This window comes from Amblyraja radiata, chromosome 13 (genome assembly GCF_010909765.2).
Source record: "Amblyraja radiata isolate CabotCenter1 chromosome 13, sAmbRad1.1.pri, whole genome shotgun sequence".
Taxonomy (NCBI): Eukaryota; Metazoa; Chordata; class Chondrichthyes; order Rajiformes; family Rajidae; genus Amblyraja; species Amblyraja radiata.
Window position 1 is genome coordinate 16,003,421 of NC_045968.1, and position 72,089 is coordinate 16,075,509.

Consider the following 72,089-nt stretch of genomic DNA (forward strand, 5'->3'; position numbering starts at 1 on the left):
TTGTCAGGCAAGGTGACAGATTCACCTGTATTGTAGCACCTCAGCTAATGGCAGCACACACCTGCGGGTTCATTTAGCATCTGTCTAACGACCTGAAAATGAATTACCAAAAGCAACAGAGGGACATCTCCTGAGTCTGCTCGTGCAGTCGACTCTGCTAATTACTGCTATCACCTGTGACTAATGAGCCACTTTGGTGAATTAGCCAAAGATTGTAACACCTCATTACTGCACATTTCCACGTGAACACCTTTCATTAGTTTGCGCTCGCTTATTCATTGAAACTCATCGAGGATCACAGCAAAGAAACAGGCCCTTCGGCCCAACTTGCCCATGCTGACCACAATGACCCATCTACACCAGTCCCACCTGCCTGCATTTGACCCATATCCTCTTTGGTGACCCTCGGACTACCCTTGATCGGGTAAGTTGCAAAAAAAGGCACATAAAGAATAATTTCTTCTTCTTGCGTGTGGCGTGCACAGCCTAAAGTTGTAGGACAACTTGTTCTGTTTGCACGCCGGGTTGATAGCATTCATCGAAACAGGGCGGACCACGTGAAGGTTGCAATCTCCCACCCCAAAGAATAGCTCAATGATAGAAACAAGGAATTGCAGATGCTGGTTTACAAAAAAGGACTCAAAGTGCTGGAGTAAATGGGTCAATCAGCATCTGTGGAGAACATGGATAGATTACGTATCAAGTCAGGACCCTTCTTCAGTTCCATGTGTTTACAAAGTAGGATACTGCAATATTATGTAGTCAAACGTGTTTGGGGATGTAAGGTTAAGAGTAGATGGGGTACGGCTCTAATGCAGGCAAATGGCATCATGGAAGCTCCGGCATTCCCTCTCTCTCCACCCCTCCCCCACCCAAGTCGCACCAGGTTCTCCTTTTCACCCAACAAACAGCTAACAATGGCCTGTTTCTTTTATAATTGTTACTTTTTCATCTATCTTTCATTCGTTGTTCTTTATCTCTCCACATCATCTACGACAATATATCCCTCCTTTCCCTTATTCTGTGACTTCAGTCTGAAGAAGGGTCCCGACCCGAAACGTCACCCATTCCTTCTCTCCAGAGATGCCGCCTGTCCCGCTGAGTTACTCCAGCATGTTGTGTCTATCTTCGGTGTAAACCAGCACCTGCAGTTCCTTCCTACACACGGCGTCATGGACATCGTAGATGAGGTAGTATGAGGGAATTTATCTGTGATGATTTCCCTGATTCAATGAAAATTCCCACTGACGTCTCCAATAGAACAGACCCCCTCCCAACAGAAACGTGATTCCACGGAAAACAATAGACAATAGACAATAGGTGCAGGAATAGGCCATTCAGACCTTATCCAGAGAACCGGCCTCCACCGCCCTCTGAGGCAGAGAATTCCACAGACTCACAACTCTCTAACTATGGCTTTATATTAACAATGGAGTCATGTAGCATTGAAACAGGCTCCTCGGCCCAAATTGATGCCAAGTCTTCGAATCCCATATTCCTTGCATTAGACCCATGCAATTAAGTTGGAAAAAGGGTAGAGAAGATTGCCAATAGCGAACAAGATGCCCCATCTATGCTAGTCCCATTTGTCCACATTTAGCCCATATCCTTCTGAACATTTCCCATCCATGTACCTGTCCAAATGTCTTTTAAATTTTATTAGAGTACTTCCTCTGGCAGCTTGTACAATACACCTTCTACCTTCTGTTTGAAACAGTTACCCCTCAGGTTCCTCCCAATTTTCTTCCCCATTTCACATTAAACCTATGTCCTCTAGTACTTAATTCCTCTACTCTTTTATCCAAAGATATTGTGTATTGACCCTATCGTTTCCTCATAATCTTGTATACTTCTATAAGGTTGCTCTTCAGCCTCCTGTGCTCCAAGGAATGAAGTCCTAGCCTGCCCAATCTCTGCAGCACAAGTCCTGGCAGCGTTCTGATCAATCTTCTCTCCCCTCTTTCTAACTTAATGGCAACTATCCTGTAGCACAGTGACAAAAGGGACTGATCTAAGTCTTCTTAGGCCCCCTTCGGTCACGGCTGACCATGGCTGTCCAGGGTTGGCGGATGCTTGTGCGTGACTTTGTTTAACGTGGGGAGACTGGTGCACATCCCACGGTCCTTGACAGATCTGGGTCCTTGTCAAGATCCAGTGGCATGGAGTCCAAGGCGACCGGAGACCCTTTTCTGCTGCAGCCTTCATCTGCCTTCCCAACCGTTATGACGCTCCACTAAGGTCAGCCATCGTCCTCCGCCTGTTCCACCGTTGAGGTCTTGATTGGATTGCTCTTTGTCAGAGACCTCCCCCTTGACCTTACCGCCATGGGTGGCCCTACCAGGAGCATAGCTCCAGACAGCATCGCTCTCAGGGTCTCAGGTCCACACGAGCTTCTCCACCGCGACAAGGTGACAGTCCACGGGGAAGTGATCTAAGTGCTGCCTCGGCAATGTCTTGCACAACTGTAACATGACATCCCAGCATATATCTCCTTCAGGAAGGAGATGAGGAGGAATCTCTTTCGTCAGAGGGTGGTGAATCTGTGGAATTCATTGCTACAGAAGGGTGGAGGCCATCAACGGGGAATTTTTAAGGTGGAATATGACAGGTTCTTATTTAGTACGGGTTGCAGGGGTTACGGGGTGAAGGCAGGAGAATGGGATTAGGAGGGAGAGATAGATCAGCCATGATTGAATGGCAGAGTAGACTTGATGGCGGTGTAGACTTGATGGGCCGAATGGCCAAATTCTGCTCCGATCACTTCTGAATCTATGAACTATGAAATTCTGGGATGGGTCTAATGCGGTCAAATGGGTTTAGAAGACCTGACATCATGGTCAACGGAGGAGGTAGTGTCAGGGCTTGTGGAGTGCGATGTGTACACTTCTTGCCATTGAGGGAGTGCAAGGTTAATTCCCATGATGGCGGGACTGTCATCAGCTGAGAGAATGGAGCGGCTGGGCTTGTATACTTTGGAGTTTAGAAGGATGAGAGGGAATCTTATTGAAACATATAAGATTATTAAAGGTTAGGACACGCTAGAGGCAGGAAACGTGTTCCCGATGTTGGGGGAGTCCAGAACCAGGGGCCACAGTTTAAGAATAAGGGGTAAGCCATTTAGAACGGAGACGTGAAAACGCTTTTTCACACGGAGAGTTGTGTCTGTGGAATTCTCTGCCTCAGATGGCGGTGGAGGCCAGTTCTCTGGATACTTTCAAGAGAGAGATAGATAGGACTTAAAAATAGCGGAGTCAGGGGATATGGGGAGAGGGCAGGAACGGGGTACTGATTGTGGATGATCAGCCATGATCACATTGAATGGCGGTGCTGGCTCGAAATGGCCTACTCCTGCAGCTATTGTCTATTGTCTGTTGTCTATTTTAACGTACAGTGCTCAACAATTATCTGATTCAATTAAAATTCACACTGGCTTCTACCATGGAAAAGACCCTGAACTAAATCGACATCAAATCGCCGCCATCTTGCCGAAAACCTTCCTTACCCTATCAACCCGTGAGGCCACTTTCTTGGGGACTATGTATTTGTACTCCACAATCAGTATTTGTACTCCACAATCAGAATTTAGTTTAGTTTAGTTTAGTTTAGAGATTCAGCGTGGAAACAGGCCCTTCGGCCCACCAAGTCCGCACTGACCAGCGATCCCCGCACACGTAACACCACCCTACACACTAATGGGATAATTTATAATTATGCCAAGCCATTTAACCTACAACCTTGTACGTCTTTGGAGTGTGGGAGGAAACCGGAGCACCTGGAGAAAACCCACGCAGGTCACGGGGAGAACGTACAAACTCAGTACAGACAGCACCCGTAGTCAGGATGGAACCCGGGTCTCTGGCGCTGTGGGGCAGCAACTCTACCGCTGCGCCACCGTGCCGCCCCGACATTTGAAAGGTGAACTGATCGACATGGTTCAAGGGTATGGCAACACTTTTAACCACTGATATAACTAGCAATGGCCTGGTGTGGGATTTTCTTTTCACAAGTCTCTTTCAGTTTTACAAAATCTGGTTATGTACTCCAATTAAAAGTGCTTCTTGCTTGCCACATGTGAAGCTGCCCTAGTTACCACTGTAAATATTTCAAGGAGGATGACTTCAAAGTGAGGAGAAAGTTCACTTTGCTTCTCCGTTGAGTTTTCCCAGGACAGGTTTTCCATTTGATGATAACCAGCACCAATTCCTCAGTGACCTGAGTGGGGAAAATATACAATTCTCAAATCCAATTCAATTTATATCCAGATAGACTTTCTCCTCAAAGCAGAAATCTCAGACAACGATCCTAATTTGCTATCTCGGCACATCAGTCTGAAGAAGGATCTCGACCCAAAACGTCACCTATTCCTTTGCTCCATAGATGCTGCCTCACCCGCTGAGTTTCTCCAGCATTTTTGTCTACCTTCGATTTTTCCAGCATCTGCAGTTCCTTCTTAAACATCTGGACACATCTGGTCACAGATGGCTGTGGTGGCCAAGTCAATGGATATTTTTAAGGCAGAGGCAGGTAGATTCTTGATTAGTACGGGTGTCAGGTTATGGCGAGAAGGCAGGAGAATGGGGTTGAGAGGGAGAGATAGATCAGTCATGATCATATTGAATGGCGATGCTGGCTAGAAGGGCCGAATGGCCTACATCTGTACCTTTTTTTAATGTTTCCTTGTTTCTATTATTGAATGGCGGCGTAGACATGATAGACAATAGATAATAGACCATAGGTGCAGGAGTAGGCCATTCGGCCCTTTGATCCAGCACTGCCATACAATGTGATCATGGCTGATGGGCCGAATGGCCTAATTTTGCCCTATCACATGAACATCAGATTGTAGTACAAGTGAGGTCATGCTCAAGTAGAAGAGGTAGAATCAAGTTTAGTTGAGTTAATTGTCACATGTATAGGGGTGCAGTGAAAAGGTTTTTTGTTGCATGCTGTCCAGTCAGCGGAAAGCCTCTCCACGATTAGAGTCAAGCCACCCACAGTGTACGGGTGGAGCATGAAGGGAATAATGTTTTGTGCAAGATAATAAGGTGCAAGATGTAAGGCATACCAAAACGTGATTAAGACTTTGATGGTTTGCATGTGGGGCAGATCGCCCGGAGAGGGGGAGCTGAGATTCCCCCCCCCCCCGATGCAGGAGCCTGATCGCCCCGTCGAGGAGGCCCACCGCTGGCTACAGGAGCGAAGATCATCCCGTCAACGGAAGGTTCGAGGCCCCCGACCGCTGGAGGACAAAGAAGGGAGAGATTGAACATTATTTTCGCCTCCCATCACAGTGAGGAATGTGGAGGAGTCACTGTGGTGGATTTTTATGTGAGACTCACCACTCTCACGGAGAGTGGTGAGTCTGTGGAATTCTCTGCCTCAGATGGCGGTGGAGGCCGGTTCTCTGGATACTTTCAAGAGAGAGCTAGATAAGGCTCTTAAAAATAGCGGAGTCAGGGGATATGGGGAGAAGGCAGGAACGGGGTACTGATTGGGGGTGATCAGCCATGATCGCATTGAATGGCGGTGCTGGCTCGAAGGGCCGAATGGCCTACTCCTGCACCTATTGTCTAATGTCTAAAATGTATTTTGTGTGTTCTGTTGCTTTTTATTGGTATGGCGGCACAGTGGCGCAGCAGTAGAGTTGCTGCCTTTACCGGCACAGTGGCACAGCAGTAGAGTTGCTGCCTTTACCACATAGGTGATTTTTTTGGACGACTACAGGCGACTGTCGCAAAATTTTCAACATGTTGAAAATCATTTGGCGACAGTGGCATCAATTTTTACTATCGTAGGTTGTTATAGGTGTTGTCGTAGGTGAATTCCATTAAAACTAGTCTCCGGCAGTCGCCTAAAGAGTCGCCTAAGTGGGACAGGCCCTTTACAGCATCAGAAACCCGGGTTCCATCCTGACTACGGGCACTGTCAGTGTGTAGTTTGTACGTTCTCCCCGTGACCTGCGTGGGTTTTCTTCGGGTGCTCCGGTTTCCTCCCACACTCCAAAAATGTACAGGTTTGTAGACTAATTGGCTTCGGTAAAAATTGTAAATCATCCCTAGTGTGTGTAGGATCGTGGAAGTGCTTGGGGATCGCTGGTCGGCGAGGATTCGGTGGGCCAAAGGGCCTTTTTCCGCGCTGTATCTCTAAACTAAACTAAACTAAACTTAAGATTTGTCCTTCCGTAGAGTTGAAGGCAATGCCTTCGTGTTATGTGGAATGATATCCTGAGATAATATTCTGCTGATCATCTTCAATGCTCTGATGAAGTTGGGATGAGGAGCAGATGATCTGTGACAACACTAGTTTAGTGTTGACTTTGCAAGAACACATTATAAATATCCCAATCTCCCCACTCCCACTGCAAGCAAGCTGGAGTTCAGTAAAATAAAACTGTGCTTACATCATTTGTCTACGCTTCATTGTAGCACACACAGCAAATGAAGATGATTTCTAGTACCTGGACTTTCAAAAAGCCTTTGACAAGGTCCCACACAAGAGGTTAGTGTGCAAAATTAGAGCACATGGTATTGAGGGTATCATATTGACATGGATAGAGAACTTTTTGTCAGACAGGAAGCAAAGAGTAGGAATTAACAGGTTCTTTTCAGAATGGCAGGCAGTGATTAGTGGGGTGCCGCAAGGCTCGGTGCTGGGACCCCAGTTATCTATGCCATTACTAAAAGTCTCATCTTGACCACTTCTTGTCTATGTTGTAAAAATTTTTAGAAAAACACTACCATATATCGCTATGATTTTTTTTCGCCATCCTACTCACTGTCCTCTCCTCCAACCGCCCCAAGGTTTTTTCCGATCGGTGAAACAATAAAAAAGTTATGAATGGGAAAAAAATTGTGAAATTAGCAGATTGGTCTTCTCGCCTGTCAGTCACTGTGATGAACGTAGCACCCCTTCCGGAGGGGGCAGGAGAATAAAGCCCCGGAGGCCAGACATGGGTCAGTCACCCCGGAAGACCGTGAGTGAGAGTTGAGTCCAGAAATGTGAGTCTATGCTGTGAGTGAACTGTACTGCGAGTCTCCACTGTGCTGCTTGGACTGAATTGAAGGGTTGGTCTGCACTGTGCTGCTTGAACTGAATGTCACCCTCATTCCGGAAGTCCCACTCAGGGGAGAGGCCGCGCTCAACCGCGTGAGTAGATTCAAGAGAGTTTTACTGTCATATATATGTTGTGTGTGTGTGTGATGGATGGTGTGAGTGTGAGAGATGGTGTGGGTGTGTGTGTGAGATGGAGGGTGTGTATGTGAGTGTGTGTGAGATGGAGTGTGTGTATTTGTGAGATGGAGTGTATGTTTGTGTGATGGAGGGTGTGTGTTTGATGGAAGGTGTGTGTGTTTGTGTGAGCCCACCAGCCGTGAGTGAGTCAACTGCCAGCCCACTAGCCATGAGTGACTGAGCTGTCAGCCCACCAGCCATGAATCACTGAGCTGCCAGCGCACCAGCCATGTGACTGAGCTGCCAGCCCACCAGCCGTGAGCGACTGAGCTGTCAGCCCACCAGGCCTGAGTGATTGAGCTTCCAACCCAAGGATCTATTCGGCCCACACTATCCATACTAGCCCTCCGGGAACCAATCCTTTCGGCTCACAACACTCATACTAGCGCTCCAGAAAGCCCCCTCCCCCCACAACGGGTCCCACTTAGTCTAGTTTACAATATATATTAACAATTTAGACGACATCTCCAAGTTTGTGGATGACACAAAGCTGGGTGGCAGTATGAGCTGCAATGAGGATGCTATGAGGTTGCAGGGTGACTTGGACAGGTTTGGTGAGTGGGCAGATGCATGGCAGATGCAGTTTAATGTGAATAAATGTGAGGATATCCACTTTGGTGGCAAGAACAGAAAGGCAGATTATTATCTGAATGGTGTCACATTAGTAAAAGAGGAGTTGCAACAAGACGTGGGTGTGCTTGTACATCAGTCACTGAAAGTAAGCATGCAGGTACAGCAGGAAGTGAAGAAAGCGAATGTCATGTTGGCCTTCAATGCGAGATGATTTGAGTTTAGGAGCAAGGAGGTCCTACTGCAGTTGTACAGGGCCCTGGTGACACTGCACCGGCAGTATTGTGTGCAATTTTGGTCTCCTAATTTGAGGAAGGACATTATTGATATTGAATGTGTGCTGAAGACATTATTGATATTGAGGGAGTGCACCGTAGGAATCAAGGGATATGAGGAGAAAGCTGGGTACAGATTTTAGATGATCAGCCATGATCATATTGAATGGTGGTGCTGGCTCGAATGACCACTCCTGCACTTATGTTTCTATGTTCTATAGAACACCATTTCAAAGCTAAATCAGGGGAGAGAGAGATACAGAGATAAGGAAGTGTAAGATGTGAAAACGAGACAAAGGGGATGGAGATGAAAATGTAGAATAGGTCATTGGTAGCTAGAAGATGGTAAGAACAAAGCAAACATCTGCAGTTCCTTCCTACACCATTTCAAAGCTACTGATTTAGCTCTTCCATGTTGCTGTTGGCGCTTCCAGTGCCTCAGTTCAACCGACTGGTTGTGGAGTTAGTTAATAAATGTATGCCGGAGCTTCTAGCCAATAGACAATAGACAATAGGTGCAGGAGTATCTAGCTCTCTCTTGAAAGTATCCAGAGAACCGGCCTCCACCGCCCTCTGAGGCAGAGAATTCCACAGACTCACAACTCTCTGCGAGAAAAAGTGTTTCCTCATCTCAGTTCTAAATGGCCTACCCCTTATTCTTCAACTGTAGCCCCTGGTTCTGGACTCCCCCAATATCAGGAACAAAGGGCAGACCAAACATTACCACCCTCTGTGGGTCAGGACTCCATTATAAGACCCTTTCACATTGCAAAATCCTTCTTCAACTTAGTCAACTAAAATCATCCGTGATACATATCTCTTGATTCCCTTTAGCCCTAAGAGCTATATCAAACTCTCTCTTGAAAACATCCAGTGAATTGGCCTCCACTGCCTTCTGTGGCAGAGAATTCCACAGATTCACTGGGTGAAAAAGGTTTTTCTTCATTTCAAACCTAAATGGCCTACCCCTTATTCTTAATTGCTTAACAGGTCCAGACTATTGAACGAGACACAACATTTCTTTTTTTTCCCCATCAGAATCTTTGGACATGAGATCATGCTGCCAGGTGGTTTTAGAGTCAACCTTTAGTGGTTTGGAATTTCTGAAACTTGGAGGTCCATAAAGTCCTCTGTATTCATGCAACTATTTTGTCAAGTACATAATTGGCTAGTTTGATTCGACAAAAATAAAGTGCGTGTGTGTACATTAAATCACTGGTTCTTTGATATGGGATTATAGCTTCAGCACACATACTATATAAGGGCCTGAGCTCTAGAGAGAGGTTGAGCTGGCTGGGACTCTATTCCTTGGAGCGCAGGAGGATGAGGGGTAATCTTGTAGAGGTGTACAACATCATGAGGGGAATAGATCGGGTATACGCAGAGTCTTTTGCCCAGAGTAGGGGAATCGAGAACCAGAGGACATAACCATATAACCATATAGCAATTACAGCACGGAAACAGGCCATCTCGACCCTTCTAGTCCGTGCCGAACACATAATCTCCCCTAGTCCCATATACCTGCGCTCAGACCATAACCCTCCATTCCTTTCCCATCCATATAACTATCCAATTTATTTTTAAATGATAAAAACGAACCTGCCTCCACCACCTTCACTGGAAGCTCATTCCACACAGCTACCACTCTCTGAGTGAACATAGGTTTAAAGTGAAGGGGAAAAGATTTAATAGGAACCTGAAGGCTAACTTTTTCACATAGAGGGTGGAGTATGGAACGAGCTGCCGGAGGAGGTAGTTCAAGCAGGAACTATCCCAACATTTTATGGGCCTGTCCCACTAAGGCCATTTTTTAGGCAACTACAGGCGACTAGTTTGTCGCCACATGTTCGCCGGCGGTCGCCGGGAGTCGTCTCCTCAGTCGGGCAAAACATCGTAGCGTCTTTCTGGTCTCCGCTAAATTTTCAGCATGTTGAAAACATTTTCGGCGACAGTGGGTTTGATGCCAATGAGCGTAGTTTGACCACTCCTGACATAGGTGCTGTCGTAGGTTGTCGCCAGGATGACGTAGGTTGTCGCCGGTTTTTCGGCGACCTACTACGACTGACAGTCGCCGGCAGTTGCCGAAAAAATCGGCAAGTGGGACAGGCCCTTTAGAAACAGTTAGACAGGTACATGGATAGGACAGGTTTGGAGGGAATATTTAAGAAGGAACTACAGATGCAGGTTGTCAAATCGAAAGTCGACAAAATGCTGAAGAAGCTCAGCGGGTGAGGCAGCATCTATGGAGCGAAGGAAATGGGCAACGTTTCGGGTCGGGACCCTTCTTCAGACTGATGTGAGGGTGGGGGGGGGGAGGGGAGAGGAAAGGAAGAGGTGGAGCTAGTGGGCTGAGGGAGAGCTGAGAAGGGGAGGAGAAAGTAGGGACTATCTGAAATTAGAGAAGTCAATGTTCATACCGCTGGGGTGCAGCGTAATTGATGAGGGGGCGATAGTCAGAGTTACCGGTGAGGCAGCGAGGATCGGCGTCAACGGTGAGTAGGTGAAGGTCGGCGTCAGCGGTGTCTTCGGCGGACTGGGCCTGTGGTCGGTCCGGCAGGCGGTGAGTGCTGGTGCTGCTCCTCGTGGCCAAACGCAGGCAGGTGGGACTAGTGTAGATGGTACATGTTGGTCAGGGTGGACAAGTTGGGCCGAAGGGCCTGTTTCCATGCTGCGTGACTATGATACAGTCTTATGCGTTTGTGCAACTATTTTGCTAAGTGCATAACTGCCAAGTTTGATTTGACAGAGAGGGAAGTGTGTATGTGTGCATCAAATATAGACACAAAATGCTGGAGTAACTCAGTAGGACAGGCAGCATCTCTGGATGGAAGAAATGGGTGATGTTTTGTGTCGAGACCCTTCTTCAGCCCAGAGATCTGTCTGAAGAAGGGTCTCGACCTGAAATGTCGCCATTCCTTCTACCCAGAGAAGCTGCCTGTCCCGCTGAGTTACTCTAGCATTTTGTGTCTATTTTCGGTGTAAACCAGGATCTGCAGTTCCTTCCGACAACATGTGTTCACCAAATCACTGGGTTGTTGATATGGAATTGTGGTTTCTGCACAGATATAAGGTCGCCTCATTCTTTCAAGTGTCGTAACATTTGTTTTGGGTCTCCGCTGGATTTTGAAATGTTCAAAATCTTGTGGCGACACTGATATGACGCCGGCAGTCGCCAAAAAAAATCGGCAAGCGGGACAGGCCCTTAAAGCCCTAGCCTGCCCAACCTCTCCCTGTGGCTCAGGCCCTCGAGTCCTGGCAACATCCTCGTAAATCTTCTCTGCGCTTTTTCCAGCTGTGATGGTGAAGAAACTTTTCCGCGTAGAATGTCACTGTTCAATTTCCCCCAGACTAAACAACCATTCATCCATCAAGTCTAAAATATACGTTGACAAGTCTATTAATTTTTTTTTTTGAAATATTGTCCAGCATGTTGTACACTTCCAAAAATTCCTTATTAATATTACTGGCGTGACACCTCTTGGCAATATCCTCACGGACTCAATTAAATACTGCTGTTAGATTTATGTACATGTGTTGATTTTTAAAATGTCATTTTGATCTGATTTTTAGCTTTCATCACATATTAAAACCAATCTTCTGCAGATAAATTAAATATTCAGAAAGCCTAATAAATAATGAATGAATGAATGAATATGTTTATTGGCCAAGTATATTCACATACAAGGAATTTGCCTTGGTGCTCCGCCCGCAAGTGACAACATGACGTACAGTGACAGACAGGAATGACACATAAAACGTTAAACGTTAAAATAATAAAACATTATTGATTGAACATGTGAATTAAATAAAATATCAGAGCAATAAATAAATCATTAATAATCCATTCACTGACCCAAACTGAGCCAGATGTGGATGTTTCCTGCTACAAGATGCTGAATTGCATTTTTAAGAAAGCACTGCAGATGCTGGAAAAATCGAAGGTAGACAAAAATGCTGGAGAAACTCAGCGGGTGAGGCAGCATCTATGTAGACAAGGAATGGGCGACGTTTCGAGTCGAAACACTTCTTCAGATTGATGTCGGGGGGGGGGGGCGAGAAAAATAAAGGAAGAGGCGGAGACAGTAGGCTTGTGGGAGAGCTGGGAAGGGGAGGGGAAGGAGGGAGAAAGCAAGGACTACCTGAAATTGGAGAAATCAATGTTCATACCGCTGGGGTGTAAACTACCCAAGCGAAATATGAAATATGAAGGAATTTCATGCCGTGCTTTTATTTATGGATAAAGAGGTGGGGGTTGATTTGGTTTCACGGGAGGTCGGTCTTGGAGGGGAGGATTCTCCTCAAACTGCGGAGCATCCTGGACAATACAGCTCACCCCCTCCATGACACACTGGTCAACCTGAGGAGCACCTTCAGCAACAGACTGGTTCCACCAAGATGCAGCACAGAACGCCATGGCTGATCATTTCCCCATCAACTGTTTAAGGGCCTGACTGCCTAATTTAATTAATTACCCGGCTTCCACCACCCTCTGAGGCAGAGAATTCCACACTCACAACTCTCTGTGAGAAAAAGTGTTTCCTCATCTCCGTTCTAAATGGCTTACCCCTTATTCTTAAACTGTGGCCCCTGGTTCTGGACTCCCCCAACATCGGGAACATGTGTCCTGCCTCTAGCGTTTCCAAACCCTTAAGTATCTTATGTTTCACTAAGAGCCCCTCTCATCCTTCTAATTTCCTGACCACAGATGGGATGAAACTATCCGGATTCATCCCTGTGTGCCTTTCAGACGACCATGAGAATAATAATTCACAGTATAGATCATCATCTGTACCATCATACAAAAAATCCACACAGATCAGAAACAACTTTGAAGCAGGCGTCTATTCATACAGAGAGAACCTTGAACTAAAGGTGATTGTAAATAGATGCCAGCTAGTTAAAATCATTGTCGATCAATCACTGTCAACCAGTACATTGCCTGTATAATAAAACGCTGTCAATCCCATTAAGCTCTTGTACTGATAACTACACATATCAAAAAAGGTCTTTGAAACAGCGTGTATTTGTACTGAAGGAACCTTGAGCTAAAAGTGTCACAGCTGGTAGAGTTGCTGCCTCACAGCGCCAAGGACCTGGGTTCCATTCTGACCACCGGTGCTGTCTGTGTGGAGTTTGCACGTTCTCCCTGCGACTGTGCTCCGGTTTCCGCCCACATCCCGAAGGCGTGCGGGTTTGCAGGTTAATTGCCCCTCGGCGACTTGAACGTCCAGGAGCGTAAAAGACGGCAAAATGTTGTGACCACTGCCCAGTCCATCACCGGCTCTGATCTCCCCACCGTCAAAGGGATCTATCGTAGTCGCTGTCTCAAAAAGGCAGCCGAAGGCAGTCAAAGACCCACACCATCCTGGCCACACACTCATCTCACCACTGCCATCGGGGAGAAGGTACAGGAGCCTGAAAACTGTAACGTCCAGGTTCAGGAACAGCTGCTTCCCCACAGCCATCAGGCTATTAAACACAACAACAAATAAGCTCTAAACTACAGCAGACTATTATTATTGCTATATATTTGTTATTTATTGAGATTGCGTATGTGTGCATGTGTGTGTACACACACTGAACCTTTTTTCTTCTCCCGTTATGTATTATGTTTACATGTCTAAGAAAGAACTGCAGATGCTGGAAAAATCAAAGGTAGACAAAAATGCTGGAGAAACTCAGTGGGTGACGCAGCATCTATGGAGCGAAGGAATAGGTGACGTTTCAGGTCGAGACCCGGAAGCATCTATGGAGCGAAGGAATAGGTGACCCGAAATGTCACCTATTCCTTCGCTCCATAGATGCTGCCTCACCCGCTGAGTTTCTCCAGGATTTTTATCTACCTACTATGTTCACATATTGTGTTGTGCTGCAGAAAGTAAGAATGTCATTGTTCTATCTGGGACAAATGACAATAAAACACTCTTGACTCTTGCCCCTAGTGTGTAAGAAGTGGATGAGAAAGTGGGATAACATAGAAATGGTGCGAGCGGGTGATCGATGGTCGGCATGGGTTCGGTGGGCCGAACGATCTCGGTGGGTTGAAGAGCACTTTTTTCATGCTGTATCTTTTCGACAAAAGTGGATGTAAATAGGTCACAGCCAGTTAAAGACAAGCTGGAAGTCAAGGGCATCTGAAAACGTGACAATTTTAGAGCCACGTTAGACAAAGCATCTTAATGGATTGTTAATGTATCACAGCCTCCAAGAACCAAATGAGGAACCCAGCGGGGCATAAGGTCATAAGGGATAGGAGTTGAATGAGGCGTTGAGAAGAGAAGAGGGAGGTGGGGAGGAGGGGGGCACCTGTGGCCAGTTGGGGGTGGCACCTGTGGCCAGGTGAAGGGGGGAGGCAACTGTGGCAAGGTGTGAGGGGGGACACCTGTGGCCGGGTGGGGGAGGGCACCTGTGGCCGGGTGGGGGAGGGCACCTGTGGCCAGGTGTGAGGGGGGGCACCTGTGGCCATGTGGGGGGGAGGCAGGCCTGGTTCGCTGCTGCGAGAAGGTAAGACTGTACTATGAACGGTTGAAACTTTGTCAACACCAGAAACTTGCCGTTTTTTTGTGTACTCCCTGAGTGAAGTCTGCTGTACAATTCAAGTGGATTATCTGCAAAAACAAAGACTTTCACTGTTCCTAGGTACACATGACAATAACCTATCATTGAGTTGAATCGAAGGGACATTTCAAAGAGAATATATTGATTGTTGAGAGAAAAGGATTTCTCTGTAGTCACAGAGTCTCTTGAAACACATTGCTCCTTGCATTGCAACAGATGTACAATTGGATAATTGAGATCCACTGACTTGTGTCATGACTTACCAGGAGAACAAGTCTTGGACAATCGGTCTCGGTCTCGTCAATCCTTCATGAGACAAACTAGTATCAGGCACTCAAGATAGACACAAGATGCTGGAGTAACGCAGCATCTCTGGAGTAAAGGAACAGGTTCAAGACCCTTCTTCAGACCTACCTCGACCTGAAACATCACTTGCTCCTCTCCGAGGATGCTGCCTGTCCCGCAGAGTTACTCCAGTGTCTATCTTCTTTGTAAATCAGCATCTGCAGTTCCCTCCTGCCCGTAGCATCAAGTACTCATTTCTTTCACCATACCGCCCCACTTCCAATGGTGAATGAATGAATGAATGAATGAATGAATGAATGAATGAATGAATGAATGAATGAATGAATGAATGAATGGTGAATGAATGATCAATGAATGTCTTGGGAGATGCACTGTTAAACAGTAATGTTTCCTTGGTGACTAACAATTCATTAAGATGCTTTGTCTAACTTAGCTCTAATGGGCCTGTCCCACTTACCCAACTTTTTCGGCGACTGCCGGCACCCGTCATAGGCCGCCGAAAAGGTTCAACGTTGAAATTACAGCGGCGACCAGAAAGACGCTACGACTCTTTGGGCGACTGAGGAGACGACTCGCGACCATACAGGCGACCATGTGGCGGGGCGAAGCCTGCATGGTTGTGAGTAGTCGCCCAAAAAGTCGTACCTTGATCTGGTCGCCGCTGGATTTTCAACATGTTGAACATTTTCGGCGACCTGCAAGGACCTATGACGGGTGCCGGCAGTCGCCGAAAAAGTCACATAAGTGGGACAGGCCCATAACATTGTCATGTTTTCAGATGTCTTTGACATCCAGCTTGTCTTTAACTGGCTATCACCTATATATCCACTTTTATGGAAAGATACAGCATATGAGAGAGAGAGAGCAGGCTATTTTAGACTGGGTATTGAGTAATGAGGAAGGGTTAGTTAGCAGTCTTGTTGTACGTGCCCCCTTGGGCAAGAGTGACCATAATATGGTTGAGTTCTTCATTAGGATGGAGAGTGACATTGTTAATTCAGAAACAATGGTTCTGAACTTAAAGAAAGGTAACGTTGAGGGTATGAGACGTGAATTGGCCAAAATTGACTGGCAATTAATTCTAAAAGGGTTGATGGTGGATATGCAATGGAAGACATTTAAAGACTGCATGGATGAACTACAAAAATTGTTCATCCCAGTTTGGCAAAAGAATAAATCAGGGAAGGTAGTGCATCCGTGGATAACAAGGGAAATCAGGGATAGTATCAAAGCGAAGGATGATGCGTACAAATTAGCCAGAAAAAGCAGCATACCGGAGGACTGGGAGAAATTCAGAGACCAGCAGAGGAGGACAAAGGGCTTAATTAGGAAAGGAAAAATAGATTATGAAAGAAAACTGGCAGGGAACATAAAAACTGACTGCAAATATTTTTATAGATATGTGAAAAGAAAGAGATTAGTTAAAACAAATGTAGGTCCCTTGCAGTCAGAAACAGGTGAGTTGATCATGGGGAACAAGGATATGGCGGACCAATTGAATAACTACTTTGGTTCCGTCTTCACTAAGGAAGACATAAATAATCTGCCGGAAATAGCAGGGGACCGCGGGTCAAAGGAGTTGGAGGAATTGAGTGAAATCCAGGTTAGCCGGGAAGTGGTGTTGGGTAAATTAAATGGATTAAAGGCCGATAAATCCCCAGGGCCAGATAGGCTGCATCCCAGAGTACTTAAGGAAGTAGCTCCAGAAATAGTGGATGCATTAGTAATAATCTTTCAAAACTCTAGATTCTGGAGTAGTTCCTGAGGATTGGCGGGTAGCAAACGTAACCCCACTTTTTAAGAAGGGAGGGAGAGAGAAAACGGGGAATTACAGACCAGTTAGTCTAACATCGGTAATGGGGAAACTGCTAGAGTCAGTTATTAAAGATGGGATAGCAGCACATTTGGAAAGTGGTGAAATCATTGGACAAAGTCAGCATGGATTTACAAAAGGTAAATCATGTCTGACGAATCTTATAGAATTTTTCGAGGATGTAACTAGTAGCGTGGATAGGGGAGAACCAGTGGATGTGGTGTATCTGGACTTCCAGAAGGCTTTCGACAAGGTCCCACATAAGAGATTAGTTTACAAACTTAAAGCACACGGCATTGGGGTTCAGTATTGATGTGGATAGAGAACTGGCTGGCAAACAGGAAGCAAAGAGTAGGAGTAAACGGGTCCTTTTCACAATGGCAGGCAGTGACTAGTGGGGTACCGCAAGGCTCAGTGCTGGGACCCCAGCTATTTACAATATATATTAATGATCTGGATGAGGGAATTGAAGGCAATATCTCCAAGTTTGCGGATGACACTAAGCTGGGGGGCAGTGTTAGCTGTGAGGAGGATGCTAGGAGACTGCAAGGTGACTTGGATAGGCTGGGTGAGTGGGCAAATGTTTGGCAGATGCAGTATAATGTGGATAAATGTGAGGTTATCCATTTTGGTGGCAAAAACAGGAAAGCAGGACTATTATCTAAATGGTGGCCGACTAGGAAAAGGGGAGATGCAGCGAGACCTGGGTGTCATGGTACACCAGTCATTGAAAGTGGGCATGCAGGTGCAGCAGGCAGTGAAGAAAGCGAATGGTATGTTAGCTTTCATAGCAAAGGATTTGAGTACAGGAGCAGGGAGGTTCTACTGCAGTTGTACAGGGTCTTGGTGAGACCACACCTGGAGTATTGCGTACAGTTTTGGTCTCCAAATCTGAGGAAGGACATTATTGCCATAGAGGGAGTGCAGAGAAGGTTCACCAGACTGATTCCTGGGATGTCAGGACTGTCTTATGAAGAAAGACTGGATAGACTTGGTTTATACTCTCTAGAATTTAGGAGATTGAGAGGGGATCTTATAGAAACTTACAAAATTCTTAAGGGGTTGGACAGGCTAGATGCAGGAAGATTGCTCCCGATGTTGCGGAAGTCCAGGACAAGGGGTCACAGCTTAAGGATAAGGGGGAAATCCTTTAAAACCGAGATGAGAAGAACTTTTTTCACACAGAGAGTGGTGAATCTCTGGAACTCCCTGCCACAGAGGGTAGTCGAGGCCAGTTCATTGGCTATATTTAAGAGGGAGTTAGATGTGGCCCTTGTGGCTAAGGGGATCAGAGGGTATGGAGAGAAGGCAGGTACGGGATACTGAGTTGGATGATCAGCCATGATCATATTGAATGGCGGTGCAGGCTCGAAGGGCCGAATGGCCTACTCCTGCACCTAATTTCTATGTTTCTATGTTTCTATGAAAAGGCCCAAGTATATGCTGACCATCGATCACCAGTTCACACCATCCACTTGCTCACCATCCACTTTTATAAAAGACAGATGGCACAATGGGCTAAGTGTTCGGCTGGCGACCGGAAGGTGGCCGGTTCGAATCCCGCTTGGAGTGCATACTGTCGTTGTGTCCTTGGGCAAGACACTTCACCCACCTTTGCCTGTGTGTGAATGTGTGTGAGTGATTGGTGGTGGTCGGAGGGGCCGTAGGCGCAGATTGGCAGCCACGCTTCCGTCAGTCTGCCCCAGGGCAGCTGTGGCTACAGAAGTAGCTTACCACCACCGAGTGTGACTGAGGAGTGAATGAATAATGCGATGTAAAGCGCCTTGAGTATTAGAAAGGCGCTATATAAATCCCATCCATTATTATTATTATTATCTGTTCCCTACACACTCACGACAATTTACTGAGGGTCAATTAACTGTGACAATTGGCCTTTATGTCCAGCTGCAGTTGGGATAATGAAATGGAGCCTCTTGCATATGGACTCAGTGTTTGCATAGGTACATAGAAACATAGACAATAGGTGCAGGAGTAAGCCATTCAGCCTTTCAAGGCAGCACCGCCATTCAATGTGATCATGGCTGATCATCCCCAATCAGTACCCCATTCCTGCCTTCTCCCCATACCCCCTGACTCCGTTAGCCCATAGAGCTCTATCTAACTCTCTTTTGAAAGCATCGAGTGAATCGGCCTCCACTGCCTTCTGAGGCAAAGAATTCTCCACCAATTCAAATCTTTCCGTGTGATAATGTTTTTCCTTATCTCAGTTCAACGCATTGTGTACTTAACTAGAGAATGTACTTATGTATAGCAATAATCTTACTGATCTGTGGACAACATTTTTTATCTCGCTGTACCTTGGTATGTGATAATAAAGGAACCATTGTACCAAGGTAGACAATTGACAATAGGTGCAGGAGTAGGCCATTCAGCCCTTCGAGCTAGCACCTCCATTCAATGCGATCATGGCTGATCATCCTAAATCAGTACCCCGTTCCTGCCTTCTCCGCATATCCCTTGAACTAAATCTAACTCGCTCTTGAATACATCCAGTGAATTGGCCTCCACTGCCTTCTGTGGCAGAAAATCCCACAGATTCACAACTCTCCGGGTGAAAATGTTTTTCCTCATCTCAGACCTAAATGGCCTACCCCTTATTCTTAAACTGTGTGATCCCCTGGTTCTGGACTCCCCCAACATCGGGAACATTTTTCCTGCATCTAGCCTGTTCTATCCCAAAGAATCCAAAGAATTTTATATGTTCCTATAAGATATCCTCTCATCCTTCTAAATGTTGTTTCGGCATTTTGCATTCATATATTTTGGCCAAAACAGAAGTTGTGAAGAATAATAATAATAATAATAATAATACATTTTATTTGTGGGCGCCTTTCAAAAGTCTCAAGGACACCTTACAGAATTTAACAAGAGTAAAAAACATATAATCGGAGTAAAATAAATAATAAAGACATCACCAATACACAAATTAAAGACAGAATTCGATCCAAAGACAAAAAAATCAAAAACACAATATGAAGAGAGAGCAGCGGCAGCTAAAGCGCGCCAGCGTACACTCCCTTCCGACAGCCATCTTGGACACAAACTAAAATAATCACTTACACACAAAAATCATCCCCCCACAATGGTTACCACCGTGGGGGAAGGCACAATGTCCAGTCCCCATCCCCAGTTCTCCCAAAGTCAGGCATATTGAGGCCTCCGCTATTGCCTCTACGGAGGCCCGATGTTCCTGGCCGTTCTCGCCGGGTGCTGTTGCCCCGGTGTCGGGAGAGTCCTCTCAGCGGCTGGGCCACCTGGAACGGCCGCTTCCTAACTGGGGACCGCGGCCTCCGAAGCCGACAAGGCCGCGCTGGTTTGGAGCTCCCAGGCTCCGGATGTTGAAGTCGGCGGCGCCCGCTCTGCTCCGCAGACCCGCAGCCCGGAGGTGTTGAACTCGGCGGTCACAGCTCACCAGAGCTCCAGCGCGTCGATCCAGCGCGGCGACCCAGGCAAGGCATCGCCCGCTCCGCTCCGCGATAGCGCTCCAGCACTGTGCCGCCACCAAAGCCGAGGTGCTGGGCGGTCCCCGCCAGGAAACGGCCCTCCACGCCCGCTGGTAGGCCACGAGGACGGGTCGACGGGGCAGCCCGGAGAAAAAGCTGCCTCACCGACCAGGTAGGGACCTAGAAATATAGTTTCCCTTCCCCCCACATTAGAAAGTCTATTTCTCCCACAAACAAAACACAGGACTCACTAGAACTACAAAAAAAAAGTGAATTAAACGGACGGCTGCTGGTTAGCAGCCGTTCCCCAAGATGGCTCCTCCTCGAATAGATGAAGTCTACTGTGGCATCAACTACTCCACATGTGACACTGAGTGTGTGTCAGTGGAGGAGGATACAGGGCATCTTATTGAAACATATAAGATTATTAAGGACTTGGACACGCTAGAGGCAGGAAACATGTTCCCGATGTTGGGGGAGTCCAGACCCAGGGGCCACAGTTTAAGAATAAGGGGTAAGCCATTTAGAATGAAGATGAGGAAACACTTTTTCACAGAGAGTTGTGAGTGTGGAATTCTTTGCTTCAGAGGGTGGTGGAGGCCGGTTCTCTGGATACTTTCAAGAGAGAGCTAGATAGGGCTCTTAAAGATAGTGGAGTCAGGGGATATAGAGAGAAGGCAGGAACGGGGTACTGATTGGGGATGATCAGCCATGATCACATTGAATGGCGGTGCTGGCTAAAAGGGCCGAATGGCCTACTCCTGCACCTATTGTCTATTGTCTATTGATATGTCCAAGTGATTTTTCATGTGTTTCTGTTAGAATGAAGGGTTGCTTTTGCGATTGCTTTCCATGAGTTAAATAATCTGTAGTTCCACCGCCTCCAGCCATTTGTCATCTTTATGCGAACCCAAACAGCTCTTAATATTTCTGCCATTAATATTCATGAGAAGCCAAACAAGGATAAAGAAGAACATATTTTCATATCAATCATACGGCACTTAATGGAATGGAATTCTCATTGAAAAAGAGACGTGATACCATACTGGGCCTTCACCACAGCTGGTTCTGAAATTGACTACTATATTAACCTAATTTTCAACATTTCAGACATGTAAATCATCCGTCAGTTCTTGGGTGTTATTCTTTTAGATATTTACCAGAATGTTGTAAATAATCTTTCGACTTCAATGCATGGATTTCCGATGTTCAGTTTAGTTTGGTTTAGAGATACAGCGTGGAAACAGACCTTTCGGCCCACCGACCAGCGATCCCCACACGCACTAGAGACAATTTTACATTAAAAAATTTTTTTTTACATTTTAAACCAAGCCACTTAACCTACAAACCTGTACGTCTTTGGAGTGTGTGAGGAAACCAGAGCACCCGGAGAAAACACACGCCGTAGTGGGGATCGAACCCGGGTCTCTGGCGCTGTGAGGCAGCAACTCTACCGCTGTTCCACCATGCCACACATCAGATGTTGCCTGACCTGCTGAGTTACTCCAGCAGTTTGTGTCTTTCTTCGGTAAACCAGCATCTGCAGTTGCTTGTTACTATACCACAACATTTATACATGTTTGAATTGATTGAACAGGAGTAACGTTACTCAGATTGATTAGATCATTTATTAATAATCGGCAATATGGATTAAGACAGTGTTTCTACTGGCCAACAGTTTAGAATATTGCAGTGTTAAGCAGAGGCTTCTTGTTCAGAAGTCAGTACAATAGACAATAGACAATAGGTGCAGGAGTAGGCCATTCGGCCCTTCGAGCCAGCATCGCCATTCATTGTGATCATGGCTGATCATCCACAATCAGTACCCCGTTCTTGCCTTCTCCCCATATCCCCTGACTCCACTATCTAGCTCTCTCTTGAAAGTATCCAGAGAACCGGCCCCCACCGCCCTCTGAGGCAGAGAATTCCACAGACTCACAACTCTCTGGGTGAAAAATTGTTTCCTCATCTCCGTTCTAAATGGCTTACCCCTTATTCTTACAGATCAATACAATAGTACAAATCAATACCGCAGAGGAGAAATTGCTAATCTTGCTAAACTATTTCTCATTATAGTTCTTTATTTTTTATTTTTTTGAATTAATTTTATTTGAAGCAATTGTACAGGGATAAGGTAATCGACATAACAGTTATACAATTATTGTACCACTTCATTTTTAACATTGAAACCTAAATCAAAAAAAAGGGGATAAAAGGGAAAAAAGAGAAAAAAGGGGAAAGTAGTAAAATAAAAGGCAAGAAAAAGACCCCTAAGCTACCAAAGAAGTGCAAGAGGAAAGAAAAGAAATAAGAAAAGAGAAGACGGAGATATACCTTCCCCCCCCCCCCCCCCCCCCCCCCCTCCCCTCACCCCCCCCCCCCCCCCCCCCCCCCCTCACCCATCCCTGGCATCGAGTTTAAATTTGTGTTTAACCATTCTGTTGTTGCAGAAATTCAGTGAAAGGCAACCATGTCTTGAGAATTTGATCTGCTTTGTCAGCCAAGACAAGCCTGATGTTTTCTAAATGTAGTGTCTCGGATATATCAGTTATCCACATCTTCACTGTGGGGACTGTTGTCTTTTTCCAACATTTGAGTATTCGTTTTTTCGCCGATATTAGGCGGTAATTGAGGAAACGTCTTTGAAATATCGTTAGCTTAGATCAGGCCTCTGACATACCTAATGTGATCAATTTTATATCTGGTTCCAATTTAATTTTAAGTATTTTGGAGAAGATATCAAATATTCCCCTCAGAAGTTTTGTAACTTTATACAGGAAGCAAAGGAATGGGTTATAGTCGCTTCTTGGAGGTGGCATTTATCACAAATAGGAGAGATGTTTGGGAAGATCTTGTTCAATTTGGTCTTTGAACGAGTTGGTCTCCATTTGTCGTCTTTTTGGAATCATATGGTGCAACACAATTGTAAAAGCTAACTGTTTCAGGACTGGACGAGGGATGGTCAAGATTATAAACAATGATCTCCTTACTTTTTTTTTCTTTATGTCTTATTCTCTCTTTTCTATTTTCTTTTCCTCAACTTTCTTCACTCATTCGTCTTTTTTCTTTTTCTTCACACACTATATATCTCACGTCTTTCTATCCTTTTCTATCTAATTTATTTTTCTTATTCTCATCTTTCTTTATTATAACAAAAAAAATAAGAAGCTGTACATAAAATGTATTATGAAAATATATATTAGGCACTTTGGTGCCATATGATTGTACTTCTAATAAAATAAAATATTTTTAAAAAAAAGAATAGTAGAGTCTATGCAATATTTTAAATTGTATCAGGGAGTGCCTGACATTGAGAGAATATATTAAAGCTTTATTTCAGACACAGGTCCATATAACACATCAAACAGTACAAAGAATTACAAAGATACATTAAAAAATTGCATATTAGCCTAAAATATATACAAGCTATTGCACCAATGCCGTCTTAGCCTAGAAGTGAATCTATAGCAGCTTTTCAGAGGCTGACTAGGGCTTCAATTATGTGGTTCTCTGATTTGTCCAGGCGACACATAAAACTAAACATCAGCTGTCTTAAGAGTGCCTCACAGGTTGGCACTCTAGTGGACACAAACAATTGACTGGCACTATGCCACCACAAAGCAGCATCCTCATTGCATCACTGTATGCTACCTTGAGCCTCTGCATACTCTTTTTCTTATAATTAGACCACAATTGAGCAGTATATAACGGTGTGATGTAGGTTCTGAACAGGGAACACTTCACAGAGTCAGAGCACATATAAAACTTCCATATAAGCATGTTGGCTTGAAGATAAATTTTACAGCGCTGTCGGTAGAGGTCTTTGTCATCCTTCCAGTCATCATATATGGCATGACCTAAGTATTTAATTTCCTCACACACAGCAAGAGGACTGTCTGACAAATAAAAGGTCGGAAAAGTTGATTCCCTGTCCTCAGCGCTTCTAACTACCATTATGCGGCTTTTCTTAGTGTTATACTTAATGTCATAATCAAGGCCATACTGAGAGCACACCTTCAGCATCTGCTGCAGCCCAGCACTATATGGACAGAGCAGGACCAGGTCGTCTGCATACATCAGATGATTAACAATAGTGTTGCCCACAAGACAGCCAGTTTTTAGCCTATTTAACTGATTTGACAATTCGTCCATATAGACATTAAATAAAATAGGAGACAAAATTCCTCCTTGCCGCACTCCGTTACTAACACAGAATGGAGCAGATACAACATTGTCCCATTTAACCTGAAACGTTTGATGGGCATACCAGAACACTAAAATTCTCACTAAGAATTTAGGGGCACCTCTATTTAGCAATTTTACAAACAATTGTTCATGATTAATCCTATCAAATGCCTTGGACGCATCAATAAAACATAGAAATACAGATGAATTCAGGCTTGTGTACCTGAACACAATCTCTTTAAGAGCATAGATACACAGGTCAGTTCCATGTTTTCTTTTGAACCCAAACCGATTGTCAGTAGTAAGGACATACATTTCTAGCTTTGTCAACAGTATTCTCTCCAGTACTTTAGATAAGATACTGGCTAATGCAATAGGTCAGTAATTATCAATACTGTTGAGCCTACCAGCCTTATCTTTAATCACAGGCACTAACATTACAGACATAATATCATTTGGCAAGACACCATGAACCAGACAACCATTAAAGCACATGGAAAGCAAAGGGCAGAGCTTATAGCAGTAGTGTGTGTATAGTAGGCTTTCCTCCCAGATATCCTTTGAAATTAATGATCCCAATTTGTCTTCCCATGCTCGCCTATACATCACCGAAGATGGGGTATGTGTAATTAAAAGAGTGTTGTAAATGTAGGATATTAACTTGCTTGTATCGACATGTCTATTCATACATTCGTCTATCATATCTGGACCCATAAAATGACAGTCTTGTGTATATGTTTTCACATAGTCTCGGATTTGAAGATATCTAAAAAGATTGCTTGCTTTCAAATGGTATTTCTCCTGTAGTTCTTGAAACGAGAGGAAAATCCCCTTCTCGTAGAGATCTCCCACTGTTTTAATTCCTGAGTTTTTCCATTGTGCAAACGCATTATCTAAGGTAGACGGTTTAATCGAGGGATTGTTAGCAATTGGTAAAAGGAGAGAGAAATTTCTCACTTTGAGACTTAATTTCAACTGTTTCCAAATGCATAGGGTACTGTATATTATCGGATTTTGCTCATACATTGATTTATTCAGATGTGTTGGAGAAAGAAGAATCGCACCTATATTAAAAGGCAAACAATCTTCCCTTTCCATTTTTAACCAAATTTACCCGTTGACATGTATCATCCATCCAGTAGATTAAGTTTTTAATATTAGTCGCCCAGTAGTAGAAAAGGAAATTAGGGAGTGCTAATCCTCCATTTTCTTTAGATTTACACAAATGTCTTTTATGTATTCTGTGGGTTTTATAGTCCCAAATGCAATTTGTGGTAATAGAATCAATTTTCTTAAAAAAACTTTTGGGGAGATATATCGGTATTGATTAAAATAGGTATAGGAGTTGTGGAAGGAAAATCATCTTTATGGCATTTACTCTACCTATAAGGGAAATAGGAAGTGTTTTCCAGAATTGAATGAGGGCATATAATTTAGTAATTAATGGTGGGTAATTGAGGCTGGGACTATCCCAACATTTAAGAAACAGTTAGACAGGTACATGGATAGGACAGGTTTGGAGGGATATGGACCAAGCGCAGGCAGGTGGGACTAGTGTAGCTGGGACATGTTGGCTGGCATGGGCAAGTTGGGCCGAAGGGCCTGTTTCCACACTGTTTCACTCTATGACTCTCTGACTATGAGGGGTGAAATGCGAGCGTGGTCAGGGTGGTGTCAAAGTCAAAGTATCCTTTATTGTTGACATTTCGTTGCCTTGCAGTCATACATATAATAAAAATAACTAAATAAAATAACTAAATAAAAAATAACTAAAACACACAATAAACACAAATTTAACATCCACCACAGTGAGTCCACCAGGCACCTCCTCACTGTGATGGAAGGCAAAAGTCTTAAAGTCTTTGTCTCTTCCCTCCTTGTTCTCCCTCTGTGCTGAGGCGATCCAGGCCTCCGATGTTGTGACCCCACCGGGTGATGGTAAGTAAGTCCCGCGGCTCAACCGTGCTCCACGAACGGGCCGGTTCAAACTCTGCGGCCCGGGGCGGTTGAAGCTTCCGAAGCTGCCGCCCTCCAGTCCAGCGGACGAAGCTGTTGTTGCGGGAGCTCCGGAAAAACAGGTCACCAACCTGTGACCTGCTAGCTCCCGACAATGTCGTCCACTGAACCCGCGGCCTAGCCTCCGAAGTCGGGCCGCCGCCGCCGGAACGCCGCCACAGCCCCGAAGCCGGCCAGCCTCGCCACTGCCAGAACACCGCCACAGCTCCAAGTCGGGCCTCCTCCGGAACGCCAGAACACCGCCACAGCTCCAAGTTGGGCCGCCGCTGTGTGGGCCCTTGGTGATGTTGGCTGCCTTTTTGAGAGTACACCTCTTCTAGATGGTGGGGAGGTCAGTACTTGTGATGGACCAGGCAGTGTTCACTGCTTTTTGTAATCTCCTCCATTCCTTGGCGTTTGGGTCACGCAAGAAGCTCATTCAGAAAGCATATGTGGCATGTCGGTCAGTGGACGGCATATTTTGGCCAAAACGCAAAATGCTGGAGAAAGTCAGCGGGTGAGGCAGCATCTATGGAGCGAAAGAATAGGCAACGTTTCGGGTCGACACCCTTCTTCAGACTGATGTGGGGGTGGGGGGCGGGAATAAGAAAGGAAGACACGGAGACAGTGGGCTGTGGGAGAGCTGGGAAGGGGAGGGGAAGGAGGGAGAAAGCAGGGTCTACCTGAAATTGTCGAAGTCACTGTTCATACCGCCGGGGTGTAAACTGCCCAAGCGAATATGAGGTGTTGCTCCTCCAATTTGCGGTGGGACTCACTCTGGCCGTGGAGGAGGCCCAGGACAGAAAGGTCGGATTCGGAATGGGAGGGGGAGTTGAAATGCTGAGCCACCGGGAGATCCAATTCGTTAATGCGAACTGTGCGGAGGTGTTGGGCGAAGCGATCGCCAAGCCTACGCTTGGTCTTACCGATGTAGAGCAGCTGACACCTAGAGCAGCGGATGCAATAGATGAGGTTGGAGGAGGTGCAGGTGAGCCTCTGCCGCACCTGGAAAGACTGCTAGGGTCCTTGAATGGAGTCGAGGTGGGAGGTAAAGTGACAAGTGTAGCATTTCCTGCGGTTACAATGGACTTGGGGGGTCGGGCAGCATCTGTGGAGAGACTGCGTTTCAGGTTGGTCAGACTGATTGGACTGGAGGAGGGAAAGCCGGAAATGAGAGATGGGAGTGATACAACTGGCTCTGACCTGAAACGCCGTCCATCCAATCCCACCACAGATGCTGCCTGATTTGCCTGAGTATAATTTAATTTAATTCAATGTTTATTGTCACGTGTACTGAGTATTATGAAAACTTGTTGCGTGCCATCCAATTTATACATGATTACAATCGAGCCGTCCACAGTGTACAGATACAGGATAAGGGAATAACATTTAGTGCAAGATAAAGTCTGATTAAAGATAGTCCGAGGGTCACCAATGACTGCTCTCTCGTTGGTGATAGGATGGTTCAGTTGCCTGATAGCAGGTGGGAAGAAAATGTCCCTGAATCTGGAGGTGTGCGTTTTCACACTTCTGTACCGTTTTCAAGATGGGAGAGGGGAGAAGAGGGAGTGGTCAGGGTGTGCCTCAGGGGTGCCGCACAATTAGCAGCCCCGCCAATAGTCTGTCTGTTTTTTCGTCTTTTTAAAAATGTTTTAGTGTGTGTTAAAAGTCTGTGTAAATATTCTCCGGTTTGTTTTATGTGGGGGGAGGGGGAGGGGGAGGGGGAGGGGTCGGGGGAAACTATTTTTTAGTTTCTTACCTTGCCGGAGATGCGATTGATTTTCGCATCGCATCTCTGGTCTCTCTGCGGCCTACCATCGATGGAGCTGGATGCCTCCTCGGACTGAATTTGAGCCCCACCATGGGGCGTGGACTTAACATCGGAGCTGATCCCTTGCCTGGGATCGCTCCTACCACCGCCTGCGGACTTACCATCAAGGGCTCGCAGTCTTGGGAGAGGTCGAGTCTGGAGCTCCAAAGACACAGAGGCTCGACCAGTCCCGACACGGGGTCCGATCGTCCGGCGCGGGGGAGCAGACATCCCCCCCAATGCAGGAGCTGTTCGCCCGTCTCTGCAATTTCTTGCGGTCCTGGATGGAGCGCCAGACATTGTGTTTGCCGATAACTCCACCATCTGCAGTCTACATTTTGGTTTGTGGGGAGGTTAAATCCGTAGGTGCATTTAGGCTGTCACTGCGTGAAACAATGAAGGAGATTGCAGTCAAAATAATGACTAGTCTAATAACTCAAGCACTTTCAAGCGACGGCAGATGCGATGCTAAATACTGATATCCAATTTTCTGCAGAATTATGCCTTTCCCCTGCTCATATCTGGTTGCTTTCTCCCCATTCACAGACATTGGACACCTTCAAAGCATCGTACATATCTGTCAGATGTAAAGTAAACTCAAGTCCTTTCCAGTAGAAGAACCTTTTAAACATTTCATGTATTAATTACTGCCAGTCAACTCTGACACAGACTGCACTTTCATTCCCACTGGCTTTAATGTTTTCGAGATCAAATGCAAAATATATCTTTTGCGGTTTTCAATTGGGTCTCTTTTTTTGTCTTATTGGCCTGTCCCACTGAGGCGAATTTTCAGCGGATTGCTGGCGACTGTCAAGTTGTCGGCAGTCGCCTGAAAAACCGGCAACTGGAACGGCGACTGTCAGAGTGGAACACACACACACACACACACATCGCAAAGGTGGGGGCCAGGGGAAGCGGGGGAGTGCTGTCTAAAATTCACATGGTGCAAAGCCAAGGTGATACCTGTGATGAACAGGACGGCTAGCACAGTGTACGGTAAGCGGGGAGGAGGGGGGGAGGGGAGAAGGGGAGGGGAGAAGGGGGGGGGGGGGAAGGAGTAGAGACACTTTTAAGAAGCCAGACAACTTTTAATAAGCCAGTGATACACAGCTGTGAAGTTTAGCGGACATTTAACATTACCTGTCGGCTTTCCTTGGTCTGAAAACTCGTGCTTATGTTTTTTTCCCCAATGAGACAATTAAAATGCCTGTTCAGCAAAAGAGATTACCTACGGCTACCTCGACTACCTACATACAGCGACATGTCGACCCCACTACCACTGCACTACGACTTCAAAAGTATCGATTTTCTCCATGCCGGCCAATTTTTGGTCGCAGAAAATTTTCCAACATGTTCAAAAATGTTCCGTGTCCAAACTGAGGCCGTGAATAGTAACCACTATGCGGGAACTCCTCTCGACCATGAAGGAGACTTTCCAGAGACCACCTACGACCATGTGTCGACCACGCTGCAAGCTTGTGACGAACACAGACTCTCCTAAACCCGCCAATAAGGTCGCCTTAGCGGGACAGGCCCTTAAGGAATGATGATAAAGCACACACACACCAGCGGCGGAAATCCGCAGAAACTGGAGGACAGAGATGTGTGGTGCGTCCGTCACCGTTCCCGTCGGAGACCAGCACCACTGCGTCTGTGTCGCTGTTTCAACATGAATACGGATCATAATTATCAGCCATGTTTGGCAGAGAACGGATGTAAGCAGATCATTCCGAGCAACCCCTACAGATATTGGCGGAGTGAGCAATTAAAAAGGTATTATTAAGAATCAACGGCATGAGAATTCGATTGGACTGCACCGAGAAACATTATTTTAATGAACTCCATTGTCAAGTACTTCATATTCAAAAATGTTCTCAGACTTTGACGGAACTTCTGTTTAAAGTCTCCACTTTGATACAGGTCTCTGCCTTCATTTGTTAATTGACAACTCGATCTAAGAGAATATTTCAAAGAATGAAGAGCAAATGGCAGATATTGTCCTAATATATTGTGGCACTGCCAGTATTTTGATTTTCTTTTACAAATGGTTTTTTACTTCCACATGCCCACTTCATGCTAAGAGGCTCATTAGGGTTTTAAAGAACCAATCATCAAAATAATAGCAATTATTCCAAAAGAAGGAGCCGCAGATGCGGGAAAAATCGAAGGCACCTACATCTTACAGAACTGTTATCCCCCCCCCCCCCCCCTTCTCCAACCTTCCTTCGCTCAGAACATAGAACAGTACAGTACAGCACGGGAGCAGGCCCTTCGGCCCACAATGTCTGTGCTGGACATGATGCTGTGCCCACATGTCCACGCCCAAGATGCCCCATCACACATTCTGTTAAATGCAGTCTGTCAATCCACTGAAAATGTCACTAACTGAAAATATTCCACTGTTTACAAGAACGATCCCAGGAATGATTGGGTTAACCTACGATAAGCTTTTGTCAACACTGGGCCTGTACTCGCTCGAGTTTAGAAGAATGACGGGGGACCTCATTGAAACGTACTGAATAGTGAAAGGCTTGGATAGAGTGGATGTGGAGAAGATGTTTCCACTAGTGGGAGAGTCTAGGACTCGAGGACGTTCTTTTACGAAGGAGATGAGGAGGAATTTCCTTAGTCATATGGTGAATCTGTAGAATTCTTTGCCACAGAAGGCTGTGGAGGCCACAAGTCAGTGGATATTTCTAAGGCAGAGATAGATAGATTCTGAATTAATACGGGTGTCAGAGTTTACGGGGAGAAGGCAGGAGAATGGGGTTAGGAGGGAGAGATAGATCAGCCATGATTGAATGGCGGAGTCGACATGACCTTATGACCTTATGACCTTACGACAACGGAGTAGACATCACTTATGACCTCATGACAACCCACCAGGTGATAACCTCAGCCATCGCATGAGTGTCTGAGGAAATATATCTCTGTTGTAAGCGGTGCTGGCTCGAAGGGCCGAATGGCCTACTCCTGCACCTATTGTCTGCTGTAAACTTTGTTTCCATTCTTTCTATTGTCGGAAGAAATGCTTTAGATGATTGTAAAGTTCTTTAAAAGACTCCAGTCATGTCCACTTTCAAAGTTAAAAGCATATTTACATCGCACAAAACATCACTTTTGATTAACTTTTAATTGTTTCTGGAATAATGCACTCGTTTCCATGAAGTTCAATGAAGCAAAAGATAAAAACTTGCTAATGGTGTTCTCAGAACAAGAGCTAACACAGCTTGAAAGTATAGTGCCAGCACCTAACCCATGATCTGTTTTACGCTACATCAATTTGACCTAAAAATATGCTTTGCAACGTTGCGATTCCCTTGGCGTTTCTTGTTCAATAATAGTCAGTATGCTTCAAAGGCAGTGCATATTCGAAAGCACTTTGAGGTTGTTCAACAGGGATGTTCATTTAAATTCATGCGAGCAAAATATGTGTTTAAGAAAGAACTGCAGATGCTGGAAAAATCGAAGGTAGACAAAAATGCTGGAGAAACTCAGCGGGTGAGGCAGCATCTATGGAGCGAAGGAATAGGTGACGTTTCGGGTCGAGACCCTTCTTCAGACTGATGTGGGGGTGGGGGGGGGGGCAGGGCGGGTAGAAGAAAGGAAGAGGCAGAGACGGTGGGCTGTGGGAGAGCTGGGAAGGGGAGGGGATGGAGGGAGAAAGCAGGGACGACCTGAAATTGGAGAAGTCAATGTTCATCAATGTTCATTGGTAGCAAAAACAGGAAGGCAGATTACTATCTAAATGACATCAAGTTGGGAAAAGGGGAAGTACAACGGGATATGGGGGTCATTGTACATCAGTCTATGAAAGTAAGCTTGCAGGTACAGCAGGCAGTGAAGAAAGCAAATGGCATGTTGGCCTTTATAACAAGAGGAATCAAATATAGGGGAAAAGAGGTCCTTCTTCAGTTGTACAGAGCTCTAGTGGGACCACACCTGGAGTATTGTGTACCATTTGGTTCCCTAATTTGAGGAAGGACATTCTTGCTATTGAGGGAGTGCAGCGTAGGTTTACAAGGTTAATTCCCGGGATGGCGGGACTGTCATATGCTGAGAGAATGGAGCAGCTGGGCTTGTACACTCTGGAGTTTAGAAGGATGAGAGGGTATCTCATTGAAACATATAAATTTGTTAAGGGTTTGGACACGCTAGAGGCAGGAAATATGTTCCCGATGTTGGAGGAGTCCAGAACCAGGGGCCACAGTTTAAGAATAAGGAGTAAGCCATTTAGAACGGAGATGAGGAAACATTTTTTCTCACAGAGAGTGTGAGTCTGTGGAATCTCTGCCTCAGAGAACAGTGGAGGCGGGCTCTCTGGATGCTTTCAAGAGAGAGCTAGATAGGGCTCTTAAAAATAGCGAAGTCAGGGGATATGTGGAGAAGGCAGGAACGGGGTACTGATTGGGGATGATCAGCCATGATCACATTGAATGGCGGTGCTGGCTCGAAGGGCCAAATGGCCTACTCCTGCACCTATTGTCTCTTTTCTATTGTCTAATTTCAGGTAGTCCTTGCTTTCTCCCGTCTTCCCCTCCCCTTTCCAGCTCCCCCACAGCCCCCCGTCTCCGTCTCTTCCTTTCTCCTTCCCGCCCCCCCCCCCCCCCCCCCCCCCCACATCAAACTAAGTGTATATTTGCTCACAGAAGATGTCGGCACGGTGGCGCAGCGGTAGAGTTGCTGCCTTACAGCACCGGAGACCCCGATCCCAACTGCGGGTGCTGCGTGTACGGAGTTTGTACGTTCTCCCCGTGACCTACGTGGGTTTTCTCCAAGATCTTCGGTTTCCTCCCACACACCAAAGCCGTACAGGTTTGTAGGTTAATTGGCTTGGTATGAAAAGTAAATTGGCCCTAGTGGGTGTAGGGTAGCGTTAATGTGTGTGAATCGCTGGTCGGCGCGGACTCGGTGGGCCGAAGCGCCTGTTTCCGCGCTGTATCTCTAAACCAAACTAAACTAAAGACACAAGGAAGACACAAAATGCTGGAGCAACTCAACGGGACAGGCAGCATCTCTGGAGAAAAGGAATGGCTGGCGTTTCGGGTTGAGACCCTTCTTCAGACTGAGCCCTGCTGAGTTATTCCAACATTTTGTGTCTATCTTCGGTTTAAACCTGCAGTTCCTTCCTACAACAAGTCACAGCGGATGCTGGAATCTTGAGCGCAACGCATAGTGCTGCAGGAAATCAGCCGGTCAGGCAGCTTCTTTGTAGGTAATGGATAGGCAATATTTTGGGTCGAGACCCTTCTTCAGACGGATGCTATTTGTTCATGAATGTAAGTGTCGCTGGCAATACTGGCATTGATTGCCATTCCTAATCGAACCTGAAATATCTGTGAAGAAGAAATATCTGTGAAGATTTGACCTGGACATTGGACTTGATGCGCTACAATGCTGAGAACTATATTCTGTACTCTGTATCTTCCCCTTTGCTCTTAAGCTTGACATGAGTGTATTTTTGTATGGTATTATCTGACCTGACTGGATAGCCTGCAGAACGAAGCTTTTCACTGTACCTCGATCCACGTGAGAATGATAAACCTAAACCTAAACCTAACCTGAGCTAACAAGGGCGGTACGGTGGTGTAGCGGTAGAATTGCTGCTTCACAGCGCCGGAGACCCGAGTTCGATCCTGACTACGGGTGCTGTCTGTATGAAGTTTGTATGTTCTCCCCGTGACCTGCGTGGGTTTTCCCCGAGATCTTCGAAGCCATCCAGGTTTGTAGGTTAATTGGCTTGGTCTAAATGTTAAACAAATTGTTCCTAGTGTGTGTAAGGTAGTTTTATAGAAACATAGAAACATAGAAACATAGAAAATAGGTGCAGGAGTAGGCCATTCGGCCCTTCGAGCCTGCACCGCTGTACAGGCTGATCATCCAACTCAGTATCCTGTACCTGCCTTCACTCCATACCCCCTGATCCCTTTAGCCACAAGGGCCACATCTAACTCCCTCTTAAATATAGCCAATGAACTGGCCTCAACTACCTTCTGTGGCAGAGAATTCCAGAGATTCACCACTCTGTTTTCCTTATCTCGGTCCTAAAAGATTTCCCCCTTATCCTTAAACTGTGACCCCTTGTTCTGGACTTCCCCAACATCGGGAACAATCTTCCTGCATCTAGCCTGTCCAACCCCTTTAGAATTTTGTAAGTTTCTATAAGATCCCCCCTCAATCTTCTAAATTCTAGCGAGTACAAATCGAGTCTATCCAGTCTTTCTTCATATGAAAGTCCTGACATCCCAGGAATCAGCCTGGTGAACCTTCTCTGTACTCCCTCAATGGCAAGAATGTCTTTCCTCAGATTAGGAGACCAAAACTGTACGCAATACTCCAGGTGTGGTCTCACCAAGACCCTGTACAACTGCAGTAGAACGTCCCTGCTCCTATACTCAAATCCTTTTGCTATGAATGCTAACATACCATTTGCCTTCTTCACTGCCTGCTGCACCTGCATGCCTACTTTTAATGACTGGTGTACCATGACACCCAGGTCTCGTTGCATCTCCCCCTTTCCTAATCGGCCACCATTCAGATAATAGTCTACTTTCCTGTTTTTGCCACCAAAGTGGATAACCTGATATTTATCCACATTATACTGCATCTGCCATGCATTTGCCCACTCACCCAGCCTATCCAAGTCACCTTGCAGCCTCCTAGCATCCTCCTCACAGCTAACACTGCCCCCCAGCTTTGGGTCATCCGCAAATTTGGAGATGTTGCATTCAATTCCCTTGTCCAAATCATTAATATATATCGTAACTAGCTGGGGTCCCAGCACTGAGCCTTGCGGTACCCCACTAGTCACTGCCTGCCATTGTGAAAAGGACCCGTTTACTCCTACTCTTTGCTTCCTGTCTGCCAGCCAGTTCTCTATCCACATCAATACAGAACCCCCAATACCGTGTGCTTTAAGTTTGTATACTAATCTCTTATGTGGGACCTTGTCGAAAGCCTTCTGAAAGTCCAGATATAACACATCCACTGGTTCTCATCCACTCTACTAGTTACATCCTCGAAAAATTCTATAAGATTTGTCAGACATGATTTACCTTTCATTGATCCATGCTGACTTTGTCCAATAATTTCACCACTTTCCAAATGTGCTGCTATCCCATCTTTAATAACTGATTCTAGCAGTTTCCCCACTACCGACGTTAGACTAACTGGTCTGTAATTCCCCGTTTTCTCTCTCCCTCCCTTTTTAAAAAGTGGGGTTATATAAGCTACCCTCCAATCCTCAGGAACTACTCCAGAATCTAAAGAGTTTTGAAAAATTATCACTAATGCATCCACTATTTCTGGGGCCACTTCCTTAAGTACTCTGGGATGCAGCCTATCTGGCCCTGGGGATTTATCGGCCTTTAATCCATTCAATTTACCTAACACCACTTCCCGGATAACCTGGATTTCGCTCAGTTCCTCCATCTCATTTGACCCCCGGTCCCCTGCTATTTCCGGCAGATTATTTATGTCTTCCTTAGTGAAGACAGAACCAAAGTAGTTATTCAATTGGTCTGCCATGTCCTTGTTCCCCATGATCAATTCGTCATGATTATGGGCCTGTCTCACTTACGCAACATTGAAAATCCAACGGCGACCAAAACAAGGTACTACTCTTTGAGCGACTACTCACGACCATACAGGCTTCACCCCGCGACATGTCGCCAGGGTGTCGCCTGTATGGTCGTGAGTCGTCTCCTCAGTCGCCCAAAGAGTTGTAGCGTCTTTCTGGTCGCCGCTGGATTTGTTGAACATTTTCGGCGACCTGCAACGACCTTTGACGGGTGCCGGCAGTCGCGTAGGTGGGACAGGCCCATAAGTGTGCGGGGATTGCTGGTCGGCAGGGACTCGGTGGGCTGAAGGGCCTGTTTCCGCGCTGTATCTCTAAACTAAACTAAACTAAACTAAACAAACTAACAGCGCGGGCAACATAAATTGAATCTGAGAAGTGGCAGTAAATAAGATAAATTGTGCTTTTATGCCAAAACTGGAGTATATTACATATCAGTTAATCTGTCGTAATCTATTCTATAATGCCAACATTTTGTCTGAGAATTACCTGGATTATTGCTCGACTATCATTAAGCCCAATTTGTTCTTCACTATTCAATCAGTGGAGGGAAGTAATCACGACAAAGATACATTTTATTGAACGCCAACCTCGGTAAATCCACTTTGCAGCTGGGAGATGTTCTTTGTGTAGTGAAGGAAAGGTCGTTTAGCAGCTCTGTAATGTACTGCATTGGTGTCTGACAGGCAAGCCTGCTACCTTGACCTGCAATATTTCACAGCCAGCAGTCTCTACTGTCCGTATGAAACAAGCTCTGTCTTTCTACCAGGTCGGTCGATTGCACACTGACGGCCACTCACAGATCTTTCAGTATTCATTTGGCTGAAGTAAGTCTCTTTAATCAGTGGGTTACTCTGGATTTTAAACTTTGTAGAATTCAAGAGGTGTGCAGAATTAAAAATAATTAATCACATGTCCGAACCTAACACACTAATACCTTCTGGGAGGCAAAGGTAGGTTGTACTCGTCCTGCTAATGTTTTAGTGTGAGATACAGCGTGGTAACAGGCCTTTCAGCTCATCGAGTCCACGCCGACCATCGATCACCCGTTCACACTAGTTCCACGTTATCCCACTTTCTCATCCACTCCCTACACACTAGGGGGCAAATGACGGAGGGCCGATTCAACCTACAAACCCGCACGTCTTTGGGACGTTGGGAGGAAACCGGAGCACCAGGAGGAAACCCACGCGGTCACAGGGAGAACATGCAAACTCCACACAAAGACAGCACCCGAGGTCAGGATTGAACCCAGCTCTCTGACGCTGTGAGGCAGCAGCTCTACCCATGGCAGCTCCAAATGTGATGTTTTGTCATATCGATGCAAGAACACATCATTATTTAATTAATGTGGTAGCTTTACACAACAGAACAAAAACCTTCAAAATGCACAGACAACTGCTTATTTGACCGATTAAAGGGCCTGTCCCACTGTACGAGGTAATTCAAGAGCTCTCCCGAGTTTTAAAAAATCAAACTCGTGGTAAGCACATAGAATGTACGTAGCGGGTACGATGAAGCTCGTGACGTCTCTTAGCGGCTCGTAACGCTAATGGTAGGTACTCGGGAAACACGGTAAGCTCGTGAAGATTTGTCAACATGTTGAAAAATGTCCACGAGAGCCCCGAGTACCTACGAGCGGCTATTACCGTAATTCTCCGAGTTCGAATCAGGGGAAACTCGGGAGAACTCTTGAATTAGCTCGTACAGTGGGACAGGGCCTTAAGATTCTTTTTTTATCGATCATAATCAAGGGCAACATCTTTGCGTTCAGCTGCTGCTTTTGCTCTGCTCTGGAGGAAGAGAAGGACCATTTGTCATCTTGGAAAGTTCTTGCAAAGTCCGACCCTCCGATCAAAATAGAACGTATTTGTTTCAACCAAACCCGCCCCCTATTTTGGATCTGTGAGTGACTCTTGACGATCCTTGAAATCCCAGATTTTCAAGATTACCATCTGGTGTCCAGGATACTGTAAGACTCTTTGAATCTTTTACGGCTGTGCTGAATTTCACTTTACGCTGAGGTGACTTATGCATTTTCCTTTACGGATAGGGGTAGCATTACAAGAGATAGAGTTCTGAAGAGCAGTTGATATACTGCCGCATCTGGCTTTGTTTCAAGCTGCCAGCACTGGTGGGTCGGAGAGGATTTAGTGGTCGCTCCATTCTTCAACACTATCAACCCTCACACTAATGAGCACAGAGACAAAAGCACAGATTCCAGACCCAGAATGATGACCTTGCAGTTACCTGATTCCTTTTCCTTTTAGTCCGAAGAATGGGTCTCGACCCAAAACGTCACCCATTCCTTCTCTCCAGAGATGCTGCCTGTCCCGCTGAGTTACTCCTCTGCTTTTTGTATCTCTCTATTCTTCTTCGTTTAGCGTAGTTCGGAGATACAGCGTGGAAACGGGTCCTTCGGCCCACCGAGTCAATAAACAATAGACAATAGGTGCAGGAGTAGGCCATTCGGCCCTTCGAGCCAGCACCGCCATTCAATGTGATCATGGCTGGTCATTCACAATCAGTACCTCGTTCCTGCCTTCTCCCAATATCCTTTGACTCTGCTATCTTTAAGAGCTCTATCTAACTCTCTCTTGAAAGCAACCAGAGAACCAGCCTCCACCTGAAAATGTTTTTCCTCATCTCCATTCTAAATGACCTACCCCTTATTCTTAAACTGTGGCCCCTGGTACTGGACTCCCTCAACATCGGGAACATGTTTCCTGCCTCTAGCGTGTCCATGCTGACCAGTAACATTATTCTACACACACTAGGGACAATTTACACTTATACCAAGCCAATTAACCAATGTACGTCTTTGGAGTGTGGGAGGAAGCCGGAGCACTCGGAGAAAACCCACGCAGGCCACGGGAAGAACGTACAAACTCCATACAGGCAGCACCCGTAGTCAGGATCGAACCTGGGTCTCTGGCGCTGTGAGGCAGCAACTCTACCGCTGCGCCACCGTGCCGCCAATGGTGACAGTCCATCTTAGATTAAGTTTTTGTTTTAAAAATAGATTTTCTTTTTGGTTTTGCTTTCATAGATTTGCAATACTAGTTAAAATAAAGTCACCTCTTCCCAATCAGAACCATTCACTGAATAGCTGATAGAGCTGCTGACTCACAGCGCCAGATACCCTCGTTCGATCCCTACCTCGGGTGCTGTCTATGCGGAGTTTGCATGTTTGCCCTGTGACCGCGTGGGTTTCCTCTGGGTGCTCCGGTTTCCTCCCACATCACAAGGACGTGTGGGTTTGTAGGTTAATTGCCCCCTCTGTAAATTTCCCCCTAGTGTGTCGGGAGTGCATGAGAATATGGGATAACGTAGATCATGAATGGGTGATCGATGGTCGGCGTGGACTCGGTGGGCCGAAGGGCCTGTTTCCATGCTGTACCTTTAATTTACTTTAGTTTAGTTTATTGTCACGTGTACCGAGGTACAGTGAAAAGCTTTTGTTGTGTGCTATCCAGTCAGCGGAAAGACAGTACATGATTACAATCGATCCATTTACAGATACATGATTAGGGAATAACGTTTAGTACAAGGCAAAGCTATAATGTCCGATCAAGGATAGTCCGAAGTAGACAAAAATGCTGGAGAAACTCAGCGGGTGAGGCAGCATCTATGGAGCGAAGGAATAGGTGACGTTTCGGATCTGAAGAAGGGACTCTACCCAAAACGTCACCTATTCCTTCGCTCCACAGATGCTGCCTCACCCGCTGAGTTTCTCCAGCATTTTTGTCCACCTTCGGTTTTTCCAGCATCTGCAGTTCTTTCTTAAAGGATAGTCCGAGGGTCACCAATGAGGTAGATAGAAGTTCAGGACTGCTCTCTCTGGTTGTGCCAGGATGGTTCAGTTGCCTGCTAACTGCCGGGAAGAATCAATCATTGAATCAATTAATGGGAATGCAATGTGGAAATGGGGAAGTATCCCGCGCATGATTGGTGCGGTCGTGGCTGAGCTCGATCTTATGTAGGGTGGATGATTGGTGGCAGTCTGGGGATCAATGGAATGTGGTTGCTACAATCGCAGCTTGTATAAGTGTAGATATTTTTACTGCCTTTCTCGTGAAGAATTCTGAAGTGGCTTTCATCGTTCAAGCTGTGTTTTGAAGAATGGAGCCAACACATGGTGCAAAGCCAAGGTGATGCCTGTGATGAACAGGACGGCTAGCACAGTGTACGGTAAGCGGGGAGGAGTGGGGGAGGGGAGAAGGGGGGAGAAGGGGAGGGGGGGAGAAGGAGTAGAGACACTTTTAAGAAGCCAGACAACTTTTAATAAGCCAGTGATACACAGCTGTGAAGTTTAGCGGGCATTTAACATTACATGTCGGTTTTCCTTGGTCTGAAAACTCGTGCTTATGTTTTTTTCCCCAATGAGACAATTAAAATGCCTGTTCAGCAAAAGAGATTACCTACGGCTACCTCGACTACCTACATCCAACGACATGTCGACCCCACTACCACTGCACTACGACTTCAAAAGTATCGATTTTCTCCATGCCGGCCAATTTTTGGTCGCAGAAAATTTTCCAACATGTTGAAAATTTTTCCGTGTCCAAACTGAGGCCGTGAATAGTAACCACTATGCGGGAACTCCTCTCGACCATGAAGGAGACTTTCCAGAGACCACCTACGACCATGTGTCGACCACGCTGCAAGCTTGTGGCGAACGCAGACTCTCCTAAACCCGCCAATAAGATCGCCTTAGCGGGACAGGCCCTTAAGGAATGATGATAAAGCAAACACACACCAGCGACGGAAATCCGCAGGAACAGGAGGACAGAGATGTGTGGTGCGTCCGTCACCGTTCCCGTCGGAGACCAGCACCACTGCGTCTGTGTCGCTGTTTCAACATGAATACGGATCATAATTATCAGCCATGTTTGGCAGAGAACGGATGTAAGCAGATCATTCCGAGCAACCCCTACAGATATTGGCGGAGTGAGCAATTAAAAAGGTATTATTAAGAATCAACGGCATGAGAATTCGATTGGACTGCACCGAGAAACATTATTTTAATGAACTCCATTGTCAAGTACTTCATATTCAAAAATGTTCTCAGACTTTGACGGAATTTCTGTTTAAAGTCTCCACTTTGATACAGGTCTCTGCCTTCATTTGTTAATTGACAACTCGATCTAAGAGAATATTTCAAAGAATGAAGAGCAAATGGCAGATATTGTCCTAATATATTGTGGCACTGCCAGTATTTTGATTTTCATTTACAAATGGTTTTTTACTTCCACATGCCCACTTCATGCTAAGAGGCTCATTAGGGTTTTAAAGAACCAATCATCAAAATAATAGCAATTATTCCAAAAGAAGGAACTGCAGATGCTGGAAAAATCGAAGGCACCTACATCTTACAGAACTGTTATCCCCCCCCCCCCCCCCCCTTCTCCAACCTTCCTTCGCTCAGAACATAGAACAGTACAGTACAGCACGGGAGCAGGCCCTTCGGCCCACAATGTCTGTGCTGGACATGATGCTGTGCCCACATGTCCACACCCAAGATGCCCCATCACACATTCTGTTAAATGCAGTCCGTCAATCCACTGAAAATGTCACTAACCGAAAATGTTCCACTGTTTACAAGAACGATCCCAGGAATGATTGGGTTAACCTACGATAAGCTTTTGTCAACACTGGGCCTGTACTCGCTCGAGTTTAGAAGAATGACGGGGGACCTCATTGAAACGTACTGAATAGTGAAAGGCTTGGATAGAGTGGATGTGGAAAAGATGTTTCCACTAGTGGGAGAGTCTAGGACTCGAGGACGTTCTTTTACGAAGGAGATGAGGAGGAATTTCTTTAGTCATATGGTGAATCTGTAGAATTCTTTGCCACAGAAGGCTGTGGAGGCCAACAACATGGCCACCTGCTGTCCTCCCAGCCCCAGCCACCATCCCATCCCTGATATAGCTCCAGCACCGAGATCCCGCCCGCACCTTGAACGCCCAACTTCAGGAGTGGCTCTGGTGCAGAAATAGAAAGTCATTGCACAAGCCCACCCTTTACTAAACCTGACCGCTCTCCTCATCAAATAAAAAGCAACTGCAGGCACTGGTTTATACCAAAGATAGACACAAAGTGCCGCAGAAACTCGGTGGGTCTTAAGTACATGCTCATAAGTGAAAGGAGCAGAATTAGGCCGTTCGGCCCATCAAGTCTACTTCACCATTCAATCATGGCTGATCTATCTCTCCCTCCTAACCCTATTCTCCTGCCTTCTCCCCATGACCCCTGTCAGCCAGCATCTCTGGAGGTGGTGGACATCTCTGGAGATCTCTGGAGCTGATCTAAGTGCAGCCTCGACAATGTCCAGCACAACATCCTAGAATGTTACTCCTTCAGGAAGGAGATGAGGAGGAATCTTTTTAACCAGGGGCGGTGTATCTGTGGAATTATTTGCCACAGACGACTGTGGAGGCCAAGTCGGTGGATATTTATAAGGCAGAGATAGATTGAGTCTCGATGAGTACGGGCATCAGAGGTTATGGGGAGAAGGCAGCAGAATGGGGTTACGAGGGAGAGATAGATCAGCCATGATTGAGTGGCGGAGCAGACCTGATGGGCCGAATGGCCTAAATCTGCCCCTATTATGACCTTATGATCATGTTTTCTTTATGATTTCAATCAGATTCACTAAAGGAATCAAAACTGACGATCTGACAATGTTTACACAAGGAACTGCAGATGCTAGTTTACAAAAATCAGACCAAAAGTGCTGGAGTAACTCAACATCTCGGGAGATGATGGACAGGAGACGTTTCGGATCTGGACCCTTCTTCAGACTGATTGAAGGAGGGGGGAGAGCGATGGAAATGGGAGGTGGGAGGGGGAAGGGCAAGTGATAGGTGGATACAGGTAAGGGGCGGTTGATGAGTGGACAAATATTCAGCGATTTGTATGTTTAATGAGAACGTGTGCTAACATAACAAAATAGTAATCGCGCGGGGTGCAATATGAGAAGAAGGACATTCTACTGTGGTCCAAGAGGGGTGGGCAATGGGATGTTCTTTGTTGACCAGCATGAGACAAATCTATGATTGAGGTAAAACAGTTCAAGGGCAACCATTTGGGAATTTCTGAAGCCACTTATATAGAGTCACACAGTCATACAGCATGGGAACAGGCCATTCGGCCCAGCCCTTCCATACTCAAAGGTTCACAAGGTTAATTCCCGGGATGGCAGGACTGTCATATGCTGATAAAATGGAGCGGCTGGGCTTGTATACTCTGGAATTTAGAAGGATGAGAGGGTATCTTATGGAAACATAAGATTATTAAGGGATTGGACATTTACATTTCAAAAGTTATTGGAAGAGATTTCTTTGTCAGGCCACTATACAGCTCTCCAACTCCATAAAGAAATACAATAATTCCACGTCTACCATTTAAAAGTAAATCCATTAAACCAAACTTTGTGAGTGTGAAATCTTTCTACAAAATAGCATTTTTTCCCCAAATTGCAAAATCAATAATTCTGCGAAACTCTGGGGGCGTTCGTCAATGTATAATTTTCTCCAGTTGCTTCTGATCGTATTATCATACCTGATTCCTTCTTCCTCGTCAATATTACTGCTTGAAGTTTGTTTGTTGATCGGTTCAGTCTGGTTCCACTGATAACGTACCTGCTGATTTCCAATTTAAAATGGACCCTGTGTCCTCGAACTTGTGCCCTTGTGCTTGATTTAATATTCGCCCTTATCAGTAACGCTTCCTTGTTTCTGCAAGGCAGTCAGAATGTCCAAACTGCAAAGTATTCAGCTGGAGGTTTCATACCAACTACTTTTCCAGAATTATTTCTGTGAGAAACTAAACTAACAGATTTTGAGTAGATTTAGAACTTGCATAATTACACAGTTACGGGTGAATGAGAGGTAATGAGTTGGTAATGAGCGGAACGGTGGCGCAGCGGTAGAGTTGCTGCCTCACAGCGCCAGAGACCCGGGTTCAATCCTGACCACAGGTGCTGTCTGTACAGAGTTTGTACGTTCTCCCCTTGACCTGCGTGGGTTTTCTCCGGGTGCTCCTGTTTCCTCCCACACTCCAAAGACGTACAAGTTTGAAGGTTAATTGGCTTCTGTGAATTGTAAATTGCCCCTAGTGTGTGTAGGATAGGGTTAACGTGCGGCGATCGCTGGTTGGCACGGACGTGGTGACTCAGCGGGTCAGGCAGCATCTGTGGAGAATATGGATAGCTGACGTTTCACAGAGTGCTGGAGTAACTCAGTGGGTCAGGCAGCATCTGTGGAGAACATGGATAGGTGACGTTTCACAGAGTGCTGGAGTAACTCAGTGGGTCAGGCAGCATCTGTGGAGAACATGGATAGGTGACGTTTCACAGAGCGCTGGAGTAACTCAGCACAGACTCGATGGGCCGAAGGGACAGTTTCTGTGCTGTTTCTCTAAAGACTAAAAAGAGCAAAACACAAAATGTTGGAGGAACTCATCGGGTTAGGGGGCATCTACAGAGGGAATGGACAGGCGACTTCTCAGGTTGGGACCCCTCTTCAGACTGGAGAAAGTTCTGCATCATATCCTGCTACAAATCAAATCCATACATCGACAAATGGGTTAAACATCATACTGTGAAGATACTCATGAGAGGCCTGTCTATTCCCTCCACAGACGCTGCCTGACCCACTGAGTTCCTCCAGCACTTTGAGTTTTGCTGAAGATTCCAGCATCTGCAGTTCCTTGTGTATCCATTTTGCTAAGACTTATAAAAATTGCATCGTTTACTCATTGTGAATTTTGTATGGCCTTGAAATGAACAAAGAGAAAGTCTGAAGGAAAGTCTCAACCTGAAATGTCACGAATTCCTTCCCTCCATAGATGCTGCCTGACCCGCTGAGTTACTCCAGCACTCTGTGAAACGTCACCTGTCCATGTTCTCCACAGATGCTGCCTGACCCGAGTTACTCCAGCACTTTGTGTCTATTCTGGAGTAATCCTGTAGTTTAGTTTAGTTTAGTTTAGTTTACTTTAGTTTAGTGTAGATTAGATGAGACAAGTTTAGTATTGTCAGATGTAGCTAGGTACAGTGAATGTAGATAAACATGCTGGAGAAACTCAGCGGGTGAGGCAGCATCTATGGAGAGAAGCAATAGGTACCTTTTCGGGTCGAGACCCTTCTTCAGACTCAATAGGCAAAGTGAATGGGGTTTATGTTGCCAAGGCATCATATGCAGTCAACAAAAAGACTAAACACAACAATCATGCCATCCACAGTGTACAGATGAAGGATAAAGTTTACAACACAATATAAAGAAATATCTAGAGAAAGCCTTGTTTCTTTATGCCTTTTTTGATAACATTATGGGTGGCATGGTGGCGCAGTGGTAGAGTTGCTGCCTTACAGCGCTTGCAGCGCCAGAGACCCGGGTTCGCTCCCGACTGACGGTGCTATCTGTACGGAGTTTGTACGTTCTCCCCGTGACCTGCGTGGGTTTTCTCCGAGATATTCAGTATCCTCCCACACTCCAAAGACGTGCAGGTTTGTAGGTTAATTGGTTTGGTACAAAGGTAAAAATTGTCCCTAGTGTGTGTAGGATAGTGTTAATGTGTGGGGATCGCTGGTCGGTGTGGACTCGGTGAGCCAAAGGGCCTGTTTCCGCGCTGTATCACTAATCTAAAATTAGTGAAATTCTCAAGGTGCTTCACAGTTAACAAAGTTCCTATCAGATTATGGCCATTGTTATAGTGGCCATTATAATGGCAATGAAGGAACAGTTAGACAGATACATGGATAGGACAGGTTTAGAGGATTATGGGCTAACCGCGGGCAGGTGGGACTAGTGTAGATGGGGCACGTTGGCCGGTGCGGGCAAGGTGCGCCGAAGGGCCTGTTTCCACATTGTATCACTCTGTGACTATGACTCACAATAATGCAGAGAATGTAACAGCTAATTTAAACCAGTTAGGTCCCAGCAGCAGCGATGTGATAATGGTTAAATATTGTTATTGATGTTGGTTGGGGGATAGATGTTAGCCAGGGCACTAGGGAGAACTCCCTACTTCAGTGTAACACCACAGGATCCTTTACATCCCTGTGAGAGGCAGATGGAATGTCTGCTTAGCATCACACGTGGAATAACAGCAGCTCAGACAGTGAGGATGCCGCATCGCTCACTCAGTATTCTAACCGAGTATCAGCCTGGATTTGGTGCTCGACTCTCTGGAGTGGAACTTGAGCCCACAACACTCTGACTCAGATGCAGTTTGCTGCCATTGACTCACATTACTGATTTACCAGCGTGTCGGAAGGAACTGCAGATGCCGATTCAAACCGAAGATGGACTCAAAAAGCAGGAGTAACTCAGCGGCTCAGGCAGCATCTGTGGAGAACATGGATAGGTGACGCTTCACAGAATGCTGGAGTAACTCAGTGGGTCAGGCAGCATCTGTGGAGAACATGGATAGGTGACGCTTCACAGAGTGCTGGAGTAACTCAGTGGGTCAGGCAGCATCTGTGGAGAACATGGTCCAACTTTCTATATCATGTCTTCAATGAAATTTTTACTTGCTGCCGCTGGACAGATATGTAAACATAGTACTCTGTAAAACCCATTGATTGGCCCATTTATTAGAGTATAATTTTTTTTGGGGGGGGGGGGGGGGGGGGGGGTGTTCTCCTGCAATAGTAAATGTTAATCCCAGATGTCATACCATTACCATTCTCAAGGTAGCACGAAGCATTCTTCCAGGAAACTCCAGACTCTCAATCTGAAAAAGAAACGAGTGCTCCGTGAAGCCTGCTGACAACAGCAAGCACATTAGGAAACTATTAAGGGAGGTTGGTTAACGAGCCTCTTAGTGTAGTATCTCTCGTTGCACGTAACTCATCTTGCACCAACCTCAAACACACATAGACACATAGAGTGCTGGAGTAACTCAGCGGGTCAGGCAGCATCTGTGGAGAACATGGATAGGTGACGTTTCACAGAGTGCTGGAGTAACTCAGCGGGTCAGGCAGCATCTGTGGAGAACATGGATAGGTGACGTTTCACAGAGTGCTGGAGTAACTCAGCGGGTCAGGCAGCATCTGTGGAGAACATGATGTAGATGAATTGGCTTGCAGGTTAATTGTAGATTAAATGGCTTGGTATAAATGTAAATTGTCCCTAGTGTGTGTCGGATAGTATTAGCGTGCTGGTCAGTGCGGACTTGGTGGGCTGAAGGGCCTGTTTGCGTGCTGAATCTCTAAACTAAACTAAAGTTGCTAGATTTACAGCATTAAGGGCCTGTCCCACTTGGTGATATTTTCGGTGACTGCCGGCATCATATCAGTGTCGCCAAAAGATTTTGAACATTTCAAAATCCAGCGGCGACAAAAAAAATGTTGCGACACTTGAAAAAACGCCGCGCGTTAATACGTCGTCACGCCGCGAATTTTCTGGTGACCTGATACGTCAGTCAATGCTGCCGGCAGTCGCCGAAAAAAATCGCCCCTCAGTTTGATGATGAATTAAGAATGTCTGACATTTGATTGGTGTTATTATGCATGTCTCTTTAGCAAGCAACCTGAACCTTTCTTTGTGGAATGCTTTAGTTTGTGAGGATAATCTAGACTTTCAGTTGCCTGTCTCTTTATTTCTTCAAATCGTTCCACTCTGACCTGCTTTGCCTGCTAGTTGTAATAAAGCTCGATATTACCGAGACTAATAGCACATCAGTTACTGTTCCGCAGATTGCTCCTGGGACTTGGCATTGGATTCAACTACTTCACAACAACTGCTTTTCACTGTGCCTGCATGGTCGCACGGTGGCGCAGCAGGTAGAGCTGCTACCTCATAGCGCTAGTGACCTGGGTTCAACCGGGTACTGTCTGTGTGGAGTTTGCATGTTGTCCCTTTGACTACATGGGTTTTCTCCGGGTGTCCTAGTCATACAGCGTGGAAACAGGCCCTTCAGCCCAACTTGCCCACACCGCCGATCATGTCCCATCTACACTAGTCCCACCTGCTTGCATTTGGTCCATATCCCTCTAAACCTGCCCTTTCCATGTTCCTGTCTAAATGTTTCTTAAACGTTGCAATAGTCCCTGCCGATGACTCCATGTGCAGGCAGAGGAGATAGGTGGAACCTGGTGTCATATTGTGGGCTGGAGTTCTATGTTCTGAAGTACATAACTCTCACTAACTGAAAGCTATATGTCTCAAAGTGATTGAAAAGTATATTTATTCACGCTTTAGATCAAGTATGCAGTGTGGATAAATATTTTAAAATACTTATGTCTATCTTGACAGAGTCATTGATGCCTGCATGCTCCAGTGAGTGCTGTAAGAATTGAATGGATTCCACAAGCAGTATAATTCTGCTCCATTAAACTATTTAACAGGCTAATCACATATTGGTCTAAGTGTAAAATATGAAGCGCTCGGATCCCGAGCCAAAACCAATCTAATCGTGCATGAATATAGGCACAAGATGCTGGAGTAACAGGCAGCATCTCCAGAGAGAAGGAATGGGTGACGTTTCGGGTCGAGACCCTTCTTCAGACTGAGAGTCAAGGGAGAGGGAAACGAGGGATAGATGGTGATGTCGAGGGATGTAGAACAAAGGAATGAAGGATATGCAAACAAAGTAATGATGATAAATGGAAACATGCCATTGTTAGCTGTGGGCTCGGTGAAAACCAGTTGCAGACAATGAGACTGAACCAGGTGGCATTAATGCTGGTACGACTTGGGTGGGGGATGGATGGCGAGAGAGGGGAAAAAATGAATCACTCAGATCCCGTCAAACCAATCTAATTGTGTATGTGTGGGTGACCAACATTGGAGGGGAGGAGTGGGAATTTTCCGTGGTCAGAATAAAGATTTTGGCTGATTTCCTTACAAGGTGATTGCATACCGTTCTGTCATACAGACGTAATCACTGGTATGCTACAGCGAGACACAGGAAACCAGTGTCAGTTTGTCTTAGCCTGGGGTTAGAATGGATGGAAGAACACAGAATGAATGAATGAATGAATAAGGTTATTTGCCAAGTATATTCACATACAAGGAATTTGCCCTGGTGCTCCGCCCGCAAGTAACAACACGACAGAAACGATTAAGAATGTCATTTAAAACATTAAACATTAATAATAAAACATGGAACAGTATAGCTCAGGAACAGGCCCTTCGGCCCACAATGTTCCCTACCGCCCATGATGTCAAGATAAACTAATCTCATCCGCCAATATGTGATCCATGTCCTTCCATCCCCTGCCCAACCCAGGTGACTATATTGGCTCAGCCGCCAATCCGGAGGCTGCAGCGAATCGTCCGATCAGCTGAGAAGGTTATTGGCTGCAACCTTCCCTCCATTGATGAACTGTACACTGCAAGGGCCAGGAAGCGAGCGGGTAAAGGGGCTGTCCCACTGCGGCGACCTAAGCTGCGAGTTTAGAAGAGTTTGCCCTCGACTCAAACTCTCAGCATGGTCGACACCTGGTCCTAGGAGGTCCTGTGAGGTCACTGGAACTCTCCTTCATGCTCGAAGAAAGTTCCCGAATATTCAGACTGTTGAAATATTTTCCACGAGTAAAAATTGGTCGGCATGGTTCTTTTTAACTCATAGTGCAGTGGAGTGGGGTAGCTATGTCGTTATAGGCAGTCAAGGGCAGCCTTAGGCAATCTCCTTCGCTGACCGGGCATTTTAATTGGCTCATTGGAGTTTTCAGGACCAAGGAAAACCGACCAGTAGGTTAAATGCCTGCTAAACTTTATTATACTTCTTAAAAGTGTCTCCACTCCTTCTCTCCCCCTTCTCTCCCCACTCCCCCCCCCCCTTCTCTCCCACTCTCTCCTCTTCTCTCCCATTCCCTCCCCTTCTCTCCCTCTCTCACTCTCTCCCCCCCCCCTCCCGCTCCCCCGGCGCTCTCTAGAGGACTTACCGTACACTGTGCCAGCCGTCTTTTACCTTCCTCTTCATCGCGGGTGTGAATTTCAGACAGCGCTTCCCCGCTTTCCCTGCCCCCCGCCTTTGCGATGTGTGTGTGTGTGTGTGTGTGTGCGTGTGTGTGTGTGTGTGCGTGTGCGTGTGTGTGTGTGTGCGCGTGTGTGTGTGCGTGTGTGTGTGCGTGCGTGTGCGCGGTCAGTCGGTCCATCTCGCGGTTTCAACGCTGACGATCGATCCAGTTCGAGGTTTTCCAGGCGAGTGCCCTCGAGCTTGAATGTCAAAGACACTTTTCTGAACTTGCGGATTAGGTTGCCGCAGTGGGACTGCCCCCTTTAGATCATCTCTGACCCCTCTCACCCTGGCCACAAACTCTTTGAATCACTTCCCTCTGGAAGGCGACTCCGGACTGTCAAAGCTGCCACAGCCAGACATAAAAACAGTTTTTTTTACCATGAGTAGTAGCTCTACTCAATAACCAAAAATCTGTAGCCTCTGTTTGCTCTGGTATTTTATTCAATTTACATGTTTAATCAATAATGTTTTATTATTAATGTTTAATGTTTTATGTGTGATTCCTAACTGTCACTGCATGTCATGTTGTCACCAAGGCAAATTCCTTGTATGTGAATACTTGGCCAATAAACTTATTCATTCATTCATTTGCGCACTAGCCACTGACGCAGATCTACAATCACACATTACAATCGCTACACACTTTTAAACCTCAGCTGCTACAGCAACATATCTTGCTTTGACTATGATATCTACATACTGTAAATGACTCGATTGTATTCATGAATTGTCCTTCTGCTGACTGGTTAGCACACAACAAAAGACAATAAACTATACTGCAAACTGTAGAGACCCAGCCTACTCAACCTCTCCCTAGAGCCCAGACCCTCAAGTCCTGGCAACATTCTCGTAAATCTTCTCTGTACCTTTTCCAGTTTCACACCATCTCTCCTGCAGGTGTCTCGCTTTAATGTTTCATTCGAAAGGAACGATGAGGAAATAGACTAGAATGATTCTGGACATATTCCTTTTGACCACAACCTGATTTTTTAAAAAAAAGTAATCGCGAAGTAAAGCGTAAATGGTTTTGTGAAAACTCAACCTTGCAGACATCACGTGAATGTGATGTTGACAGCCACAGTTGTGGAAGCACAGATTAGATGATTCACTGTCTGTCCGCATTTGACTCACGAAGGTCCCATAACTCATATCCTCAGATTACTTTCACTTCCATAATGGAATGGGACAGCCTCCGAATACGATTTCCTTTAATTTAGTTTCGAGTTACAGCCCGGAAACAGGCTCTTCGGCCCACCGAGTCCGTAACGACCAGCGATCCCCGTGCGGTAAAAGGCCTGTCCCACTTGGCGATTTTTTCAGCGACTGTTGGCATCATTGACTGACGTATCATGCCACCGAAAAAGTTGCGGCGTGACGTGGCGTGACGACGTATTGACGCGCGATGTCTCCTCAAGTGTCGCAACATTTTTTTTGTCGCCGCTGGATTTTGAAATGTTCAAATTCTTTCAGCGACCCTGATACGTCAGTCAATGACGTCGGCAGTCGGCGAAAAAAATCGCCAAGTGGGACAGGGCCTTGACGTTTTCCTACCCACACTAGAGACAATTTTTTACATTTACACCAAGCCAATTGACCTACAAACCTGCACATCTTTGGAGAGTGGGAGGAAACCGAAGATCTCAGAGAAAACCCATGCGGGTCACGGGGAGAATGTACAACTCCGTACAGACAGCACCCGTAGTCGGGATCGAACCTGGGTCTCCGGCGTTGTTAGCACTGTTGTGCAGCAACTCTACCTCTGCGCCACTCGTGACCACGGTAGATCATTGTTGAAAAAAGTTTAAAGATTGATACACCGAAACTTTTCAAAACTCACGAGTGTTCGAGAATAATTTGTGAGCTAATAATCGCAGCAGTTGATTAGCTTGGTATAACTTCGATGCAGTTGTTTTTTAGTTTCCATCTCCTCTGGGTTTAGAATTCAATATGTCTTTCTGGGGAGCTGAGTCTATTTACAGGCAGGGTTCTATCAAGCTAAATTGAACTGACACTGGTTTCCTGTGTTTCCTCTGTCACTGTAAACAGTGATTAAGTCCATATGACAGAGTGATATGCAATCACCTTGCGAGGAAATCAGCTAAAGTTTTAACCATTATAATAAAAAACAAAATACACAAAAAAAACGCAGTTGTTTTGAGCGCGTAATATTCAGTTACTGGGACATCCATCTTAGGTTTCCTCTGTAGCGAGGCATGTGTACTTTGGAGCGAAATACCTCACCCTTTGTGAATAATCATTTGTCCGTTGTCATTTATTTCCAAAGGAAAGTTTAATTGAATTTTGATCGATTACAATTAATATAAATTGCAAATCTTTCCTACGAGTAAAACATGGGCGTATTAGGTGAAGAGCTGATGGATAATTCAACTGCTAAGATTTCTCAGCAAATTTCCACGCGTTATTGGTAGTGGGAACGATTAATGATTCGGTGCAAATTCAAGATTCAGGTGGAGTCGTTCCCCTCGTACCTCATCCGAGCCACTATTTTGGAAGAGGTTGCATGAGGGAACCAAAGCCTCTCCTCTTCTCGATGTGAATTCCGGGCCTTTCATTTCCTGCTCCCATTTCCAAGCCTGCGTCAAACAGGTGATGGTGATCAATAAAATTAGGTGTTACCTCTTCCTATAGGTGGCATGGTGGCGCAGCGGTAGAGTTGCTGCCTTACAGCGCTTGCAGCGTCAGAGACCCTGGTTCGATCCCGACTGCGGGTGCTGTCTGTACGTTCTGCCCGTGACCTGTGTGGGTTTTCTCCGAGACCTTCGGTTTCCTCCCACACTCCAAAGACATGCCGGTTTGTAAGTGAATTGGCATTGGTAAAATTGTAAATTGTCCCTAGTGTGTGTAGGATAGTGTTAGTGTGTGCGGGGATCGCTGGTCACGCGGACTCAGAGGGCCGAAGAGCTCGGTACCGTGCTGTATCTCTAAAGTTTAAATTTTGTACAGCATTTGTAGGTGACAAAAGGACACAAAGCACTGGAGTAACTCAGCGGGTCAGGCAGCATGTCTGGAGAACATGGATAGGTGACGTTTCAGGTCGGGACCCTTCTTCAGACTGACCTGAAATGTCACCTATCCACGTTCTCCACAGATGTTGCCTGACCCGCTGAGTTACGCCAGCACTTTGTGAAACGTCATCTAACCATGTTCTCCAGAAATGCTGCCTGTCCCGCTGAGTTACTCCAGCACTCTGTGAAACGTCACCTATCCATGTTCTCCACAGATGCTGCCTGACCCGCTGAGTTACTCCAGCACTGTGTGTCCTTTAGTGTAATCTTTGTCGAGTCTTTGGCGATTTCGCTGCTAATGTTCATTTGCATTATTGGTAGTGGGAATCATTAATGATTCGGTGCAAATTCAAGATCCAAGAGGAGTTACCACTCATCAGCATAGCCCCTTAAGTAGCCCCTTGTTTCTACAGATTCTTGATTATTACGGGTGTCAGAGGTTATGGGGAGAAGGCAGGAGAATGGGGTTAAAAGGGAGAGACAAATCAGCCATGATTGAATGGCGGAGTAGACTTGATGGGCTGAATGGCCTAATGCTTCTTCTATCACTTATGACCCTATGACGTGCTTGATTAATTATCTGCCGAATGAGAGATTCTCTGCATACACACAACTACTAATGAGCTCAAACTGACCCCCTCTTCAGTGAGGATAAATATAACACAGACCACGTTCTGCTTCAAGACACATTATTGATAGGAGCATCAGAAAGCAATAATAGATTTACATGACGATATGCAGAAGATTGCTGAATCAGTCATTCTTACAGTAACCAGATATATTTAAATTAATACGTTCCTGATTAAAAGCTGTCCCATTATTCCTGGGTCTATCCAGCTACAAGACATGCAGTTCATCTCTGCGAGACGGGGACTATTCTGTCAGATAACCTGATGTCAATGCATATAACCAGGGATCAATTATTCCCAAATAGTGTGTCAGCTATTTGCTTGCTGGACTCTCACCAATGGGAGCTGAACAGCAAGCGTAATCTTGAACCTTGATTTGTTAAACGATTTCACAGCTTTGTACCTGATTACCTTAGTAATGGGCTCAGCTTTTTCACTTAATCTGTTCACTCTCATCAGTGTGATCTATCACCACATTTAACTCCCCCATTTCCCAAAGTGCTCAATTACTGTAATCAATCTTTTGTCTCGTCAGCCACATTGTGTGTGGAACTTCACTATCTTGGTTTTTACAAACTCCTTTTCTCCTCCTGGCCCCATCATTATATAGACAGTGGGGGAGGCTGCCAGATGGTACGGCAAGATATGCATCAGTTCAGTGGAGCGATTGTAATATGCGATTGAAGATCTGCTTCTGTGGCTTGCGCACAAAATGGTCATCTGGCTTGGGCGCCATCTTGAAAGCATCCATCTAGGAAGCATCCATTTTGGAAGCATCCATTTTGGAAGCATCCATTTTGGAAGCGGATTCATCTTGGAAGATCAACTGCAGGAAGTCCAGGTGGAGTTTAATCCAAGCACATGTGAGGTGGTGTATTTTGGGAGGTCGACTCAAGTGCGTTTTATTGTCATCTGCCCCAGGTAGAACAATGACATTCTTACTTGCAGCAACACAACACAACACAACATGTAAGGGGTCAAGAAGGAACTGCAAGAAGGGTTTCGGCCCGAAACGTTACCTATCTCCTTCGCTCCATAGATGCTGCTGCACCCGCTGAGGTTCTCCAGCATTTTTGTGTACCTACAACATGTAAGGGGACGATCAACGGTTAATGGCAAGACCCTCAACGGCATTGATGTGCGGAGGTATCTTGGGTCCAAGTCCTTAGCTCTTTGGAAACAGCAACACAGGTAGATTGAGTGGTGAAGAAAACAGATGGTTCGCTCACCTCCGTTGGTCAGGGCATTGAGTAGAAGACGCAATGTGTAGGGAGGAACTGCGCATGCTGCTTTAAACCAAAGATAAACTTAAAAAGCTGGAGTAACTCAGTGAGACAGGCAGCATCTCTGGAGAGAAGGAATAGGTCTGAAGAAGGGTCTCGACCCGAAACGTCACCCATTCCTTCTCTCCTAATTTGAAGGACATCCTTGCTATTGAAGCAGTGCAGCGTAGGTTCACGAGGTTAATCCCCGGGATGAGAAAAACATTTTCATCCAGAGAGTTGTGAATTTGTGGAATTCTCAGCCACAGAAGGCAGTGGAGGCCAATTCACTGGATTAATTTAAAAGAGAGTTAGATAGAGCTCTAGGGGCTATGGGGAGATGGGGAGAAGGCAGGCATGGGTTATTGATTGTGGATTATCAGCCTTGATCACAATGAATGGCGGTGCTGGCTCGGAAGGGCCAAAAGGGCTCCTCTTGCCCCTATTTTCTATGTTTCTATTTTTCTATATACAAATGTAGAAACGAGGAACTGTAGAAACAAGGGGCTACATGCTTAGGCCAATTTTGAATATTTTCAAGAGAGAGTTAGATTTAGCATTTAGGGCTAAAGAAATCAAGGGATTTGAGGTAAAAGCAGGAACAAGATACTGATTTTAGATGATCAGCCACGATCAATTTGAATGGAGGTGCTGGTTCGAAGGGCCGAATGGCCTACTCCTGTACCTATTTTTCTATGTTTCTTTACGTTTCTCTCAATGCAATGTTTAAGAAACATTTGGACAGGTACATAGATAGGACAGGCTTAGAGGGATATGGGCCAAGCACAGGCTGGTGGGACTAGTGTAGATGGGGCATGTTGGTCGTTGTGGGCCAGTTGGGATGAAGGGCCTGGTTCCAAACTGTGTGAATCTATGCCATTAAGATGCTTGGACAGCTCTGTGGATAGGAAGGATTGAGATGAATATGGGGCAGGTGGGACTAGCCAATGTACCAACATGGTCAGCATGGACTAGGTGAGCAGAAGGGTCTGTTTCCGTGCAGTACAGCCCTATGACTCTATTATCATGTCTTCAAGACCATGGAGTGAAGGTTAGATGGATATGGGCCAAACGCAGGCAGGTGGGACTAATGTAGATGGGGCATGTTGGTCAGTGTGGGCAAGCTGGGCTGAAGTCAAGTCACATTTCAAGTCACATTTATTTATATAGCACATTTATAAAAAACAACTCTCGTTGGCCAAAGTGCTTTACATTTGTTATAAGAATAGTATAAACAAACAAACTACATACATATATACATATAGCCCTTGCTCAGTGGACGTCAGGAAAGGCTTAGGAGTATAGATAAGTTTTTAGTCTTGACTTAAAGGAGTCGATGGAGGGGGCAGTTCTGATGGGAAGGGGGATGCAGTCTAGGAGCTGCAACCGCAAAGGTGCGGTCGCCCCTAAGCTTATGCCTAGACCGCGGGATATTCAGCAACCCTAAGTTGGCCGATCTGAGGGACCTGGAGGTGGAGTGGTGGGTGAGAAGACTTTTATTGTAGGAGGGGGCAAGCCCATTGAGGGCTTTGTAGACATAGAGGAGAGTCTTGAAATGTATACGGGCTGAAGGGCCTGTTTCCACAATGTATGACTCTATGAGCAAAATCCAAGGTTTTTTCTCTTTGTTTAGTTTAGATTAGAGATACAGCGCGGAAACAGGCCCTTCGGCCCACTGAATCCGCGCCGACCAGCGATCCCCGCATATTAACACTACCCTACACACGCTAGGGGCAATTTACATTTATACCAAGCCAATTAACCTACAAACCTGTCCGTGTTTGGAGTGTGGGAGGAAACCGGAGCACCTGGAGAAAAACCCACGCAGGTCACTGGGAGAACGTGCAAACTCCGTGCAGACAGCAGCCGTAGTCAGGATGGAAAGCAGGTCTCTGGCGCTGTGAGGCAGCAACTCTACTGCTGTGCCACCGTGACGCCCACCTCTTCTTTTCATCCACACACAAGGAATAAGAGTAAATTCTTCTGGCACTGCAGAAATTAACCCCAAAAGATTTACAGGAATGATTCATCACAATGTAACATTTAAAACAACATCCCTTCATTTTTTGTTATGCTAAGAGAAATGATGTAATATCGCACATATTATTAATGGAGTTATCACGGACCTTATATGGAAATGTCTGACTATTCACGGAAACATCCCACAATTAATAGATACACAATGATACCCTGAAGTATTATCAGAAAATTAAAGTCTAATTGCGAGATGATATTTATTGAAATAAATCAGAAGGGACTAATTTTCATCGTTGGACAATATATTTTTTTTTTTACATGATCTTATTTCGTATGATCTTGCATAACTTCACATAACAAGTGCAAACTAGACCGACACTGAATCATATTTAGATCTAGGATAGACACAAAATGCTGGAGTATCTCAGCGGGACAGGCGGCATCTCTGGAGAGAAGGAATGGGTGACGTTTGGGGCCAAGACCCTTCTTCAGACCTATTCCTGAGGGAGACATAAAGGCTGAGGTGAGAAAACACAGATCAAAGAGGATGGTGATCAAGAAAATCCCTCTCACATCTCAAAGACTTGCGGGTTCGTAGGCTAATTGGTCATTTGTAAATTGCACGGAGTGTGTAATAGGGAGTGGATGAGAAAGCGGGATAACATAGAACTAGTATGGATGGGTGATGGGTGGTCAGTATGGACCTGGTGGGCCAAAGGGCCTGGTTCCGTGCTGTGCTCTTCAATCAACCAATCTATATTCTGATTGTGGATGATGAGCCTTGATCACAGTGAATGGCGGTGCTGGCTCGAAGGGCCGAATGGTCTACTCCTGCACCTATTATTGTCTATATTGAAGTGCAGGGGAATATTCTATCCAGATTGAGGTGTGGCGTGATGTTATAGACACAAAATGCTGGAGTAACTCAGCGGGACAGCCAGCATCTCTGGAGAGAAGGAATGGGTGACGTTTCGGGTCGAGACCCTTCTTCAGACCCATTCCTTCTCTCCAGAGATGTTGCCTGTCCCACTGAGTTACTCCAGCATTTTGTGTCTACCTTCGGTTTAAACCAACATCTGCAGTTCCTTCCTACACGCACTGGTGTAATGTTATCTTTGACTCACTCTCTACAACTCTGGAAGTTGTTAATCAAACAACCTTCTCGCGGATCTGGCAAGGTTCATTATTGAGCTCAATGTTAATTACAGAAGCATTTAGTGTCAAATGACAGATATTAAATCCATGTTGCACACATGGAAGTGACAGGTCAAATCCCGCCCTCTCTACAAAGCAGGTCATCGGCAACGCTTGTAGCTTTGGACTTCGGAGATAGAGCGCAGAATCAGGCCCATCGGCCCACCGAGTCCATGCCAACTAGTGATCACCCTGCACACTAACACTATCCTAAACACACTAGGGACAATTGGGGTGGGAGTTTGCAACCTTCATGTGGTCCGCCCTGTTTTGCGAATGCAATCAACCTGGCGTGCACAATCAAATAATGGCAAATAGAACAAGTTGTCCTACAACTTTAGGCTGTGCACGCCATACGCAAGAAGTGGAAGAAGACAAGGGACAATTTACGATTTTATTGAAGCCAATTAACCTACAAACCTGTACGTCTTTGGAGTGTAGGAGGAAACCGGAGCACCCGGAGAAAACCCACGCAGGTCACGGGGATAACTTACAAACTCCGTGCAGACAGCATCCATAGTCAGGATGGAAGCCGGGTCTCTGGCGCTGTGAGGCAGCAACTCTACCGCTGCGCAACCGTGCCGAATGTGTGGTGAACCTCCCCACACCTGCATGTTGTGGCAAATGGTTCTTGAGGAATTTCATTTAAGTGCCTGGAACATTAATGGAGACACAAGGAACTGCAGACGCTGGAATCTTCAGCAAAAGACAAAGTGCAGGAGGAACTCAGAGAGCGTTTGTCGAGGGAAATGATTTTATATTTCACTCCTCCTCTTCACTCCTTCTCTGACACCATGTTGCCTCCAACCTTTGTCACTTGATTCACCTGTCTTTCAATCATTCTCCTCACCTGTATCCACCTATCACTCCCCTCACCTGTATCCACCTATCACTCCCCTCACCTGTATACACCTATCACTCCCCTCACCTGTATCCACCTATCACTCGCCTCACCTGTATCCACCTATCACTCCCCTCACCTGTATCCACCTATCACTTGCCAAGCTATGTCCCCCCATTCCCCTACCATCACTCCCCCCCCCCTCCCCCCCCACCGGCCACATCTCTTTTCCAGCTTTCTCCCCCTTACCATCAGTCTGAAGAAGGGTCCCAACCCGAAACCTCATCTGTCCATTCCCTCCGCAGATGCTGCCTGACCCGCTGAGTTCCTCCAGTGAGGAGGAATTTCTTTAGTCAGAGGGTGGTGAATCTGTGGAATTCTTTGCCACAGATGGCTGTCGAGGCAATAGAATTGAATTGAATTGAATTGAATTGAATTGAATACCTTTATTGTCATTCAGACCTTACGGTATGAACGAAATTTCGTGCCTGCAGTCATACATACAATCATACAATAATAAACAACAATAAACACAAATTAACACCACCACAGTGTATCCTCCAAGCACCTCCTCACTGTGGTGGAGGCAAAAATCTTAGGGTTACTGTCTCTTCCCTCCTCTTCTCCCTCTGCGCTGAGGCGATTCCCCACCGGGCGATGGTACAACAGTCCCACGGCTCACCGAACCCCGCAAACGGGCCGGTTCAAACACCGCGGCCCGGGGGTGGTCGAAGCTGCCGCCCTCCAGTCCAGCACACGCAGCCGCTGACCCGCGGCCGAACCCCGGACTCAGGTCACCGCCGCCAGAACGCCGTCCCAGCCCCGAGCCGGATCGCCCTCACGTGAGTACCGTTCTCCCTCGGGCTGGGCCACTCCGACGGGAGTGCCGCTCCTCCCTCGGGCTGGGCCACTCTGACGGAAGTGCCGTTCTCCCTCGGGCTGGGCCACTCCGACGGGAGTGCCGTTCCACCCTCGGTCTGGGCCACTCCGACGGGCCACAGCCCCTCACGGGAAAGTCTCTCAGCCCCTCGCCAGGCCGCTCTCACGAGAGCGCAGTTCCAGCCCCGGGCTGGGCCACCCTCACGGGAGCTCAGGGCGAGTCCTGTCAGCTGCCTCCAGAGTCCCGAGGTCGCCAGCTCCGCCATTAGGCCTCAGCGTAGACGGAGGCAGAGAAGGGGGATACGACAAAAAGGTCGTATAGACAATAGATAATGGACAATAGGTGCAGGAGTAGGCCATTCGGCCCTTCAAGCCAGCACCGCCATTCAATGTGATCATACCCTGATCATCCACAATCAGTACCCCGTTCCTGCCTTCTCCCGATATCCCCTGACCCCTATCTTTAAGAGCCCTATCTAGCTCTCTCTTGAAAGTATCCAGTGAACCGGCCTCCACCGCCCTCTGAGGCAAAGAATTCCACAGACTCACAACTCTCTGTCTGAAGAAGAGTCAGTGGATATATTTAAGGCAGATATATAATTGTGTCAGTGGATATATTTAAGGCAGAGATAGATAGATTCTTGATTAGTACGGGTGTCAGAGGTTATGGGGAGAAGGCAGGAGAGTAGTGATAGATCAGCCATGATTGAATGGCCAAGTAGACTTGCTGGGCCGAGTGGCCTAATTCTACTATCACTTAAGACCTTACTCTGTTTTTAGTTTAAGATTGCCTTTGGCAACGCTGATCAATTCATTGAACTGACATCTACTCATCTTGCGGACAGGTAATGAAAGGGTTAAGGTATCTCGAAACGCTTACATTCTTGTCCATGTTACATTACTTCACTCTTGAACATATGCCATGACTTATAATGGAAGATTAGCCCTTGTCTTAGCTACATTTGATGTATAGTATTCCTGAGATGAAAGGTGGAATCATCACGTGGTGAAGTGTCGCTGTCAATTGTCACCATGGGCTGAAATCCCGGGGGGGCTGCAGGGTTACACGTCCCCTTCAAGTTTCGAGAGGTGGGGGACAACCCCCCCACCCCCCCATGTTTTGTAATCCGGATTTTGAAATTCGGTGAAAACAAATCTATTAAAAATCTCCGCTGTCCGCGAGACAGTGGGGTGGGACTGATGACCGAGCGCGCCGATTGGACGAGAGAGACGTCGGTCAGCAGGCAGAGGGGGGGGACGGGACATGATGCTTCTGCTCGATGATTGGAGGAGGGAAGTGTCGATCAGAGGCAGAAGTAGGGGGTGGGACTGAGGATTGAGTGCGGTGATTGGAGGAGGGAGACGTCCTGGTGGAGTAAAGATCATAGAGCGGAGCTTGAATCTGGCCGTTCGCGGGGCCTTTCATCGCTCGGCCCTGCGTGGCTTAAAATCGGCCGCGGGATCTTCGACCGCCCCGCGGTCAAATTGTTGCATCTAGGCGATTGAGGCTCCCAATGTTGAAGCCCCCGCCGGGCGATGGAAGATTCCACGGCGTTTTTAAGCTGGGCCAGGCGATGAAAGGCCTTGCGAACGGGCCGATTCAAGCCCCACAATTCGGGACGGACGAAGCTGCTGTTGCTGGAGTTCGGATTCGGTCACCAACCAGATCAGCTCCTGATGTTACCGTCCACAGGGCCCACAACTGAAGCCTTGTGTGTGTGTGTGTGTGTGTGCGTGCGTGCGTGCGTGCGTGCGTGCGTGTGTGTGTGTGTGTGTGTGTGTGTGCATGCGGCCACCAGGAAATTGTGTCCCCCCCATGTTTTGATAGCGATTTCCGCCCCCTGATTGTCACCGTATCTACCAACCATCCTCCCACCAACTAGAGCACAGTCCTGATTTACTTTCTACCTTATTGGAGATCCTCTTTGATCGGACTTTACTGACTTTATTTCGCACTGAACGTTATTCACAATATTCCCTTTATCCTGTATATGTACACTGTGAATGGCTCGATTGTAATCATGCATTGTCTTTCTGCTGACTGGTTAGCACGTAACAAAAGCTTTTCACTGTACCTTGATACACGTGACAATAAACTATGATTAATTAGTGACTGATTTGGACGGTCACGGTGGCGCAACAGTAAAGTTGCTGCCTTACTGCGAATGCAGTGCCAGTGACCCGGGTTCGATCCCGACTCTGGGTACTGTACTGCCTTCGGTGGGCCGAAGGGCCTATTTCCCCGCTGTAAATCTAAACTAAACTAAATTTCAGGATAGGAACAAAGTCTTTCTAACTGGGCAGGTTAAGTCACCTCAGTGGTAGAGTTGCTGCCTCACAGCGCCAGAGACCCAGGTTCGATACTGACTACGGGTGCTGTCTGTACGGAGTTTGTACGTTCTCCCCGTGACCTGCGTGGGTTTTCTCCGAGATCTTCGATTTCCCCCCCACACTCCAAAGACGTACAGGTTTGTAGGTCAATTGGCTTGGCATAAATGTAAACTGACCCTAGTGTGTGTAGGATTGTGTCAGTGTGCAGGGATCGCTGGTCAGCGCAGACTCGGTGGGCCAAAAGGCCTGTTTCCGCGCTGTATCTCTAAACTAAACTAAACTAAATTAATTGAGCCTGACATTGGAGAGCTGGCAATGATGCAACCAGATTTAATTTGTCAGACATGGCTGATGAATGTAACAGCTATTTTAGAAACCCAAGTCTCTCATATAAATTACATGTAATCCTTGTACAATATGTATTTCACGTTAATTTAAAAATGATTTTTCCCCCTGTAATTTATTGATCGGGACATTCTCAAGGATGTTATAAAGGTTCAATGAAGACATGCCACACAATGTACAGAACTTGTCTTGTATATCCATGCTACATCACAGCTAGCCACATAACTGAGGCATCAGATAAGTTTACACAGTGCCACACATTTAATCCCAGTGACTCCGCAGGGATAATATATCAGGCTGTCCCCAAACCAAGCAACAGATCCGATACATGGAATCTTTAAGAACGAATTGCAGATGCTGGAAAAATCGAAAGTAGACAAAAATGCTGGAGAAACTCAGCGGGTGAGGCAGCATCTATGGAGCGAAGGAATAGGTGACGTTTCGGGTCGAGGCGCTTCTTCAGACTGAAGACCCGAAACGTCGCCTATTCCTTCGCTCCATAGATGCTGCCTCACCCGCTGAGTTACTCCAGCATTTTGTGTCTTCCCACACATTACATGGTGTTTGTTCTACAAAGATTACACCATATTGGAAATCCAGGTATGGTTTAAAGTTCTTTGAAGATATTAATCATCTGCAATGGAGATCTGACCCACAGACCACTTCCAAATACACCATCGAATTCTTTAGACTTTAGATTCGAGAGAAACTGCATGGAAACTGGCCCTCCGGCCCACTGAGTCCCTGCCATACTATCCTACACACACTAGGGATTATTTACAACTAGTGTAGATCGTCAAAATTAGCAAGTTTAGTTTAGTTTAGTTTAGTTTAGTTTAGTTTAGTTTAGTTTAGTTTAGTTTAGTTTAGTTTAGTTTAGTTTAGTTTAGTTTAGTTTAGTTTAGTTTATAGACACAGTGCAGAAACAGGCCCTCCGGCCCACCGAGTCCGCACCGACCAGCGATCCCCGCACACTACACACACTAGGGACAATTTCACATTTATATCAAAGCCAATTAACCTACAAACCTGTACTTCTTGGGAGTATGGGTGGAAACTGGAGCACCCGGAGAAAACTCAGACAGGTCACAGGAAGAGCGTACAAACTCCGTACAGACAGCACCCGTGATGGGCCTGCCCCACTTAGGCGACTTTTTAGGCGACTGCAGGAGACTATGCGGTCGCCGCATGTTTCGCGGGCGGTTGCCGGGGAGTCGCCTTCACGGTCGTGAGGAGTTCCCGCATTCTGGGAGCTAGTCGCCGCCTCATTATGGTCGCCGTGAATATTTCAACGTGTTGAAACATTAGCGGCGACTAGAATGAAGCCGCCATGGAGAGTAGCGGGAATTCTCGTGCCGTAGGTGGGTCGCCAGGAGGTCCCAGTGGGTTGCTAGGAGGTCGAAGGTTCTTGTAGGTTGTAGCTGGTGCTGACCGGTGAATTTCATTGGCTCATTGGGAAAAAAAACGTAAGCAACAGTTTTCAGAACCAAGGATAACCGACCGGTAATGTTAAATGTCCGCCGAGCTTCACAGCCGTGTATCCCTGGCTTATTAAAAGTTGTCTCCACTCCTTCTCCCCCCTCTCCCCCCTTCTCCCCCCTTCTCCCCACTCCCCCCCTCCCCCCTCTCCTCCACTCTTTTAAAGGACTCAAAGTACACTGTGCTTTCACCGTCTTAATTACAGCGCCAACCTTCCTGTTCATCGCGGTGTGTGTCTGTATCACATTGGCTTTGCACCGTGTGAATTTCACTCAGACAGCGCTCCCCCGCTTGCCCTGTCCCCCACCTGCATAATGGGCTGGTGAAGGAAGCGATGTGTGTGTGTTTGTGTGTGTGTGTGTGTGTGTGTGTGTGTGTGTGTGTGTGTGTGTGTGTGTGTGTGTTAGAAACATAGAAACATAGAAACATAGAAAATAAGTGCAGGAGTAGGCCATTCAGCCCTTCGAGCCTGCACCGCCATTCAATATGATCATGGCTGATCATCCAACTCAGTATCCTGTACCTGCCTTCTCTCCATACCCCCTGATCCCTTTAGCCACAAGGGCCACATCTAAATAAGTCATAAAATTAGCCAATGAACTGGCCTCAACTACCTTCTGTGGCAGAGAATTCCAGAGATTGACCACTCTGTGTGTGAAAAATGTTCCACTCTGACAGTCTGCTGAAAAATTGCCTAAGTGGCACAGGCCCAGTGGTCAGGATCAAACCCGTGTGTCTGGCGCTGTGAACGCTGTCAGGCAGCAACTCTACCGCTGCACCACCGGGCTGCCCATTACACGTGGGCCCAGATAATTGCTGCCACAAAACTGTTTCTCATTTTCCATCCACCTGTTTAACTGGATTAGGGAAGTTTGCACAACATCGGGTTCTGTTACTCCCTAACTGAGTGATGGGAGTAAGCGGGGATTACTACGGCTCAACCATAATTCAATGTAGATTAAGTATCATGTTGATATCTCCTCTGCTTCTCGTGGCCACATTCACAGCTCCATGTTGGCCAGCCAATTCCACTTCATTCTCACAGGGATTCATTCAGGATGCAACATAAACAATTGCCTCCCTGACGTGCAGGTAAGAGATAGTTAATGAGTTTCTTCAGCAGCCCACATGGGTGCGGCACGGTGGCGCAGCGGGTAGAACCGCTGCCTGAATGCTCCCAAGACCCGGGTTCGATTCCGACCTTGGGTGTTGTCTGTGTGTGGGTGTGTTTTAATGAGAGAGTTAGATTTAGCTCTTGGGGCTGACGGAGTCAGGGGATACGGGGAGATGGGAGGAACGGGGTACTGATTGTGGATGATCAGCCATGATCACATTGAATGGCGGTGCTGGCTCGAAGGCGGTGTTGGCTCGAAGGGTCAAATGGCCTACTCCTGCACCTATTGCCTATTATCTATTCTCACCCCTCATCCTCCCGCCTTCCACGAAGTAATGTCCTAGCTTACTCAACCTCAGGACCTTGGGCTCTGGCACATCCTTGTGAATCTTCCCAGCACTCTTTCCAGCTTAACGCCATCAATCCCTCAGCAGGGTGACCAGAACTGAACACGATATCCAAAATATTCTCTTCACTGCTCCCTTTAGGAGACTGTTATCTGCTCAATTACAAATTACATAGATAGGAAAAGTTGAGCAGGATACAGGCTAAACCAGGTGGGGCTATAGAAACATAGAAACATAGAAATTAGGTGCAGGAGTAGGCCATTCGGCCCTTCGAGCCTGCACCGCCATTCAATATGATCATGGCTGATCATCCAACTCAGTATCCCGTACCTGCCTTCTCTCCATACCCTCTGATCCCCTTAGCCACAAGGGCCACATCTAACTCCCTCTTAAATATAGCCAATGAACTGGCCTCGACTACCCTCTGTGGCAGGGAGTTCCAGAGATTCACCACTCTCTGTGTGAAAAAAGTTCTTCTCATCTCGGTTTTAAAGGATTTCCCCCTTATCCTTAAGCTGTGACCCCTTGTCCTGGACTTCCCCAACATCGGGAACAATCTTCCTGCATCTAGCCAGTCCAACCCCTTAAGAATTTTGTAAGTTTCTATAAGATCCCCTCTCAATCTCCTAAATTCTAGAGAGTATAAACCAAGTCTATCCAGTCTTTCTTCATAAGACAGTCCTGACATCCCAGGAATCAGTCTGGTGAACCTTCTCTGCACTCCCTCTATGGCAATAATGTCCTTCCTCAGATTTGGAGACCAAAACTGTACGCAATACTCCAGGTGTGGTCTCACCAAGACCCTGTACAACTGCAGTAGAACCTCCCTGCTCCTATACTCAAATCCTTTTGCTATGAAAGCTAACATACCATTCGCTTTCTTCACTGCCTGCTGCACCTGCATGCCCACTTTCAATGACTGGTGTACCATGACACCCAGGTCTCGCTGCATCTCCCCTTTTCCTAGTCGGCCACCATTTAGATAATAGTCTGCTTTCCTGTTTTTGCCACCAAAATGGATAACCTCACATTTATCCACATTATACTGCATCTGCCAAACATTTGCCCACTCACCCAGCCTATCCAAGTCACCTTGCAGTCTCCTAGCATCCTCCTCACAGCTAACACTGCCCCCCAGCTTAGTGTCATCCGCAAACTTGGAGATATTGCCTTCAATTCCCTCATCCAGATCATTAATATATATTGTAAATAGCTGGGGTCCAAGCACTGAGCCTTGCGGTACCCCACTAGTCACTACCTGCCATTGTGAAAAGGACCCGTTTACTCCTACTCTTTGCTTCCTGTTTGCCAGCCAGTTCTCTATCCACATCAATACTGAACCCCCAATGCCGTGTGCTTTAAGTTTGTAAACTAATCTCTTATGTGGGACCTTGTCGAAAGCCTTCTGGAAGTCCAGATACACCACATCCACTGGTTCTCCCCTATCCACGCTACTAGTTACATCCTCGAAAAATTCTATAAGATTCGTCAGACATGATTTACCTTTTGTAAATCCATGCTGACTTTGTCCAATGATTACACCACTTTCCAAATGTGCTGCTATCCCATCTTTAATAACTGACTCTAGCAGTTTCCCCACTACCGATGTTAGACTAACTGGTCTGTAATTCCCCGTTTTCTCTCTCCCTCCCTTCTTAAAAAGTGGGGTTACGTTTGCTACCCGCCAATCCTCAGGAACTACTCCAGAATCTAAAGAGTTTTGAAAGATTATTACTAATGCATCCACTATTTCTGGAGCTACTTCCTTAAGTACTCTGGGATGCAGCCTATCTGGCCCTGGGGATTTATCGGCCTTTAATCCATTTAATTTACCCAACACCACTTCCCGGCTAACCTGGATTTCACTCAATTCCTCCAACTCCTTTGACCCGCGGTCCCCTGCTATTTCCGGCAGATTATTTATGTCTTCCTTAGTGAAGACGGAACCAAAGTAGTTATTCAATTGGTCCGCCATATCCTTGTTCCCCATGATCAACTCACCCGTTTCTGACTGCAAGGGACCTACATTTGTTTTAACTAATCTCTTTCTTTTCACATATCTATAAAAACTTTTGCAGTCAGTTTTTATGTTCCCTGCCAGTTTTCTTTCATAATCTATTTTTCCTTTCCTAATTAAGCCCTTTGTCCTCCTCTGCTGGTCTCTGAATTTCTCCCAGTCCTCCGGTATGCTGCTTTTTCTGGCTAATTTGTACGCATCATCCTTCGCTTTGATACTATCCCTGATTTCCCTTGTTATCCACGGATGCACTACCTTCCCTGATTTATTCTTTTGCCAAACTGGGATGAACAATTTTTGTAGTTCATCCATGCAGTCTTTAAATGTCTTCCATTGCATATCCACCGTCAACCCTTTTAGAATTAATTGCCAGTCAATCTTGGCCAATTCACGTCTCATACCCTCAAAGTTACCTTTCTTTAAATTCAGAACCATTGTTTCTGAATTAACAATGTCACTCTCCATCCTAATGAAGAACTCAACCATATTATGGTCACTCTTGCCCAAGGGGGCACGTACAACAAGACTGCTAACTAACCATTCCTCATTACTCAATACCCAGTCTAAAATAGCCTGCTCTCTCGTTGGTTCCTCTACATGTTGATTTAGATAACTATCCCGCATACATTCCAAAAAATCCTCTTCCTCAGCACCCCTGCCAATTTGATTCACCCAATCTATATGTAGATTGAAGTCACCCATTATAACGGTTTTGCCTTTGTCGCACGCATTTCTAATTTCCTGTTTGATACCATCTCCAACTTCACTACTACTGTTAGGTGGCCTGTACACAACACCCACCAGCGTTTTCTGCCCCTTAGTGTTTCGCAGCTCTACCCATACCGATTCCACATCCTGCAAACTAATGTCCTTCCTTTCCATTGCGTTAATCTCCTCTCTAATCAGCAACGCTACCCCACCTCCTTTTCCTTTCTCTCTATCCCTCCTGAATATTGAATATCCCTGGATGTTCAGCTCCCAGCCTTGGTCACCCTGGAGCCATGTCTCCGTGATCCCAACTATATCATAGTCATTAATAGCTATCTGCACATTCAACTCATCCACCTTATTACGAATGCTCCTTGCATTGAGACACAAAGCCTTCAGGCTTGTTTTTACAACACTCTTACCCCTTATACAATTTTGTTGAAAAGTGGCCCTTTCTGATTTTTGCCCTGGATTTTCCGGCCTGCCACTTTTACTTTTCACCTTGCTACCTATTGCTTCTACCCTCATTTTACACCCCTCTGTCTCTACGCTCACACATTTAAGAAACCCTTACCCTTTAACTCCATCCTCCACTAGCCCATTCGACACCTATAGGCAATAGGCAATAGACAATAGGTGCAGGAGTAGGCCATTCGGCCCTTCGAGCCAGCACTGGCATTCACTGTGATCATGGCTGACCATCCCCATTCAGTACCCCGTTCCTGCCTTCTCCCCATATCCCCTGACTCTGCTATTTTTAAGAGCCCTATCTAGCTCTCTCATGAAAGCATCCAGCGAATCTGCCTCCACCGCCCTCTGAGGCAGAGAATTCCACAAACTCGCCATTCTCTGTGAGAAAAAGTGTTTTTTCATCTCCATTCTAAATGGCTTACTCCTTATTCTTAAACTGTGGCCCCTGGTTCTGGAGTTGTACATAGTGTAGTGTAGTGTACTTGTGTAGATTCTAGTGCAGATAAGTTTAGTTTAGTTTAGTTTAGTATAATTTAGTTTAGTTTAGTTTAGTTAAATTTAGTTTAGAGATACAGCGCGGAAACAGGCCCTTCAGCCCACCAAGTCCACGCCGACCAACGGTCCCCGCACACTAACACTATCCAACACATATGAGGGACAATTTTACATTTTATACCGAAGCCAATTAACCTACAAATCTGCACGTCTTTGGAGTGTGGGAGGAAACCGAAAATCTCGGAGAAAACCCACGCAGATCACGGGGAGAACGTGCAAACTCCGTACAGACAGCACCCGTAGTCGGGATGGAACCCGTGTCTCCGGCGCCGTGAGGCAGCAACTCTACCGCTGCGCCACTGCGCCACCCCTGGTTGGGACAGTTTCCACGCTGTGCGACTCTGTCAGGTCCTTAGGGTCCCTAATTCTGATAATTACAGTACTTGATTTGAAGAGTAATCTGTTGGGAAATGTGACAACTTTGTGAGGGCAGAGTGCCCCCGTTGCCGAGCTGCTCACACAGCTGGAGAAATTGCCCAATAATTCAAAGGCAATTTGCAATTCACAAGAGAATCCCATTAGGAGGAGCAGACCACTGCGGGTGTGAGTCAGCACTTTATATTACTGTCCAAGCAGAATCAGACCTTAATATTTTTTACTTGGCCTGCCAATTGTATGGTGTAACTTTCCAATATTAAATGATTTCATCACCGCTCTAGCCTCTTGCTGCACCAAGGTTTGTGTGCCAGAACACAGAATCTGCAGTAGATCAGTACAGCACAGGAACAGGTTTACACCAAAGATAGATGATGCAAAATGCTGGGGTAACTCAGCGGGACAGGCAGCATCTCTGGAGAGGAGGAATGGGTGACAATAGACAATAGACAATAGACAATAGGTGCAAGAGTAGGCCACTCGGCCCTTCAAGCCAGCACCGCCATTCAATGTGATCATGGCTGATCATTCCCAATCAGTACCCCGAAATGTCCCCCAATTCCTTCTGAGTGACGCTGAGTTACTCTAGCATTTTGTGTCTATCTTCGGTGTTAGCCAGCATCTGCAGTTCCTTCCTACACAGGTCCTATGGAGCACAATATCCATGCTGAACATGATGCCAAGCCAGTCTAGCCTTCTCTGCCTGCACGTGATCCATATCCCTCCATTCCCTGCAATTCCATGTGCAAATCTAACAGTCTCTTAAACACCACTAACGTATCTACCTCTACCACTTTACTTTAGAGATGCAGTGCGGAGACAGGCCCTTCGGCCCACCGAATCTGCGCCGACCAGCGATCCCCGTACACTTACACTATCCAGCACACACTTTTGCAGAAACCAATTAACCTACAAACCTGCCAGGGGAGAACGTGCAAACTCCGTACGGACAGCACCCGTAGTCAGGATCGAACCTGGGTACCTGGCGTTGTGAGGCAGCAACTCTACCAGGCACCCACCACCCTCCGAGTAAAATGCTTGCCCCGCACATCTGGATCTGGACCTGGATTATAGTACGCTGAAAAGCACTAGGTAGAGCACTGGACAATTTTACATTTATACCATGGCCAATTAACCTACAAACCTGCACGTCTTTGGAGTGGGGAGGAGACCGAAGATCTCAGAGAAAATACACGCAGGTCACGGGAAAAACGTGCAAACTCCGTACAGACAGCACCCATAGTTGGGATGGAACCCGTGTCTCTGGCGCTGTGAGGGAGCGACTCTACCGCTGCGCCGCCGTGACATCTCCTTTAAACTTTACCCCTTTCAACTTGATGGGGAGGAAGCTGAATCTCTGACATTCCAGTCGGAAGAATTAGGAGGACAATCATTGGCCAAAGAATCTTTGGTGATGTCCTCTGAAAAAGATGATCTTGCATCTACAATTGTCAACTGTAGCTTTAAGCCATGCTCCTGAACGAACACAAATATTAGTGCAGCTGTGGGTGATGCATTTGTCAACTGCAGCCTGGCAAAAGGAAACTCATCTGTTAAGCAATAACATGCCTTCAGAGTCTTTAGTCACAAATGAGACAGCGCGAGCGTTCTGGCATTCAGCCTGGTGCCAGACCAGACATGTTTAGTGCTGTGTAGACTCATAAGGCCCAACATATCCACGACAAAGATAGACACGAAATGCTGGAGTAACTCAACGGGACAGGCAGCATCTATGGAGAGAAGGAATGGGTGACGTTTTGGGTCGGGACCCTTCTTCAGACTGAGAGTCGGTGAGAGGGAGACTAGAGATAAGGAAGCGTGCGTTATGAAAACAACATCTACGCTCGTCCGAAGTGCACTTGTTTTCCAAACGCAGGCAAATGGCACCTTGGTCAGCATGGACAAAGTGGGCCGAAGGGCCTTTTTCCATCGGAGACTCTATGGAAGGGGTGAGAGTGGTCATTTGGATTTTTGAGTGATTCGTGGTAATTGAAGGGTGGTGTCAGAAGACTAGGGTTCGGTGGTTGAGGGCAGTGGGGTTGGATGGGCAAACCTTACCCTAGACTCTACACACAATATTATGGAGGCCGAAAGAGAAAAATATGAAGATCTTGACTGTGACGTGAATTGGAGGTGATCTTTACAGAAAGGAATAACAAGTGGTCTGGCTCACATTTGATGCTCAGTTTCTGGAGTCTTGCATGCAGTCAGGGCTAGGTTGAAAACAGGATTGAAGAGACTGGGAAATGTTCTATTTATTTAACTACACGTTTATCATTGGGGATAAGCACTGGCCTGTCCACTTGACTTCATGTCTATCCTAGAATGCATTAACAGAGAGCGGCACAAAGTGGCACAGAGAGAAAATCCATGCTGAAAGTCTGAAAAGGATTCTGAGAGTGCTTTAAAATATTTATGTGAGGAGAGAACATTAGTGTGATACATGATCAGTAAAAATAGGATCAATAGGAAGATGAGTGTCAGGAATAATGCCAACGTCAAAGGATAATTCACGGTCAGATGATGAAAACAACACAAATTAAAATGGCCGGCACGGTGGTGCAGCGGGTAGAGCTGCTGCCCCACAGCGCCAGAGAGCCAGGTTAAATCCTGACCTCGGGTGCTGCCTGTGTGGAGATTGTGCGTTCTCCCCGTGACCACGAGGGTTTCCTCCGGGTGCTCTGGTTTCCTCCCACATTCCATAGACGTGCGTGTTTGCAGGGTAATTGGTCTCAGTAAATTGCCCCTAGTGTGTAGGGAGTGGATGAGAAAGTGGGATAGCA